The 71,598-nt window shown below is 46.5% G+C and overlaps 1 protein-coding gene across 1 annotated transcript; it reads right to left on the reverse strand.

Moving 5' to 3' along the window:
- Positions 1-18,335: 18,335 nt before the first annotated feature.
- LRRC52 (leucine rich repeat containing 52) lies at positions 18,336-40,159 on the reverse strand. Its single transcript, XM_069479117.1, has 2 exons — positions 39,233-40,159; positions 18,336-18,780 (listed from the first exon to the last, which is right to left on the reverse strand). Exons 1-2 carry the CDS (start codon positions 39,852-39,854, stop codon positions 18,455-18,457), a joined length of 948 nt encoding a protein of 315 aa, XP_069335218.1. The 5' UTR covers positions 39,855-40,159; the 3' UTR covers positions 18,336-18,454.
- Positions 40,160-71,598: the final 31,439 nt, after the last annotated feature.

The raw sequence follows: 71,598 nt of genomic DNA on the forward strand, positions 1-71,598 counted from the left end.
GGGGGTGGTGTCTGGGAAGGTCCTAAACTAGAAGTGATTCTTGAGCGGGAAGTTGAAGGATGAGATGAATTTACAAGAATAAGGAGGGTGTAGAGACGCGTGTGTGTTTGTGTGTGTCATTCAGATAGAGAGAAATGCTTTGCAAAGGCCTGGAGACCATGGATGTCAGAAGAATGTTCTGAGGGGTGAGTAAGATGAAATACTTAAGGGCAATTTCTCCCCATTCGTGGAGGGTAGGAGAGGCATTCAATTTCTGATGTCCAACCAGGATTAGAATTTGAAGAATTCTTCTAAGATACTGCCTTTTTTTTTTTTTTTTTTTTTTTAAAGAGATGAGATCTTGCTGTTGCCCGGGCTGGAGTGCAGTGATTATTCACAGGCAAGATCGTAGCTCCCTGTAGCCTCGAACTCCTGGGCTCAAGAGATTCTTCCCCCTCAGCCTCCTGGGTAGCTGAGACTGCAGGTGTGCGCCACAGCACCTGGCTAAGATGTCCAGTCTTAGAAGCCAGCAAATAAAAGCCAGCTGAGAGAGAGCCATGCTTCCTGCCTGATTACCTGTCCCAGCAACCCTGAGAGGACTTTACAGATGAGGAACCTGACACCGAGTTAATAATTTTTCCAAAGTCTCTGCTAGGAAGAAGCAGAACTGGGCTTTCAGTCAGAGCCCGCCTCCCTCCAAAGCCCACGATATACTATGAACGTAATTTCATCTTTATCCGATGGCTGGGGGCTTTGCCTCACCTCAGGACTACTGTTCTGCACACGAGGTTGTCCCACACAGTTTGGTAGCTGAAGATGCAGCAGCAGGTGCCGGGGTCTGAGGACATGGACGGGCCACAGGCAGCGTCCAGACCAGGGGATCTCTGATTCCGGTGCCCAAGGATCCTTTGAGGAGCTTGTGACAATTCGGACTCCCAGGCCCCACCTCAAGAGTCTGTCTTGTTTATGAAACACCAAGGGTGACTCTGAGGCCAGTGGTGTTCAGTTCACACTTTGATTGGTAACACTCTAAATAATCTCTTGTGTGCACTTGGTTCTCTCTCTCTCCCTCCCCCCTTCCTTTTCTGCTTCCCTCCTGTCTCTCCCTCATTCCTTTCCTCCTTTCCTCTCTTCCTTTCTTCCTTCTGCTCTTTTTTCTTTCTGGGTGATTTGCTTAGTCTCAGACTGTAGTGTAGGGAAAAGCCAAAATAATTGAGGCTTCTATCAGCCGAGTTCCAAGGACTTGAGGAAACTGCTCACAAGCGCCATTCACTGTGTGTGTGTGTGTGTGTGTGTGTGCTCCCGTCTCTCCAACAAGAGTGTGCATTCCGTGTGGGCGGGGCTCGTGTATTCCGTGTGCCTTTCTTAGACGCTTCCATGGTTCTGCTCCTGGGATTAAAATGTGCACTGGGTATCTTGTACTTCTGATTACAACTAGGCAGCCTGAAAACCATAATTCAGCAAGGCAGGCAGGCTCAGCCGTCTGCCTTAACTCTGTGCTGTCTCCGTGGCTTCCCTGTGAGCTTCCCCCGCACGGCCTCTGCCCTTCCTAGCTCTCTGCCCTTCACGCCGTCCTGCAGGGTCCTTGCTGGGCGCAACACAGACTCACGCCTAGCGATTCTTTCCAGCTCCAGCTCTCGGCGTTTCTCACTGCCTCTGGTGAAACCTCCCCCCTTGGGAATCTCCAGGCCTGCGCTTGACTGGTCAGCTCACCTATTTGACGCTTTTCTCATCTTGCGTTTCTAAAAAAAGAAAGCCTTTTTGGTTTGCTTTGGATTCCGCTGTTCTTGTTGCATTTGGCTTAGTATCTGGTCAAGAGCCGTGTGGGTGATCTGACCTTGTCCCAGTTTGGCAATTTTCTCTCCTAGGCCCCCCTGGTGAGAGGAGCCCGGCTTTCTCAGCAGCTGGATTCTTTGCACAACATCACCCCGGTGGGGAATTCCTTCTTTGCTCTCTGCCTTGGCCTGGCTACCTGGATTCTGGGGTCAGGTTACATGGGTTCGAATCCTGCTTGTTGATGTGAGCTTGGGCAAATCTTTTAATTTGGGCAATTTTTCAATTTTTCCATTGTCCCCATTTGCTCATCTGTAAAATGAGGATTACAAGGTGGTTATGAGGCTTAAAGAAAAGGATGCTTAAAATGAGAGAGTGCGCGGTGTACAGAAAATGGCTACTGCAATTATTGTTATCGGGTGATTATTTTTATTGTTTCTCCAATTCAAAATCTATTGGTCTTGCAAGGCCCAGCTAGAACGTGGCCTCATCCACAAAGCTTTTCCTGTCCACGCAAGCCACTCTGTCCTAAATTCTCATGGTCACTGATTTTTGAGAGTCATGTTTGATTATTTCCTTTAATATTTAATATTGTGTCCGTATTGTACTAGGTGTTAATTGGTTTTATTCTTGGTCCCTGATGTAGAGGGAAGTCCTTGAATACCAAAAATAAAGGCTACCTTTTCCTTTTAATCTCTCCACTCCCCGTTATGTTATTAGCATTAGCCCTTCTTTTGGGTGTCACAATTAAGGACATAAAAATCGATACACTCAGCATAAACTCATCTGGGTTAAACTGAGCTAAATTGGCAGCATGTACACTGCAAACGGCATCCTGTTGTCTGACATTCAGCTGACTTTATCCTGTTGCTGCTCTTACTAGATGAGGAAGAAGTCCTTGTTTAGGGAGTAATGCGTTTTAGGCTTTGACTGTGTCCCTGGTGGAAGATGGGTAGAGACACACATGTCCTTCTGCAGCCTCCTGGGGTTCTACCGAGCCTTGGATGCTCAGTAGAATCTCCTGGGAAGCTAACAAAATACTGATACGCAGGGCACATTCTGGGCCAGTTAAGTCCAAATCTCTGTGGGCAATTCGAATTTACTAAGGAATACTCTACCTGATATAGTATTATTAAAAAGCTTACCAGATGGTTTAATTATACAACTGAGGTTGAGAACCTTCCACCGTTCTAAAGTCAGTTTCTCCAGCCCCTGCACCTGATAAATGGGGCTTCAGTTTGAATTATCTGTATCCAGCCTGTTTTTCGGGGTGTGTTGGCTGCAATGGGCTTGCGGGAATTAGCGTTTCAGAGAGCATGGACGTCTTAGGGGTCCAAACCATAACCGTGAAAGAGACAGTTTATCATGTCAGAATGCCCTTGCAGCCCTGCTCACTCAGTATGCCTAGGAGTCGAAGTTTCCTTGCTCTAGGTTACTGGTGCCATAGCAGAGACCTGCAGAGCTCCCGAAGGGCCTAAAGTATTTATAACTCTTACAGTATTTCTGCAATGTGAGCTTTGCTGCCAGAGGCCTGAGTTAGGGCCGCGAAGTCACTGGGCACAGGAGTCTGGCACAGCTGCTGTGGGCTGCTCAGGAAAATAGTTCTTAGCGTGGAGCTAGAGGGATGCAGGTGTCCTTCCCAGAGATCAGAAAGGAGCAAGGCTGCAGAGGAGGTTTACTCAGGCTACTCCTTCTCCTGGTTTGTGATATTTTGCACAGAGTCAATGAAGACCTTTTATTAATAAAAGATACATTTATTGAGGTATAATTGGCACACTGTAAACTTCATCTGTTTTTTTTTTTTTTTTTTTTTTTTTTTTTTTGTTGAGACAGAGTCTCACTTTGTTGCCCAGGCTAGAGTGAGTGCCGTGGCGTCAGCTTAGCTCACAGCAACCTCAGACTCCTCGGCTTAAGCGATCCTACTGCCTCAGCCTCCCGAGTAGCTGGGACTACAGGCATGCGCCACTATGCCCGGCTAATTTTTTCTATATAGATTTTTAGTTGTCCATATAATGTCTTTCTATTTTTAGTAGAGACGGGGTCTTGCTCAGGCTGGTCTCGAACTCCTGACCTTGAGCAATCCACCCGCCTCGGCCTCCCAGAGTGCTAGGATTACAGGCGTGAGCCACCGCGCCCGGCCTTCATCTGTTTTAAGTATACAATTCAATGAGTCTTAGTAAATTCACAGAGTTGTGCAACCCTTACCACAATCTGGTTTTAGAATATTTCCATCACCCCCAAAAGATCCCTTGTGCCTATTTGCAGTAAGTTCCTGCTCCCAGTTCCAGATCCAGGCAACCAAGAATCTGCATTCTCTTTCTCTAGTTTTGCCTTTTTTGGATATTTCATACAAATGGAGTCATATAATATATAGTCTTTCATGTCTGGCTCCTTTAATATTTCTGAGGTTCATCCATGTTGTAGTGTATATCAGTATATTGTCCCCCTTTTTTCCTGAATTGTTCATTGTGTGGATATGCCTCTTTATATTTACTCATGTATCAGTTAATAGGCATTTGGATCATTTCTACTTTTTGGATGTTGTGAATAATGCTGCCATAAAACTTGTATAGAAGTTTTTGTGGAGACATACGTTATCATTTCTCTTGGGTAAGTAGCTAGGGGTAGACTCTTTGGGTCGTACAGTAAGTTTATGTTTAACTTTTTAAGAAACTGCCAAATTGTTTTCCAAAGTGGCTGTGCCATTTTATATTCCCACCAATAATGCATGAAGGTTTCCAGTTTCTCCACATCCTCATCAGCTCTTGTTATTGTCTTTTTGATTCTGGTGGGTATGAAGTAGTATCTCATTTTTTTAAAGAAAAATAATGATCATATTTTATTAAAAGAATGGGTGAATTTTCAAGAATGAAGTCTTGAAGGATTGTCAGAGTAACAGATTTCTTTTTCATTTTTTAAATTTTTTAAAATTTCAGCATATTACGGGGGTACCAATGTTTAGGTTACATATATTGCCTTTGCCCCACCTGAGTCAGAGCTTCAAGCATGTCCATCCCCCAGGTGGTGTGCACTGCACCCATTAGGTGTGTATATACCCATCCCCTCCTCCCTCTTCCCACCTGCCCAACACCTGATGAATGTTGCTACTATATGTGCACTTAAGTGTTGATCTGTTAATACCAATTTGATGGTGAGTACATGTGGTGCTTGTTTTTCTATTCTTGTGATACTGCACTTAGTAGAATGGGCTCCAGCTCTCTCCAGGATAATACAAGAGGTGCTAGATCACCATTGTTTTTTGTGGTTGGGTAGAACTCCATGGTATATATATATACCACGTTTTATTAATCCATTCATGTATTGATGGGCACTTGGGTTGTTTCCACATCTTTGCAATTGTGAATTGTGCTGCTATAAACATTGTAGTGCAGATGTCTTTTTTATAGAAATGTCTTTTTTTCCTTTGGGTAGATACCCAGTAATGGGATTGCTGGATCAAATGATAGTTCTACTTGTAGCTCTTTGGGGCGTCTCCGTATTACTTTCCACAGAGGTTGTACTAGTTTGCAGTCCCACCAACAGCGTATGAGTGTTCCTATCTCTCTGCATCCACGCCAACATTTATTGTTTTGGGACTTTTTTTTACAAAGGCCATTCTCACTGGAGATAAGTGATATCTCATTGTGGTTTTGATTTGCATTTCTCTGATGATTAAAGATGTTGAGCATTTTTTTCTTATGTTTCTTGGCCATTATTCTGTCTTCTTTTGAAAAGTTTCTGTTCATGTCCTTTGCCCACTTTTTGATAGGGTTGTTTGATTTTTTCTTGCTGATTTTCCTGAGTTCTATGTAGATTCTAGTTATCAGCCCTTTATCGGATGTGTAGCATGTGAATATTTTCTCCCATTCTGTAGGTTGTCTGTTTGCTCTTGTGATAGTTTCCTTGGCTGTGCAGAAGCTTTTTAATTTGATCAGGTCCCATTTATTTATTTTTGTTGTTGCTATGATTGCCTTTGGGGTCTCAGCAACAACAAAAATAAATAAATGGGGCCTGATCAAATTAAAAAGCTTCTGCACAGCCAAGGAAACTATCATGGTTTTAATTTGTATTTCCCTAATGATGAATAATGCTGAGCATATTTTCATGTGCTTATTGGTCATTCATATATCTTCTTTGGCTAAATGTCTCTTCAAATCTTTTGCCCATTTTCAAATTGGTTTGTTTGTCTTATTATTTAGTTGTAAGAATTCTTTACATATTCTAGATAAGTACCTTACTATTAATTGATATATGATTTGTACATACTTTCTCTGTGGCTTGTTTTTTCACTTTCTTAATGGTGCCTTTTGAAACTCAAAAGTGTTTATCTTGAGAAAGTCCATTTATCAATTTTTTTCCTTTTTGAATCATGCTTTTAGTGTTATAGCTAAGAAATATTTGCCTACCTAAGATCAAAAAGATTTTTTTTCCTAGATTTTAGATTTTCTTCTAAAACTTTTATTGTTTTAGCTCTTACATTTAGGTATATGATTAATTTGGAGTTAATTTTTCTGTATGGTGTGAGCAGGGATCTACACTCATCTTTTGGCATGTGGATATTCAATGGCTCCAATACCATTTTTTGAAAAGATTATACTTTCCCCTTTTAATTTCCTTGGTGCCTTTGTTGAAAATCAATTGACCATAAATATAAGGAGTTATTTCTGGACTCTCAATTTTATTCCAATGATTCATATGTTTATCTTTATGGCCAATATGCTGTCTTGATTATAGTAGCTTTATGTTAAGTTTTACAATTAGGAAATTTAAGTCCTCCAACTTTTTTTTTCCCCAAATTTTTTTGGTTGATTTGGGTCCTTTGCATTTCCACGTAAATATTAGAATTAGCTTTTAAATTTCTGCAAAAAAAGGCTTCTGGAATTTTTGTGTGTTGTTGAACCTGTAGATCAATGTGGGGGAACTATTGGCACCTCAACAATATCAAGCTTTCCAATCCATGAATATGAAATGTTTCTCTATTCGTTTAGGTCTTATTTAATTTCAGCAATGATTTGTGGTTTTTGGTGTACAAGTCTTACACTCAATACCTTCTTGAGGGTTTGTGTGGTCCTGCCAGGGAGACGTTTCTTTTTCTCAGAGGTCACACTGAAAGCAGTGGAGAGAGAGCAGGAGGCAGTGTGCCAAGTGGGGAAGGACCAGCTCCGAGCTGTGGCAAGCCATGCAACCTCTCGCTGAAATGAGCGTAATGCAAATTAGTTTGCTTCAAGGTTGTGAGGATTAGAGGTAATGTGTGGAAGGGACTTAGAAGAATGTCAGCATACAGTACGTGTTCACTGTTTGGTGCCTGAGTTTGTTGGCACCTGTGATGGTGATTAGACAGCACTGTGCATCCCAATAAAGGGGACAGGGCCACGGGGAGGTTGCAGCTCTCGGGACCCTCATCCTGCCATGGCGTCTCTTCGCAGCTCACAGGGGAGGCTAGTGATGCACAGTAGAGAAGTTCATATTCCGTCTCATCTGATCTCTGAACAACTTATTGAGTTAGCTGTTATCATCCACAGTTTACACCAAGAAAACTGATGTTCAGAGAAATAGAGTCAAGTTCCTGGGGCCACCGAGCTGGTAAGAGGCAGAGAAGGATTTGAACCCAGACTTGTCTAACTTCAAAGTTTATGCTTTTCTACTAGTCCTCAGCACACCATGACCCCACGAGGTCTCACAAGGGAACCTGCAGGGCAGCAATACATTCTAAGCAAGGCACATAACTAACGCCTCAACGGGCAATGGACACTGATAAGTGATTAGTGTATATTGCTTATCTTTTTTCTTTTCTTCAAGTTCTCTCATGAGGTTGCAGTATCTTGCTTATCTTTGTTTCTTATTGTGTTAAAGGTGTAATTTAGCCTCAAGATTCAGGAAGGCAGTTATGACTCCCATTACCAAGGACTAGGTGAGCAAACCAAGCTAATTCATGAGCGGTGGTGATCATAGTGAGCTATTACAAAAAGTCACCTGGTTATAGAGATTGAGATAAAATACAACCTTTGTTTCCAACTTTCAGTGTGATCTGACTTGAGCACCAAATTTCAAGCTCCAAGGCTTTCATTTTCTCGGCTGTGATAGTTTGTGAGAGGAAGGTGGAGCTGTGGCAATGGGAGATTCCAGATCCAGAGCTGCAAATATCCTCCCGCTGGTTGCTCTGGGCCTGCTCAACAGCAGCACAACCACCAATGTGTGTTATCTCACTCCAGAGCTGGGCCTAAATTGGTGGTTCATCGGCCTTTTCTTGCTTCCATGTGGGAGACCTAGGTTTGACTTCTAGGAAATTCTTTAATATGGCAATACAGAGAATGCATGGGCTTTGGAATCAGATGAATTTTTGTTCCCTTTCCATTATTCGCTTGCTTTGTGATCCTGGGAAATGTATTTAACCTATCTGAGCCTCAGTTTGCTCATGTAAATGCTGCAAATAATTGTCATGAGGATTAAAATGAGAAATGTCTATAAATCACTTATTAGTACCAGGTATATAAGATGATCTAGACAAATAGTACCTTTTCTCCTTTCTACTGGAGTTTGAAATAACTAGATCTAGTTTTAAAGAAATCTCACTGTGGACAAGTGTATTGGTCAGCCTTTGCCATGGTAAGAAACAGCCCCCAAAGCTCAGCAGTTAAAAAATTACATATATTTACTTTTTGCTCATGTCTCATGAGGGCTGAATGGACTGGGGCTTTGCTGAGTTGGGTTCTGTTCTTTGTATCTTTGCATTGCAGGACCCAGGTTGAAGGAGGGTGTTGTTCTCATGGGGGAAGGCAGAAACCTAAGAGAGCTGAAGCCAATCCATGTAAGTGTATTTGAAGTTTCTGCTTGGCCATGGCATGTGTCCCATTTGCTCATGTCCATTGTCATATGGCCAAGCACAAGTCCATTGGTGGGGAGGTACACTTCGCCTAAAGGGAAACATGGTAGGAGCTTTGTAAATAAATAATGCAGTTTACCCTGACAAGTAAGAATTATAATAGAGGCAATTCCTGGTAATCCAAGGATTAATCATTGTATACATGGACTATCTGAGCCTTTTCATTTTTATCTTTCCCTTTGGCTGTGGCTGATGATCATCAGCAGAGCTGATGAAAGATAATTTGTCGATGTCTGAGAAAAGATTTCCTGTTTTTCTTCTAAGCTCTTATTCTCAGCCACTTGTGATTCATCCTTCCCTCGTTTAAACGTTGGCATTCTCAAGGCTTTCACGGACCCCTTTCTCTTCTTCTTCTATACTCTTTTCTACGGGGATCTCATACAGAACCATGGCTTTGGTTAACTACTCTCTGAAGACTCTTATTTCAACATGCTCGGCTCAGATGCCTCAGAGCCCCAGACCCACGTAGCCAGCTGTCTGCCTGACGCCTGCACCATTGTGTCTGCATAAATCTCAGTACAGTGAAACCCAGCTGTGGTCACTCTAAGTGTACCCTAAAGGACTGGACCATTCAGCCAGTGGTACATGTTGAACACCTAGAATTCATCCTTGGTACCTTCTTCTCCCTCACTCTCCTGTCCAATCCACCTGCAGGGTCTCTTGCCTTTACCTCCTCTGGGTCTCTCTGGCCACTTCTCCACATCCCTACTGCCACCACCAAGCTATGACCCTCTTTCACCTGGACCCTTGCAATATCCTTCAACTGTCTCCCTACATATTTCCTTTTTCTTTTCTAATCTATCCTTTGCACTACAGCTATAGTCATAGTAATTTTATTTTTTGAAAAAAACTCAAACTTGGTCATATCTCATTTTGGCTTTAAACTCTTCAATGGCTTTCGGTAGCTTTTAGGATAAACACCAAAATCTTTTTCATGGCCCACAGAGCCATGCTGATTTGGCCTTTCTCTGTCCCTCCCATTTTATGTTGCACGACTCTTATTGCCTATATTGTAGCTACAGTGTCTCTCCTTTCACATCCTTGAATGTTCCATGCTCCCCCCCCCACCTTGGGGATTTTGCACACGCTCCCCTCTGTTTGGAATGTTCTTACCCTGGCCTCCATTCGTGAAATCTCAGCTCAGATGTCTTCTTCTTGTTGATGCAGTCTTCAGCCTCTCCAGGCTGAGAGAGTTGTTTTCTCTTCTGTGGTCTAAGAGTTTATGTGTGCAGCATGCATTTTATACTGTTATTATTTGCTTATGTGACTCTCTGCCTGTGTTGTGAGATCTTAGGGTAGGCTTCCATCTCATTCTCTAAATAATTTTGAAAAATTCCTTTAGGCCAGGCATGGTGGCTCATGCCTATAATCCCAGCACTTTGGGAAGCCAAGGCAGGGGGACCACTTGAGGCCAGGAGTTCAAGACCAACCTGAGCACCACAGTGAGACCCCATCTCTACAAAAAATTAAAAAAAAAAATAGCCAGGCATGGTGGCGTATGTCTGGAGTCGCATCTACTCAAGAGGCTGAGGCAGAAGAGTTGCTTGAGCCCAGGAGTGCAAGGGCACAGTGAGCTATGACTGTACTACTGCACTCCAGCCTGAGTGACAGAGTGAGACCCTGTCCCTTAAAATAAATTTTGCTTGTGTAGTAGACTGCAAAAAAAAAAAAAAAATTCTTTTGATCTTAAATAAAATTGTGCCAAAGCCCAGTTAGGGCTTAGAGAAACCAAAATTCTCTGCTTAAAGAGCTCTTTTGGGCTAAACCCCATAAACACAAGCAAGCATATAAATTTAGAGGTAAGAAGGATATCAGAGCTCTTGTTCACAACCTTTACGTTTACTAACAAAGAAGTTGAATCCTAGAGAGATGAAACGATTCGCTTAAGGATTTGCAGCTGGCAGGTGTCAAGCAAGAACAAAACACGAGTCTTCTGAGTCCCACTGGAAGGGCGGGTTCTTGTGTGTGGGGGGTGCTAACGTGGCTCATTCTCTCCCCAAAGCCACCATTTTTTTGAGGACTGACTTTGTGCCAGGGATTACATTAAGTCTTTTTTTTTAAATTTTTTATTTTTTGAGACAGAGTCTCGCTCTGTTGCCTGGGCTAGAGTGCCGTGGAGTCAGCCTAGCTCACAGCAACCTCAAACTCCTGGGCTCAAGCGATCCTCCTGCCTCAGCCTCCCGAGTAGCTGGGACTACAGGCATGCGCCACCATGCCCGGCTAATTTTTTCTATATATGTATTTTTAGCTATGCAGATAATTTCTTTCTATTTTTAGTAGAGATGGGGTCTCACTCTTGCTCAGGCTGGTCTCGAACTCCTGACCTCAACTGATCCTCCTGCCTCAGCCTCCCAGAGTGCTAGGATTACAGGCGTGAGCCACTGCGCCCAGCCTACATTAAGTCTTTTATATACAGAATCTCTAAATTTGAGAACTACAAGCTGAGTTTTACCACCATGGGAAAATGAGAATAACAGATGATAAAAGGTTCAAGGCTTATGCAGCTCGTGAGGAAATGTCTAACGACGTCAATAATATTTATCATTATAGTGAATTCCTTTTTGCCTGTCGTTTGTTGGGTGGGGTGAGGGTTAAGACTAGATCAGCCTAAGGAGATTTTCGCTGGAAACTGGTAATCCCCGAGAGGCTTTCTTAGCAGGAGACTTGCGAGGTTTCAGTGCTTCAGTGCAAAGTGGTTGCGATACGGGTTTCTGGGGGACTGCGATTCGGGGAGATTTATGGAGCGTCTCCTGTGTGTATTGCATTGTGCCTAGTTTGGTGGTAAAAAGAACTAACTTACGAACAACCTTTGAGGGAGATCAGATCGAAGGAATGGGCCAGTTCTAATCTATTTGCCGATTGGGAACGAGCCAGGAGTCACTGAAATGAGTCCAGGGAGTACCATGCAAGTAGACCCTAAGTTATACACCTGAGTGGATCGTTCTTAAGCGTTTGTCTCTTGGCCCAAATAACTGGCCTGCTTAAGAAACCAACCAGTCCGCACCATGGCATCATCTGACTCTTGTCAAATGCTTGGCATTGCCTGGAGATGTCCCCACATTCTCAGAGGTTCCTCTGTGCTCTTCGGTTGTCTCCGGACTGTTGTTGCCAGAGCTGATGGCCAGTCTCTGCCATCTGGCTCCTCGAAAAGAACGGATAATCCTTTTAAAGTCTTAATAGTAATAGGTGATGTGTGTGGCCTTATTTTCTAACATTAGCTTTTCGACAGACTGTGTCAAATCCACAGGTTTTGAATCTGAACCCTAGAGATGGAGAGCAGTTAGTGGGAAACAGGAAAGAGCTGAGAAAAGGATCGTGCAAAACCAAATTTGGAAAAATTAATTCTGTTCATTTCCCTAACGTGGAAATCTTCTCTGTGCTGGGAGGGAGAGTAAGTTGGTAGAGGAAATGTGAAACTCGGCATCAGGAAGACCTGGGTTGCTGAACATCTCAGCTCTGCCAGGTACTTGCCCGTGAAATAGGGCAGCCGTTAATCTTTCTAAGCCTTAGTTTTCTCATCCACACAGTGGGGACAGTATTATCCTTCAAAGTTGTGGAACAGCTTGGTGAGTTGGAAATCACTCTAAAAATACCAGATAGTGTTCTGTGTGGAGCCCAGTCCTGTCTTCTTCCGGTGGGCTCTGTGTCTGCAGAAACGTGGGGAGGTGGGCAGCCATGAGCCATCCTCAGCCCCGTTGCCACCTGGAAGTCTCAGAGACGGCTGCTGTGGCGATGAGCGGGGGGTCCTTCCTGCAGCCAGGGCTCCGCCTGCTGCTTCAGGCAAAGAGAAACCCCAACAGACGGGTGCAGGGCGGGGGGACCAGACGGTGCTTCCCCGTCTTCCTCTTTGCTAACCTCAAGTACAGAAGGTTGAGTTACCCACACTCCCCAATTAATGGCGCGTTGTCATCACTGTTCCACACCAGGCTCTTCTCTCACTTTATTCAATCCTCTTTACTCCTGTCTCCCTCTCACCATTTCCTACAAACACAGTCCTATAATGTCTTTAAAAGTGTATTTGAAATACAGCCTCTTTTGCGGTAGTCTCTGCTCTAAGTCTTGGGAGACATCAGTGAAAAAACAAGCAAACATTCCTGTCCTGGGAGCTTGCATTCCAGTGGTGAAGGTGGGGGTGGGAAGACGGTGCTCACCACCTTGTAGGCAGGATATAGTTTATTACATTTGATTATCATCTAAGTTAAAAATTGAGCAAGGTGAGGGGGATGGAGCGTGTGTGCGTGTGTGCGTGTGTGTGTGTGTGTGTGTGTGTGTGTGTTGTGATCCTAGGCAGAGGGGACAGCTGCGCAAGCTCTGTGGCGGCTCCAGGCCGGAGCAGTTGGCAGCAGCAGGGAGGCCGGTGGGGCTGGGGCAGGGTGAGCAGCGGGGACAGTGAAGGAGATGCCATCGGAGAGGCAAAGGGGGTGGCAGGGGCAGGGGCGGAGGCAGAGCATGTAGGGCCTTGTAGTGAAGCCTCTGGCTTTTGTTGGGAGGGAAGGTGGGAGCCATTTCAGGGCTTTGAGTGTAATAAGGGGCTCTCATTGTATCTCTCCCTTTTGCTACTCAGCACTGTGTTCATGCATGTTGCCGTATGTGCATCCAGTCAGTTTCTAACTGTTGTACTGCAATCCATAAATGTTCCCTGGCCACTCGTCCAACTCCCTGGCACCACAAGTAATACTGCAGGGGCCGTCCTCACCTGTGGTCCATGGTGGACTTGGGTGACCATTTCTGTGGGAACACCCAGGAGCTGGGGGACTTGCTGGGTGGCAGGGTAGACAGACGCCAGACATTACTCTCGAGGCTGGCTGTGCCCGTTTGGGTTTCCTGTGGCAGTCCGCGAGGGTTCCTGCAGCCCAGCGTCCCTGACTCAACGTGACATTATCCGGATTTCAAATTTTTGCTCATCTAATAGGCGTACAGTGACATCTGTTGTTTTCATTTGCATTTCTCTGGTATTACTAATGAGTGTGAGTCCTCTTCATATGCTTGCTAGCTTTTGTTTGTTTGTTTGTTTTTCTTCTATAAATTGCCTGTTCATACTCTTAGCCAATTTTTCTATTGGAGTTCTGCATTTTTCTTTTTGACTTGCAGGAGCTCCTTGTATGTTCTGGATGTTATTCACAGTTGTTTTCAGAAGGTTAGATTTAGAGGTGGCTTTTGAGGCAATCTAGTCCAACCGGCTCATTTTACAGTTGGGGAGGTTGAGACCCAAGCAACGAAGTCACACGTGATGGAAAAGCTGACACTTGAAATCAGCACTTTCCCACCGTATCCTGTGAAGTGGGAAGCCTGGTACGGGGGCAGGAATGGCAGGAAGAGGTGGGCAGGGGCAGTAGGGCATTGCTGGTAATTCACACCCTGCATTTCTTTGCAGACAGAGGGGCCACTTGACCTGGACCCAAGAGTCTATGAGGTTCTGTCTGGGCCTAGTGACCATTTCCTTCTCTTATTCACACTGTCACTACCTTATTTCAGGACTTTATCCTCTTGCTTAACCAGTGTTTCTCAAATTTTAGTGTGGCTGAAGTTCACCTAGACAACTTATTAAAATGCAGGTTACTGCCCCACCCTCTCCTGAGGATTGGAAGGACTGAGATCCTTGGGGTCTTGATGCAGGTGGCTCATGGGCCTTATTTGGAGCAATACTGCACCAAACAGTGTCACCAGCTCCCTGACTGATCTTCTGTCTCCATCCTCTAGTCCAGGGGAACACAACCTACAGTGAGTTGTATAATTATTTCATTGTATGTTATAATGTAATAACAATAGAAATAAAATGCACAATCAATATAATGTGCTTGAGTCATCCAGAAACCATCCTCCACCCCCAGCACCACCCCGGTCCGTGGAAAAATTGTCTTCCACGAAAACAGTCCCTGGTGCCAAAAAGGTTGGGGACCACTGCTCTGGTCACCGCCATTTGTCTTCAGGCTGCCAAACAGAGCTACCATTCCCCCAGCACATCTCTTTGTCATACCTCCCTGTTCTAACCTTTACTGTCCATCTGAAATGCTCCTTCCTGTGGAAAATTTCATGATTTTTTTCAAGACCTAGGTCAAGCACGGTCTCCCCTGGAAAACCTTCCCTGTTTTTCTGGGAATCAAGCTAGGGGCGTGGTGCCAATGGAGAGACACAGCAGGTGGGATGACCGTCCCGCCCACTGGCACACGGCCCTCTGTGATTCCGCTGCATGTCCTCTGTATAAGGTGGGCACAGACACCTCCTGGAGGAAGGTAGCACACTGTGGACCAGCCAGGCTTTTCTTTTTTTAAACACCTTCACTTTTATCAAGTGTGTGTGCACATAGTTTATTTGAAGAGTCGCAGTCGTACATTTGTTACCCTGGGTTCCTACGTTTTCCCCTCTTCACAGGCAAACACTTGAAACTCTTTTAGCTGATGCTTTTGATAGCTCTAAAAATATGCTGGTATTGCTACTATTTGATTTTTCAGTGAGAGAATGAGGGTTTGGCCCTCCCTCCTCCCCCTTCGCCTTCCACACCTGCCCCTTCCCACTTCCCACACGCTGTTGCTTGGCCAGTTTTTGCATCCAGGATGCTGCGTGGTGGTTCTCAAATCAGAAATTTGGGCACCCTTGTTAGCTCCTTCTTCTTTTTCCTACTCCTCCCTCCATTCATTCTTCCCCCACCTCCCATATCCAGTTACTCATGGAATTCTGCCAACTCTACCTCTGACACAACCTCTTAAATTCACACAGGTCTCTGTTCCCGCAGCCTCTGCCCTTGGTCTGTCCACTCCTCTCCCCCTGGGATATCATGATACTGCTCGTCTCTGTGTTTCCTGTCACACCTCCTCCTGTCTCCTCTTCGCCTTGCGGCCAGGGCGAGCTTTCTAAAACACAAATCAACTTGATCATGTGATTCTCATGCTTAAAGCTCTTAAGACTCAGGAGAAAATTCGAATCTGTTATCCTGGTGGGGTAGAGACAACACTTTGTTTCCCGCAGCATTTTGTCTTCCTGGCTCACAGAGTACGTTTCCTTGCAGTGAGATTGGGGCCACATGAAACGTGAATGCAAGTGACATGCGTCACGTCCAGGCAGTTACGAGCTGTGTGCCTACCGCATGTCTTCTCTCTTCTGGAGTGGAGCTCTGAGTGCTCCAGGTGCTGGAGCTACAGGGTGGAGGAGGGCTGCCCTGCCCACCTCAGACTCTGCATGAGAGACAAATGAGTCTTTGTGGTTATCAGCCCATGAAACTCTGGGGTTTTTCTGTTGATGCAGCACAGCCTATCCTAACCCTGACCGACACGAGGTGTGTATAAGGCCCTTCAGGGTCTGGCCTCGCTTCTCTATCATTTCTCTGCTCTTCCTTCCCTTAGACTCTATATTATATCTGTGATGACAGGCCAGGCTCTTCCCCACTTCCAGGCCTTTCTACATCGTAGTTCTTGTTGCTTAGAGTGTCTTTTGTCAGTCACCTCCTCTTCACCACTGTGCCTGGTGAATCTCAACACACCCTTCAGCTTAGATGTCTCCTCTTCTGGGAAGCCTGTTTCAAGACACCCTACTTTGTGTGTCTGCCCTTCACTCACCACTGTCTCCTGAAGTCGCCTGCTGACTTGTGTCTGCACCAGACTGAACTGGAAGCTCCCCGAGCATTGTGACTCTGCCCCATCCACTGTGGCCTTCCCAGGGCCGGTCAGGGCGGGTGCTCCGTCCGCGTTTGTGAGACGAGTTGTTGTTGGACCAGCCAGGCACAATCTCAGGGGAGAAGCTGTTGTGAAAACCTGCAACTCAGATTTCTTCTGCCAAGACTTTCTTGGTAATTTGAGTTCCTGAGATACAGTATTGATTAGTGGTTTGGAGGAAACAGTCTACAGGCAGAGCTGGTTTGACTTCTGGCCTTCTAGCTGTGTGATGTTTAGCAAGTTACTCAACCTCTTAAGCCTCAATTTCATGATCTAATGGGAATAATAACAACAATAGTGCCCATCTCATAGGGTGGTGGTGATGGTTCAGCAAGTGGTATGTATACAAACACTTAGAAAAATGCCTGGCTTATAGAAGGGCCCAATAAGTGTTAGATATATTATTTTTTTATAAAAAATATCTTAAATGCAAATATGGTATCCTGAATTGAACAGAAAAAAGGGCACTGGGGGAAAACTAGTGAAATCCAAATAGAGTCTGGAGTTTAGTGAGTAGTATTCTAATACAAGTTTCTTAGCTTTGATAAACGTACCGTTGTAACGTGAGATAACATTAGGGAAACTGGCTGAGGGGTATATGGGGACTCTGTGCTATCTCCGTAACTGTTCTGTAAGTCTAACATTATTCCATAATAAAAAGTTTATTAAAAGAGATTCTTATTATAACCGATACTCATTTTATTCTCACAATATCTCGACGTAAGTGCTGTAAGGATTGTCATTTACAGATGCAGAACTGAGGCACACAGAAGTTAAATAACTTCCCACGGCCTCCCTCAGTTCAGGGTAACACAGTAGGAATGTGTGCTGGGCTGGGATGTCAGTAGACTGCGATCATAAACGTTTATTTGTGCAAGGCGCCGCCCCATGTGCTGCGTCAATAGAGAATACTGAAGGTAGGTGAGCCCTGCCCTCAAGGCCATTACAGGTAGGAAGCCCCAGTTCACGCAGTGGAGGACGCTGCACTAGACAAAGCGGGGGGCAAGTGGTGCTTAGAGTCACATGCCATTCACAGCGGAGGTGCAGAGGTAAAAACAGCTCTGGTTGCGTTTAGGGACAGCCAGCCTCAAGGGTGGGGGCTTTGATCTGAGTCTTCATTTGATCTGGGTGGGGAGAAAAGGAACACCTGGAATGGGTCTCGGGGCCTCCGCTGCGCCTCCCCTTTCTGCTCCCTTTCCCTTCCTCGGACCAGCCCCGAGAGCTGGGTCACACATGTGACAGCTGGCCCTTCCGTTTAGCACTTCACGAGAAACAGCCGCTCTTCGTGCACGGAGCGTGGGCTTTGGCACCAGGCAGCCCGCAGTTCAGCACTGGCTCTGTGCTTACCGATTGTGATCTCGAGCTGGGTACTTTGCCTCTCTCAGCCTCAGCAAAATGAGGGTAACCACGACCACCTGACCCGGTTGTGGTCAGGGTTACCCCACTGAGGTATCAAGCGAGGTGTGACGCTGGGCCCCTGGTCAGGACTCGCTAAGTGGTGGCCACCTCTGTGTGCCTCACTCCTTTGTTTTGTTCAAGGCTTAAACGATAAAGCTTTGGTTATGTTGCTAAGTGTTTCCTAGGGAGGCAGCTTCACAGAAAGGAAAGAGCCCGGACTTTGGGAGACTGTGCTACTTTAGGTCGGGGGACCGCGGTCGGTTGTTTAACCTGTCCCGGCCTCACATTTTCACTGCGAAATAATATCAACATGGCAGGATTGTTGTGGTAACTATGAGCTGGAGTGCAAAGATGGTGCGTGGACACATTCCATTACTGTCCTCGTCATTGTGTCTTATATTTCTCTCTGTTTGATTCATATTAATCCTGACTTCCCCCCAAATTGTTTGATCCTAAGGAAGATCTGAAATCTTGCATTTACTTTGGGGACATGATGGGTGCTCACTAAACATGAGTTGGCCTGCTTTTGGGGGGGCCTTCCCCAACATTTAGATGCATCCAGCAGCTTTTCTAAATTTTGTTCTACCTCGCTCAGCTGGAGCTCAAGGAATCGTCCTTGGGCTGGTGAAGCGGGAAGGGACCAACCTGTGAAATGGCCACCACATATTTTATTTATCTTGCTACTAGGCTTCTGAGACAGCTCTGGTGGGATGGGGAGGGCAGGCGGGAAACGGGCGGCCGGGGAAGGCACATGAGATGGTGTCTCTGGCAACTAAATGAGCTGAGGGAACTCCTGGCTCAGGCTAGCCCTGCTGCGAAAAAAAATCCGCCTGTTGTCATCCGCCCTGTGCCCGGCCTCGTCCTCGGCATCGTCTTCGCTGGCCTTGCGGCTGGCGTTCTGGTAGACCACGGCGCACATGCCCGTGAGCCAGGCGGCCACGGTTCCCGCGGCGAAGATGCAGAAGCCGATGAGCAGCAGGAAGATGTAGTCCCGGCGGTCCAGGTGCGTGATGCACATGTACCGCAGAGGGTTCCCCACCCGTGCGATGGGCCACCCCTTCAGCTCTGCGGGCTCCACGCACGTGGCATTTAGATCGTCTGCGGAGAAAAACACAGTAGGCAGGTGCTGAGACCGTGGAGCTGCCGGGGTCCTAAGGCCAAGGGGGATCTGGAGGGGCTGTCGGGACCCTCACTGCTCCCTCCGCGTGTGGCCTGTGGGCCAGCAGCACCCGTGGCACCCGCGTCACCCGGACCTCGGCAGAAACGGAGAGGCTCAGGCCCCAGCCCACACCTCCCGATTCGGAATCTGTGTCTCCACGAGGTCTGCAGGGGACTTACTGCACATTCACGTTGGAGGAGTGCCGAGCCCGGACTGCTCCTTGTCCCCAGGCTTTGCTGCACTCCGGTTGTGGAAATGGGCTTTGCTTCTTCAGGGTCCTCAAGGAAGGAGAGGCCCTGCAGGGTCTGGGACTTTGGAAACTCGAGCAAGATTGCCGGGGGGTGTTGGCGCCTCCCAGCCCTCCACCGATGCTCCTCGTCTCCCTCTCTCCTCTGATCCCAACTTTCCCCTTCACCCAGTCCCTGTCTCTTCACCTGTGCCTGAGCTCAGCCAGGGACGCCACCAAGAACATCATACACCACTTGGCTCAACTCTCGGGAGAGAGGAGCTTCCCTGGAAATGTCTACTGTGTGTTCTTTGTCCGTCCCCCTTTCCTCCCGGGAGAAGTTGGGGGGAGGGGTGCCCAGGGTATAGAGATTGCTAATGGGGGAAGCAGTTCCGCAGCTCCCTGGCTGATCACATGATCTGCATGTCTTCAGTCTTGCTTAGCAGCTGCCTCAGCTCCCTGGCTACTTTCTGAGCACCTCCCTGTATCCAGCACCGTGGACTTCAGGACGTACCAGGAAGAGAAGTGGTACCAGGAAGAGAAGTGGGCTCCAGAGCTACACAGGCCAGGGTTCCAACCCAGACTCTGTCACTTGCTAATTCTGTAAACTTCAGCAGGATACCCAAGTCTCTCTCTGACTCCCATTTCCTCATCTTCCCAGTGCAAAGAATGGTACCTCTTCCCAGGGTGGCCAGGAGGACGGACCCAGGTGAGAAGGCAGCAGACCCCTCAGGGCTCCACCCCCAGCCCTGCATTTTTCTAACTCCACATGCTCTGCCATGCTGATGCTGAGGCGCCCATACGTGGTGCCAGGATGAATATATCCAGCATGCGTTAGATCAGTGAGCTCCGGCTCAGGGCTGAGATAACCACGCTCAAAAGCACAATAGCAGCTACTATTTGCTAAGCTCTTGCTCTGTGCTAAGTGACTTGCAAATGTTGTCTCCTTGATGCATGTAATATTATCATCCTTGTTTTACAAATAAGGAGACTGAGACTCAGGAGGTTTCATAACTTGTATGTTCTAGATAACCTGCAGGATCTAGGCAGGAGACAGAAGACAGAAATCCAGGAATGAGCTGTCTGAGCTTGTTTTGCAGAAGTGGGAAATGCAAACAGAAGCTATTGTGGAGAGAAGCTTCCTCTAAACTTTAGGGCAGAAATCTCCTGGCTACGTGAAAGCACCAGTGTCCTTGGTGACCCAGGAAGTTAGGGAAGTCAGGTTCGGTTAGGGAAACCCTGATGAGAGCCAGAAGCCGCATTAGGGAAAAGAGTGCGGAGGTGAGTTGCCTGGGGAGGAGGCAGTGGGGTTGGGTGGCTGGAAGGGGCTGTCCTCTGCACCTGGACACCATTCCTGGCACCTTGCTTCTGTGTCAGTGCAGCTGCAGTGAACTCATTTTGCTACTTGCAGCCAGACAGCCTGAAGTGTGTAATGCTGTTTAGGACTCACTCTCGGAGAAAGCTGTAGATACAGGGGTGAAGCCAGCGCATGGGCTGTGTCCTGTCCACCGTGTGCCATGATCACAGAGGAGAGGAGGAGAGGAAGCCTCTCTCTAGACTGCAGGTGACCCTCAGAGCAACGCTGCCCGCTTGAAAGCTCTCAAGGAAAAGGGGTTGGGGACGTGAAGAGGAAGGATCGCAGTTATGCCTCCAGACCACCTTCCGGTCAGCCTGGCTCCGTGATCCCTGGGGCTTTGCCCAGGAAGCCTAAGCGTGGGGGCGTGGGAGGAGCAGGGGCAGCTCCCGAGAACTGTTCAGGAATTCTCTCTGGGGGGCTCGGGTCACTTGCCCAGACCGCCAGAGACCCAGGCATATACAAAGAATATACAAAGAAGATGTATTTGAGAAAGGAATGTATTTGCAGGTCTGGGGTGTGTCTAGGGGGGTTTATCTCATTCTATTTTTAAAAAGATTGGGCTTTTAAATTGGGGTTGTGCGGCAGAGATGAGACTAAACATTACACACACGTTTCCCCATTTTGGAGCATTAGCCTTGAAAGGAGCAATTAGGCAGTGATTTGAATGCATTGTCAAGCTGCTGCCAAGGGAGGGAGGCGGGTGGCTCTGCCGGGAGGGAGGCCTGGGCTTTTCTACTGTCGAGTTCTCCCCCTTTCCCCAGTCCCTGCCACCACCAGGGTGGGGGCTGTCCTCTCCCTGCCTCCCCATCTCCACTGTTTCCATGTGTCCAGGCCCTGGTCCATTCCACACACCCCTGCCGGATTGCCTTCCCCAAGTACAGCTCTTCCCAGGCACACTCTGGCTCAAAATCCTCCTCCAGCCCCGCCATGGGCCTCAGAATCACGTCCAGACCACCTTGCCTGGCATTCGGAGCCCCTCGGCATCTGCCCCCTCCTCCCTTTCCCACTTTACTTCTCAGCACTGCTGGCCGCCCCCCTTGGCTCCAAATTAAATTACACATTATTCCTTGATGACATCCCGCCCTTGCCCTCATCTGTAGCTAGCTTTGTTGTATTGCGCTTTTTCATCAGTTGTCTTATCCCCCGGGTTTGGCATGATCAAGTTCTTCCTGGGCCTGGCGTGGTGGTTCATGCCTCTAATCCTAGCACTCTGGGAGGCCGAGGTGGGAGGATTGCTTGAGGTCGGAAGTTTGAGACCAGCCTGAGCAAGAGCGAGACCCTGTCTCTACTAAAAATAAAAAGACTCATCAGGGCATGGTTGTGTGAGCCTGTAGTCCCAGCTACTCGGGAGGCTGAGGCAGTAGGATCGCTTGAGCCCAGGAGTTTGAGGTTGCTGTGAGCTAGGCTGATGCCACGGCACTCTAGCCCGGGCAACAGAGCAAGACTCTGTCTCAAAAAAAAAAAAAAAAAAAAAAAGTTCTTCGCATCTTTCAAGATCTAGCCTAAATGTGTCCTCTCCAAGGAGACCTTCCCCCGCCACACCATCCGCATAGCTCAGAGGATATGTGATTGTTCCCACTCCTGAAGTCATCCCTAGCATTTCCCTGTATCACTCCTTTTTTTTTTTTTTTTGACAGAGTCTCACTTTGTTGCCCAGGCTAGAGTGAGTGCCATGGCGTCAGTCTAGCTCACAGCAACCTCAAACTCCTGGGCTTAAGCGATCCTACAGCCTCAGCCTCCCGAGTAGCTGGGACTACAGGCATGCACCACCATGCCCGGCTAATTTTTTATATATATATATATTTTAGTTGGCCAGATAATTTCATTCTATTTTTAGTAGAGATGGGGTCTTACTCTTGCTCAGGCTGGCCTCGAACTCCTGACCTCCAGCGATCCACCCGCCTCGGCCTCCCAGAGTGCTAGGATTACAGGTGTGAGCCACCTCGCCCAGCCCCTGTATCACTCTTAATGCATGTATCACATTCTACCTTGCCATGAGGGTTATGCACACGGGCATTTTCTCTTCCCTACTAGATGGACTTTTAGCTCTCGAAGGCATATGCCACGTCTGATCATTATTGTTCTTGTTAATAAGAGCTATCATTCATTGACTTAATTGAATAATTTGTTAGTATTTGGGAATTTTCTAATAATATTTTTTTTTGTTATTGGATTCTAGTTTAATTCTACTGTGGTTAGAAACACCGTCTGTAATTTTGTTACAACATTGATGAGAAAAAAAAAGGATTCTCGGCCTGGGTTACATCTGTAGAGTTTGCACGTTCTCCACTTGTCTGTGTGGGTTTTCTCTTGGCACTCTGGTTTCCTCCCACGTCCCAAAGATGAGCATATTAGGTGCACTGGCAGGTCTAAACCGCCTTCCCCCCGAGCTGCTGGGATAGGCTCAGGCCACACGTGACTCTGAACTGGAACAACTGGGTGAATAATTACCTTACTTGTTTTTGTTACTCTTTCTTAAATGTATGTATAGCTCACACTTATTTCAATGATTAATGTTAGAAGTGTTTTGAGTCTTTATTTAGAAGTTTGGTGATTGTTTTTGTAACCAGAAATATGCAGTAGGAACTTAACTCTTGTTTGTATCAATTAGCTTAGGGTAAAATTAGTGTCATTGTATGTTGTTTTGCTTAAAGCTGCAGTTTCCAAGAATTTATTGGGGACGTTAAGTGAGGACTTACTGTATTCTGTCTTTGTTGAGTACATTGTTCTATGTATGTCGATTAGGCTGTGGTGGTGTATGGATCTTTGCCCTATTGACCTTTTATCTATAAACGTTGCCTGTCTCTCAGTTACTATTAGTCTATTAGTTGTCTGTCAGATACTGTGAGAAGTATGTAAAATCACCAGTTATTACTATGTGTTTGTCTACTCCATACAGTTTTGCCAAGTTTTGTTTTACAAATTTTAAAGCTATGTCATTAGATGCATACAAAGTTACAACTGTTATATCTTCCTGGTAGATTTACCCTTCTGTCATTATCTCTAGTAAATGCTTCTTGCCTTAAAGTCCACTTTATTTGACATTAGCATGGCTTTATGAAATTCTTTTGGTTAGTGTTTGTGTTGTGTATCTTTTTCCATCTTTTTACTTTTAATCTTTCTACATTCCTCTATTTAAGTTACAATATTGTAGCTGGGTTTTGTTTTTCATCCAAGCTAACAACCTTTGTATTTTAGTCAACCCATAGATATTTAACATAATTACTGATATATCTGGACTTATGTTTCGTATCTTACCGTTTATTTTTCATCCCACTATTTCATGTCCCTTATCTTATCCTTTGTTGCTTTCTTTTTTGTCATTTCACTTCCTTTTCTTTTGCTTGTCAGTCATACAAGTCATTCTTTTTCTATTCTGGTATGATGACTTTAAAGATTTTATTTCCATCTACTGACTCTGGAGCACCCGATATGTCCTAGATGCTTTAAAAAATTAATTTAGAGTTTAATTTAAGCTCTACTCTTGACCACCTCACAGGGTAGTTTTAGTTATTCCTATGTTACGGAATGAATAACCTATATATCGATTCTTCCCCATCTGGCTTTCTTGATCTCCTTGCCTCTCACACAGCGGCTACCAGGTACAGTTGTGCATGCTGTGCCCTGCACAAATATAGGAGGCTCCTTTCACATCATAGACAGATGATTCAGCTCCACGCTATCATTTTCCTCAGCCCCAGTCCAGTGGGCCTGGGGCATTTGCCCCAGTTAAAGCGCCCAGATAGAGTTACAGATGTCATTAATGTTTAACTTCCCCTTACAAATAGTTCCTAAGGAAACATAAACCACCACTATGTTTATTTCTGTATACAGCTTATTGTTCACAGGCAGGAAACCTGTCTGCCAGGACCAGATGCATGAGGAATTAGAGTTTCTGGGGCTCAGAACTATGCTAGTTGGTGTGGGAGCCCAGCAGGCCTCCCTTTAAGAAAACAGTTTTGAACCCCCTGGTTATAGGAGGAATCGTTCCCTCTCTTGTCCTGCAGAAGGGACCACAGATCTGCCCCGGGGGTTTGCTACAGGTTCCCAGGGCCTGGTGCCCCAGAGGAGTCAGACCCTGTATAGACTGCTAGGAGCCTCCTGCAGCAGCACTAGCTCAGGAACCATCTGGGCTAACTGGAGGGTTAAGCGTCTAGATGGTGGCAATAGCAGGTGAGAGGATGGAATTTGACAACAATCCCCCACCCATTAAACTGCAATTACCTCTGAGAGTGGACACCAGTTTCTATCAGCTTAAGCACTTTGTCAATTTCTACCCTGAACCCAGAGAAATGCCCAATTCCCCATTTCTCCTTCCTAGGCCCCAGTTGCCCAAACAGCAATAGATGTACAGTGCTGTGTCTTCTTTTTAATTTTTTCTTTAGCTAAATTATGTATTTCTCAAGGAAATGGATTTACCACCTATTCATTAGTCTGCCTCCACCCGCTAGATCAGAAATGCCGTAAGGATATGAATTTCTATCTGTTTTGTTCACTTTTGTGTCCTCAACACCTATAATGATGCCTAACACATACTAGAGCTCAGGGTATGTTTGTTGAATGAATTAAATGTTATTTGTCATTACTACCCCGTGGGGTGACTGTCACTGACAGGACACTCTGCTGGAGGAAAGGGACCCTGGGCGGTAGAGTATGGGATCATGGGTGGGTCAGCCAAGCTCTGACCACCTCGGATTACTACACTAGGTGAGCATCAATCCCTGCCTACCCTATGGGAGTCGAGGAGGACTTGGTGAGCTAAGGGGTGGGAAGCGCCCCCAGAGGCAAGAATGATGATCTCTAGGACCAAATAGAGGAGTAAGCCTTGAACTGGGAAAGGCACCTCCTCTGTCCTCTGAGACTGCAGAGAAGGAAACAAGGCTAAGAGTGTGAGGTTGAAAGTGCTGTAGACATGACATCAAGAGGTAGTTATTTCTGTAGATCACTTTAGGTAGTATGGACATTTAACTAGAAAAAATAATTCTATGCTCTGTATGGAACCAGAGAAGACCTCATATAGCCAAAGCAATCTTAAGCAAAAAGACCAAACTGGGAGGTATCAGTCTACCAGACTTCAAGCTGTACTATAAGGCTATAGTAACTAAAACAGTATGGTACTGGCACAAGAACAGAGATATAGACCTTTGGAACAGGACTGAGTATCTAGAGATGAAACCATTCACATGTGGTAATCTAATCTTTGAAAAAGCAGACAAAAATACACACTGGGGAAAAGAATCTCTTTTCAATAAATCGTGCTGGGAAAACTGGATAACTACATGTAGAAGGTTGAAACTGGATCCCCACCTCTCACCTCTTATAAAAATCAATTCATGATGGATAACAGACTTAAACCTAAGGCATGAAACCTTAAGAATCCTAGAAGAAAATGTAGGGAAGACCCTTTCAGACATAGGCCTGGGCAAAGAATTTTTGAAGAAGACCCCCGAAGCAATCACAGCAGCAATAAAAATAAATAAATGGGACCTGATCAAATTAAAAAGCTTTTGCACTGCCAAGGAAACTATCATTAGAACAAATAGACAGCCTACAGAATGGGAAAAAATATTTGCTACGTATATATCTGATAAAGGGCTGATAACAAGCATCTATCTAGAACTCAAAAAAATCAACAAGAAAAAAAATCAACCCTATGAGTAAATGGGCAAAGGACATGAACAGAAACTTTCCAAAGGAAGACAGAATAATGGCCAGTAAACATATAAAAAAGTGCTCAACATCTCTAATCATTACAGAAATGCAAATCAAAACCACAATGAGATATTACCTAACCTCAGTGAGATTGGCCTTTATCAAAAAATCCCAAAACAACAAATGCTGGCAAGTATGTGGAGAGATAGAAACACTCTTATACTGTTGATGGGACTGCAAACTAGTGCAACCTCTGTGGAAAAGAATTTGGAGATACCTCAAAGAGCTAAAAATAGAAATACCATTCGATCCAGCAATAGCACTATTAGGCATCTACCCAAAGGAACAAAAGACATTCTATAATAAAGACATCTGCACCCAAATGCTTATGGCAGCACAATTCACTACTGCAAGAGTGTGGAAACAACCCAAGTGCCCATCAATCTATGAGTGGATTAATAAAATTTGGTATATGTATACAATGGAATATTACTCAATTATAAGAAACGATGGTGATCTAGCACGTCTTATATTCTCCTGGATAGAGCTTGAGCCCATCCTCTGAAGTGAGGTATCACAAGAATGGAAGAATAGGCTCCACATGTACTCGCCATCAAATTGGCACTGACTGATCAACACTATGGTGCCCACATGGTAGTAATATCCTTCGGGGATTGGGGGGTTGGGGGGCAGGTAAACTCACAACTAATGGATGCGGTGAACATTGTAGGGGGGAAAAGGCATGGCCCAAATCATGCTTTGGGTGTGGCAAATCATAACATGTAACCAAAATGTTCATACCCCATAATAGCCTGAAATAAAAAATAAAAAATAAAATAAAATAAAGAAGCTTCTCCTATATAAAAAAGGTAATTATCATCATTCCCCAATTATTATCTGAGAACTATTTAAGAGCAGAGACCCTTTTTGTTCACCTTTGTATCCCTAGTGTCTGGCACACAGTAGATGCTCAATAAATGTCTGTTGAATTACATACATGGAAGAATGGCTGGATTATTGGTCTGATCGCCTATAGTACTTCTTAAACTCTCATGTCTTTGACCTACTGTTTAGGACAAGTTCCACAGTTGGAATTTGCAGGGATTGCTATTCTATTCTGCTATACTATGGATGGCCCAGAGGAGATGATTTCCTAGATTGGGCAGGATAGCAGCCCAAAAACACCAAAGCCAACTGGCCAGCAAGGTCCCCTTCTCCGGGGGTCCAATGAGCATTTTGAGTCCTGACGCTGGCTTCTACCTTTGCCTTTCTAGAGCTCCAACTCCTCCTTGCCCCACTGTCTTCCCATCATGGCACAAGCCAGGGCTCAGCAGACTACAGCCCGCGGGCCAAATCCAGCCTGCTACCTATTTTTGTAAATTAAGTTTCACTGGAACGCGGCCATGCCTATCCTTTTGCATATTTTCTAATGCTGCTTTTATGCTAAAGACAGAGTTGAGTAGTTGCAACAGAGAGCCACGAAGCCTAGAATATTTACTATTGCCCTTTTACAGAAAGCAGGTGCTGACTCTGGTCTAAACCATCTCTGGCATCTTGAAACCTTAAGGATCCGGATGATTTGGGCTTGTACAAAGTACAATTCTTATCTAGTGTTCACAATTTTTTCCCCTTGGATGGAGAGTCCATAGATTTTTAAAGGTTAAATGTGATTCATAGACTCGTGGGACACAGAGAAGAGACCTTGAAGTTCAGCAAGTTCAACCCGATTATTTTTGTACTGTAAAGGTGCTCTGGGTTCCTGGACTGGGCTTGTGTGTAACTGGTTGCACATGGGTGTGATTTAGAGGCAGCGAGGCCGCTTTTCCTCATGATTCCTTCTCATGTGCTTGTCGACACCCAGAATTCTGTCAGCAGGAGATAAAACCTTTTATTTCACCAAGAAAATAAGACTTAAAGTATAAGGTCTTCTAAAAACAGAAGCAAGCGACTTAATCCCTACCTAGGGGCAACCTCTGTTGCCACCTTTCTTGAGTAGGTTTTGGTGGGACGAGGGAGCCGGCCGCATGGCAGGGCTGGGGATGGCACCAGGTGGTTCTTGGAAGCTAAAGGCAAGCTCTGGTTTCTTCTCAGTTTGGCCTAGAGCTGGGCCTGCTTACTGTTGTAACTACCCATCTGCTCAGAAAAATCTAGATCGTGGTCAGTTGTCCTTATGGATAGCAAGCCACTTGTAAACCCTCAGTAGCCAGTGGGCACCACCATTCACCAGGCAACCAGGCAGAAACCTGGGAGTCCTCTTTGCGTCCTCTCTCACATCTCATATTCAACCACAGCGAATCCTGGGAGTCCTGCCTTCCAAATGTGTCCCAGTTCTCACCTCTTCTCATCACCTGGACCACTGCCCCGACCCTGGCCCCCATCCTCCCCGGCCTGTGTTAGCCTCTGACGTCGTGTCCTTGCTGTTCCTACAGTCTCTTCTCCACCCAGACTGCGGGCAGTCTGTGAGCACGATCAGTCACTGCCCTGCTCAAAGCCTTCCATGACCTCCCACCGCACTTGGGATAAAACAAGGCCTCTCCACGGCCTATCGGACCTCTGTGCTCTGACCCATTTTCTATCTCGTTTCTTTGTTTTCTCTTCTTCCTTCACTCTGTTCCAGCCATATTCACCTTCTAGTATGTCAGACTCATCCCACGCCAGGGCCTTTGCTCTGCCCTCTTTGCTCTGCCGTGTGGCCACAGCTTATCCCTGACTTTACGCAGTTCTCCACGTAGGCCCACCCGACCTAGAGGTTCTGCCTTGTTCTCACCCCCAGGCACACGCTTCCCTCCCCTCCCTTATTTTCCTTTACAGCACTTGTCATTACTTGACAGTATGTCATGTACTTATTTATTGTCTTCCTCTCCCACTAGAATGCAAGTTCCATGAGGGCACATTTGTTTCTGTCCACAGCAGTAGGCCCAGTGCCTGGCCGAGGCCCTGGCACCTAGTAACTCAGGGGACAAATGCACTCAGGTGCCAGGCTGGGCTCCTTACCCTTCTGTAAACGTCAAATCAGGATAACAATGTCTGTACCGAATGCCGTGGCCCAGGCATCTTGGCTGTTAGAAGAAAACACATTGAAAATTACAAGGGGTTGTCTAACATGACTTTAATTCTAGTCTTAACTATGTTTCATTTGGATGTGTCAGATGTATTAGTTATTCCTTTATCTGGGTTAAGGGGAAGGCCAAATCTACCACTGTGGGATCAAAAAAGATGCCATTGCATATGGGCCAGGCATTGGTTGGATTAGGTGCTTTTTATCTAATGTTGTCCTTCTGAAAGCTTTAACAAGCCTCCCTGCCCCCCAAAAGCTCTGGCACTCCTGAGTTGGACTTCCTGTGGATCGTGCGCCCCCGCAGAAGGGCGGCATCTGCTCCCCCTGTTTATTTCTACAAGCCCACCCTGCTCTCCCCTCCTCTGCACGGCATGGGGCACTCAGGGTCACCACCAGGCAATGGGCTGTTCATTTTCCTTAAGAATTATAACAACGATAGCTAGCATTAGTTGAACACTTACTATGTGCAGTTCTAAAATCTTCATGTGGATTATTTCATTTAATCATCACAAGTCAAGGAAATAAGGACTATTTTGGCTCCATTTTGCAGATGAGAACCTGGGTGGCATGGAGATTGTTGCCCACGGTCAAGGAGTTGGCAAGTGACAGAGGCAGATCAAAACCAGGTGGTCTGGGCCGGGCGCAGTGGCTCACGCCTGTAATCCTAGCACTCTGGGAGGCCGAGGCGGGTGGATTGCTCAAGGTCAAGAGTTCGAGACCAGCCTGAGCAAGAGCGAGACCCCCATCTCTACTAAAAATAGGAAGAAATTATCTGGACAATTAAAAATATATATAGAAAAAAATTAGCCAGGCATGGTGGTGCATGCCTGTAGTCCCAGCTACTCGGGAGGCTGAGGCATTAGGATCGCTTGAGCCCAGGAGTTTGAGGTTGCTGTGAGCTAGGCTGACGCCACGGCACTCTAGCCTGGGCAACAAAGGGAGACTCTGTCTCAAAAATAAATAAATAAATAAATAAATAAAGGTGGTCTGAATCCAGAGCCCACCTGAGTGTTGCTGCTCAACTAGGATGTGAGCATCTCAAGGACACAAGGGTATCTGACAATCACCTAATTGGGCTGGTGTTATGGAAGCCTCATAGCAAACGTCGTGTGAAACTGTGTTCCTTGTAAAGTCATTCTTTGTCTTTTACCTCCCTGGAAGAGAAATAGAGGCCTTCAGGTGGGCCCCTCAATTGCACTCATCCTCATCCGCGCTTCCCTCGCTGCCCTCTCTGCGGCTGCAGGGGACAGGTGCCACCGCCGTCAAGGCTTGCCCTCCACTGGGTTCTGGTGGCCGAAGGCTCCTGCCCCCTCGGGGCTTCACCCCATCAGTTGTTCCCCCTCGCCTGCGTCTCTGCCCTTTCTCTTTGCACTCACTCCTTCCCATTAGCAGCTGAACACACGACTGGATCTCTTTTCTCCTAAAAACACTCCTTTCCTCGTCTCCCCTCCAGGTATCACCGTTTCCCCCAGTCCACAGCCCTGCTTCCTGCAAGAGTAGTTTATGTCACCTTCTCTGCTCCCTCTCTCTCTGATGTTCGGTCCCTAACCCGTCGCTGACACTCCCCCCACGCCACTGACCTGCCCGGCACACCAGGGATGTCCTGGTGGCTAAATCCATTGGGCTTTCAGTCCTCATCTGGCTGCTCCCACTTTCTGGAAGCCGTTAGCTCCCATGAGTTTCCCTTTGCTCACTCCCTTCCTCTGGCTGCTCTGCCAGCCCAGCGTCCTTCACGGTGGCTCCTCCTGCCGTGGCCGTAGCTGTGCTGCATCCCCCAAAGCCTCTGTGCTTGGCCCTTGTTGTCCTCTCATTCTAAACTCTCTTCCCTGGCGCGTCTCATCTGCTGTTTGGGCTCAGTGACAGCTAGTGAGCTGACGGATGTGCATTTATGCCCTGTTCTCTGTTCTGAATTTCAGGCCAGAACCTGCACATGCTTGGTGATTCGCAGGGACCTCCCCTTCCACAAGCCCCACGGGGGACCCGGCTTCCCCCCCAACTTCCTCAGCGCCCTTCCCCCAAGAGCGTGTGTCTCAGCGAAGCCCCCACACTTGGCCAAGCCAAAGCCTTGGGAGCTATCGTTGATTTTCCCTTTATTTTATTCTCCGTATCTCATGCATCCATTCACTAAATACTGATCGAGCATTTTCTCTGTCAGGACTTGTGCTAGTTTCTGAAGATTCAGACATGCCGTCATGGAGCTTCCAGTCTATCAGGGAAAACAAATGTTAAATTAATACAAATTTATTAATTACTTAGAATTGTGCCAGAAGTTATAAAGGGAGTGCAGGGAACTACGAGAAGGTCTGGTTCTGTCCCAAGTCCTGTTGTCTCTACCTCTGAAGGTTCCTTCCGACCTGTCTCCACCCCTCCGTCCGCACTGCTGCTGTGGGCTGCCGGGCTCTCCCGCCTGCAGGTATTATAGCGTGCCTACAGGGGTGCCCGTAGGGGCCCCTTCCTGGCCCCACCTCCGGCTTGCTTGCTCCCAGAGCTTCTCAGGACACGTTGCATGTTCCCCAGAAAATCACTCAAGGCCCTTCATGGCCGGACTCCATTCTTCCTTCTAGATGCACCCCCTCTGTGCTGGATTGCCTCCAGGTTGGGGAGCTCTTCACCTCTAAAGACGAGGAAACCGAGCTTGGCTGTTTTGGCCAGGCATGCACTGCTGTTTGCCAGGGGCCCGAGTGATGTCGGGTGACCCGAGGGGCCAGGCATGAGATCTGGCGTTTCTGAGCTTGAGGGAACCTTAGACCACCTACTCTCCGGGGTTTCGACCACCAGCTGGCCCGAGTTAGGGAGTGTGTCAGAGTCACCACTGTGCTCACCCCCTCCATCCCTTCTCGCATGTTCTGGGTGGCTTAGGGATCACTGACTCGGTCGCACCCGCTGTGTCCCCCTCATTGCCCTCAGGGGGCTGTGCCTCCAGCTGTCTGTAGGCCAGGGAGTTTGTCACAAGGCGGCGCAGCCATGCCGGCAGGGCAGTCGACAGCCTGGGCCCGCCTGCTGCCCAGGTGTTCTCTGGTTTTGGCCTCTGGTCTTTAGTTCAATTTCCCTGATGGAGGAGATGGGCCAGGGCTCCTAGTGGAATGATGTGAGGACCTGCATTCATTCTGGAAATCTAAGTTTTGGCACAGTTGTAGATGACTTTGTACTCGGTGGGTTGAAATGGGGCCATTATCCTATTACAGCAGCTCAGAATACAGGGTGAAATGGCCTCGTAATGAAGCTGAGATGTTCTCTGCTCAGAATGTCCTCAGAATGACTCGGACTTGAAGCAGCACGTGACTGGACCCAGCTGCTCCCTGCAGATGGCCCTGAGTGGCTCTGTCCACCCGCCTCTGTGGCCCCCTCGCCCAGGCTCCTCTTTGCTGTGTGGGCCCCACCATGGGCTCGCTCGGACTGCCTGAGGACTGTAATTTAAGGGCTGACCCAGAGGGACCCTCTGTCCTCAAACTGCACCACTCCTGCCCTTGGCAGCCTGTCATTTTCCGAATTCTCACTGTTTCTTGTTGTTGCCTGTCAAATTGCAAATGCCCCTTGAGGAGGATCGCAAGTCAATTTGTTTGCCAATTGGAGCAGCGGCTGAAGGTCCGGAACACAGGCCATTGCCCTGCAGTTTCTGAAAGTGGCCTTAGGCCCACCTGCACGGGGAGCTCCCTGAACAGAACCTCAGGACCGTGGTGCAGGGATTGAGAACTGCGGGCGGAGCAGGTCGGGCCTGGGAGGAAAGTCTGGGGCCCTGCGTTCCCTGGGGGGGAGGCGTTATTCCAGTCGGGTTGAAGGTGCTCAAGACAGGAGGTGGGAGAGTGCAGGAGTCAGCATCTGTCTGCACCCTAATTGCACTTCCTAATCATGCGAATGTACCCGTGTCCCTAGGAACACCCCACCTCAGCACTGCCCGTCAGGCGCCTGTTTACCTGGAACTCTGTCTGCCAAGCACCGCCCTCCTCTCACACCCCGCGTCTCATCTTTCTATTTAGGGCCACAGACTGCCAGCTGGAAGGGACCTTTGAGAGTATCTAATCCTACTCCCTTATTTTAAAGACAGGAAAAGTGAGACTCAGGGAGGGAGAGTGACTTTCCCCAAATCACACAGTGACAATGCTGGGACCAGGACAGTTTCAGTTCTAGTTTCTGTCTCTTGTATCCCTAGGTTATCCATTAAAAACAGAAATTATGGCTCCTTTCTCTGTGATAAAACCACCCCAGCACTATAATATGATGTCGGGCACCTAATGAGCATATAGTACATGTTTCGGAGTTGAATGGACTGTGTGGTGTGCTTGATGGTAAGTTAATACCATGGCATGGGGGAAAAGCATTGAACTTGGATGTCAGGGTATCTCTGTGCTGGGCTTGGCTCCTACAGCCACTTACCTGTGAGGAGGCTGGATTCTACATTTCCAGCTTAAGCAGCCTATGTTAAAAAGTGCCCTGACCAGTATAATAGCCACTAGCCTCATGTGGCTATTTAAATGAATTGAAACAAAATAAAATAAAAAATTCATCCCAAAGCCAATTTTAAAAGCTCAATAGCCACATGTAGCTAGTGGCTACAGAAAACCACATTTGTAGACCACGTCCACCACTGCAGACATTTCTGTTGGCCAGTGCTGGATTAGACTCTGGCTGTGGAGAGGAAGGGGATGAAGGAAGCCAGATTCCTTATGTCCAGGAGCTTAGAGTGAGTGAGTTTTTGAGAGCATCCTGAGAGGCATTCGTCCCTGTCCTCCTAGGGAAATCAAATATCCTGGGAAGAACTCAGCTGCCACCTTCAGATAGTACTAATGACTGGAAAATTAGAGTTCTGGCCAGGAGTTAGTCCTCCTACTTTATAACCTGGGCCAAAAAGGAAATGCAATGTGTGCGTCTGTTTTAATTCTGTGTTGGTCAGGGCTCACTAGAGCACCCTGGCAATGGACACGTTGCAGCGTACCTCCGTCTCTGCTATGACTTTTGTGTTTGGAAAGTGACTATGCGCATTCTTTGAGGACCGAATACTTTTCGGTACATTTGGCGAGCATGCCATTGGGGAGTTTCTTTTGATTCAGACCTTTGCTAATAGAACCAAATCTCTTGCCAGTTTGGGAAGTTTTGTTATTCCCGTCCAGTGTAGCCTTGTGATGAAATAAGACGAAACACTCGGCCTCCTCTCTCGTCCCTCTCTAAGGGGTGACCTTAGCCAAAATGTGACCTAGTGGAAGGGCATATTATTGTCTTTCTCATTTCTTTTTTTGTTTTATTACCTCTATTTTTTCTTCCTGGACTTCTATTTTTTTTTTCAGTTTCCCCACGGTTGCAGAATTAACCTTAGCTAATCGGATTTCCCAAGAATTCACTCCTCCTCTGGTACGAGAGCTGTTCAAGGCTTAGGAACATTCGTATTATTCTTCCCAGGAACTTGTGTAGTTTTTCAGGGCCTCTTCAAGGCCGTGACAGTTTTTTGGGACCCAAATGGGTGACTCTCTAATGGCTAATTGCAGCTCGGTGGTGGGCAGTGAATGGGGAGAGACTGGGGCGTCAGCATCGCTCAATACTTTCAAATCACAAATCACACCCTGTAGGTGACTTCTTCCTCCCAAGGCCATGGCTGCCCTGCAGCTGGACTGACTTCCTTGCCCTGTCCCCAGAAGGCTGTTGTACACCCACACCTGCCTCTGCACGTGCCACTTGCCTTCAGGTAGAGCTTCAGTTTCCGATGCCAGTGACTCAGGGGCAGCCACCCTGCTGCACTGGTCCAGCCCTGAGTCTTGCGGCCCAGGCTGAGACCAGGCCTTGATTCGGGCGGCTGCCTTTGCTCTCTGGGGTCGGAACCCCTGTGTTCCTAACTTATAATAATACCAGACTCCCTCTAGGACTCTCCGTGTTGCATTTTCTCAGGGGTTGGAGTCCTAGGACCCGCTGCCCGCCTCTCCACATCCAATCTACGTTCCCGCCTGTGTCTCCAGTCAAGTCTCCGAGACGGTGTACACTGTCCTCTAAAGCCACACGTGCTGAACCTTCCTGAAGCCCACTGCTTGTCCAGGCGACCACCTGACTGCCGTCTGCTGCTTCATCTGTTGGGATCCTGTATCTCTCCTACATCCACCAACCATTTGTTTACTGAGTGCTTATGGCGTGTCAAGCTTGACGCTAATGGCAGTTCACGAATGTTCTCGTTTCATTTTATGACAGCCCCGGGAACGTTGGTTCTATTATTATCCCTGCCTTAAAGGGGAGGAAATTGAAGTTCAGAGAGGTTAAGTAATTTGTCTGGTATCATACAGATAGCAAGCGACAGGGCTAAGAGTGTAACTCAAGTCTGTCTCACGCCAGAACCTGAGCTCTTCACGCTGAAGAGCTGCGTGGTGGCTGCCCTTCATCACCTGTAGGACACGGGCTGTCCCAAGTGCCTGCCACCCCAGTAGGCACATGCTGGCCTCTTTTGTCCTGCCCTGTTTAGTCCTGCTGTGCCTGACTGGAATATGGCACACCCGTGGCACAGATGACCCGGAGTCGCACGAGCCTCCTCACACAGCCCTGGGCTTCGTGGTCAGTTACCTTCATGAGCACTTGTGTGGCACATAGTAGGCCCTCAGTCAACATTGAAATAGAAGAATGGAGGAACTGAGGGGTAGCACGGAAGTCCCTTGCATCACTGCCTTGCTTTTCAAGGGACATACGTACTGGCATTCCATTGTCATAGTGCCTTTAATATTGCACCACAGCAAAAATTTCCCAGTGCTGAGTGAGGTCCAGTATCTCTCTGGGTCTAAAATGAACCTGTCTGTAATTGGATTCTGCTTCACAAATAACCAGGTTACTCAGCTTGTTTCATAGCAGTCCTTCCCATATCCCGAAATGTGGGCACACGGAGAGAGATGTGTGGGCTCCATTCTAAGGCAAGTCAAAGATCGCCATGTTGATGGCGAATATGGCAGAAATATGTGGGCTTAAGGTTGAGAGTTCACTAAGTGTTTATCAACAGCAAAGGTACTTCCACTCAGCAGAGACTGAATCGTCATATGAAAGTCAAATGAAATAAGTATCTTCCCTTATGTTGAGGTATGGCTAAAGGCCAAGAGAGGCATCTAGTGAATTTTACCCTGTGTGTGTTCAACTTTATGTGAATGTGTGTGTCTGTGCACATGTGTGGGTATGAATCTGTAGTACATTCATGTGTATGTATTATGTGTATGTAATATGTAGGTGGGTATGTGGGCAGGCATATATGCATGTACATACAGTACATATGTGTGGGTATACCTTTGTGTTTGTATATGTGTGTGTTCGTATGTGTGTTTGTATGCATGTTCGTAATTGTATGTATGTATGGGAGCGGAGAACCAGCCTGAATAAGGCCCAGATGAGAACAACACTAAGATTAGCTTCATCCTTTTGACTTTGGATAGATTAGGGTGAAACCTGGGTTTGCGAGGGAAGTGTAGGCATATCATAATGAATTTATGATGGTTAGCATTATTAGCCAATGAAAATGGCCATGGGTGAGTTCCAAGTGGTAGCCAGATAGGAAATAAAGCTGAAGTTTAGATGCTGTGGCTGTATGTTTACAACACAGCTTAGATTTATAACTCAACTCACTTATAGGATGACAGTTATTCTGTAATTTGAGGATTTAAGAGACAGTACAGTCTCACAGAAAAAGAAGCAAATTTGAAATCAAGAGGTTCAAATCATTTTCTTGCCGTTTACTAGCTGTGTGATTTTGGGCAAGTCAGCCCATTTTCTTATCCAAGGATAGGGTTAGAAATACCAATCCTAGCCTTTTGCACAGGCTGAGAGCAAAAATTGTAAGGGTTGGTGTGACACTCCAAGAAAACGAGACGGCATGTGTGAAACAGCTGCCCCGGCTGCTAAGCTCCATGCGAGTGTAAATTACTCTTATGTCCAGTGTTGGGCTTGCTCATGTTTTTAAGAGATAATAGTGAACCGGAGTGATGGGACAGTATTTCTGCATGAAGTGGCCTGGAGGGTCCCTCTGGACCATCGCATGGCAGAGGGAGATGAGCGCAGATCAGCAGTCATGGGTGTAAGCGTGGGGTCCCCTGCCAGTGGGTGAAAGCTTTGTCTACCTCACAAGACAGACCATTCATCCATGGGGTGCTTATGAGCTTGACAAGATCGATACTCCCTTTGCATGTCTTTGAAAACACGCAGTGAGACAGACTTGGTTTATAACTCTATTCAGTCCTGGGTTGAACTGAAGAATCCAGGCGTCCCAGGTGGTCGGCCTGCAAACCAAGAGGGCACAACTGTGCAAGCAACATCTGATGATGGGAGATTGAACGACAGGTGAGCTGGTGGGCTTAGGGGCTGGGACAGAAGCCAAGCTACTTCACTCTGCAGCTGGGGCGGGAGGTCCCTCATGGCGACCTGGTGGGCTCTACTGGAGGAAAACGTGGCTATGGGGGGGTAGGGAGCAAGAGAGGATAACGCCCTTCCACAGGCCGGTTACAAGGACATTGACAGGGGAGAATCCCATTTAGGAACCACAGTTCATGCATGAGGATGATTAATATTTGACCTTCTTTTAGAGAGCTTTCTAGAAACCCTCACAGCACCAGTTATGGAGAAAAGAAGATATTATCTCTGGCTCCTAGAGAAGGTGGTACAGAGGAAGGTGATCTACCCAAGATAACGGCTCCTGTCTGCTTTTACATTGGTCCTGTTAAGAAGGCAGTCTGACAAAGTTATCGCTTTCTGATTTTTTCTAACAACTCAAGTCGAAGTCTCTGGCAACAGGGCCAGGTGCCTCAGCACCAGATTGGAGCAGGCATCTCGCTCGGGTGGGCTCTCAGGGCCCCCTTCGGTGCTGCTCCCCGGGAGCCTGCCTGCCTCACCCTGGTGGCCCTGCCTGGACGACTTCTCAAGACAGGCCCACCGGGAGGCCAGAAGGGCACATTTTTACTTGCTGTCACCACTCAGCACCCCCTCCCCCAGTTCCCTGTGAAGTCTGTCATTCTGGCTAGGAATTTTCCTAGGATATTGCCACATGGGCAGGACTTCGTAGTGAAAGCCTCAGCAGGACTTTTGTGAAGCTGGGTCTGGGAAAACATTGTCAAAGGCAGACCCCAGGGAAGGGAGAGAAAGCCTGGTTTTGATAGGGCTTCATTTTCTATCCAAAGTCCAATTTTGCCAGGTTATATCAGTGGCTCTAGGCTTCCTGGGAGGAGTTCTCACTTCTCCTGAATCTCCAACTTCTCCAGGGGAAAGTCCTATTGGTGGAGAGGGAGACTTGGAGGATAAGGACAGGACAGTGAAGTCTTGGAGATGGAGAGGGGATGAGGCACAGGGGCTGTGGCAGAGGGTTTGGGGACAGTGGTAGAGAGGTAGCAACTGGCTTGGAAATCTCCCAGGTAAGACTGGAGAATCTGCCTGTAAGATCGGAATCTCCCTGCTGGACCCAGGAGGAGCACTGGGACCCACTCTCCACAGATTCGTGCTGCTTTCCCCTTCCGTGTGTGGTCAGCACCTTGGAAACAAAGCAGCTGTCCAAAGGCTTTTCTTCTCCCTCCTTCCTCCCTCTCACATCATCTCGGGCCCTCTCACATCCCACAGCCCCTCCTCCTCCTCCACGGAACCTTCCCTTCTGTGTGCCACACTCCTATTGAATCCTCGACTGCCTATGGCCACACTGACTTTAAGATCCTGGAAAAATTCAGGCACTGAATTGAACACATTAAAGCAGTTTACCAGCAGAATACAGTGTTCCCCTCTTTGTTACTTTGCAATGATAGCACTTTATCATTTCCACACACATCACTGTGACGCAACAACTCTGATTGTTAGGTAACATTATTGTCCCCACTTTATGGATCAGGAAACTGAGGCTTAGAGAAATGCTAACTTATTCCAAGGGCAGCCAGCTAGCCAGTGCTGACTGTGGGACCAGAACCCAGCTCTCGGGATTCCTATTCCAGAGCTGTTTCTAATGAGCCTCATTGCCCCTCCGAGGATGGGCCCTGCAGAGTAGTGAGAATGCTTTCACTCAGCTTCACCCGGCCCTTCCTCCTCTCCCGACCACCTCTGACCTCACCTTTTCTGGAACCAAGTCCTCCTACTCCATCACATCCACGTCCCCGCACCCGATCACGCCCTCACCTGAGAGTTCCATGTGGGACACTATCAAGAAGATGGCGAAGTCCATGAAAGAGCAGTTGCACTTCCAGGGGTTTCCACTCAGATACAAGGTCTCCAGTACCGTGAGGTGATGGAAGGCCACACGGTCCAAGGTCTGCAGGCCGGTGTTTCTGAGGTCCAGGTGTCTCAGAGAGGTGGTGTTGGCAAAGGTGAACTTGTGCAGAGATAACAGGTGAGGGTTGTTGGCAATGTTCAGCTGCACCAGGTTGCTGAGCACCGAGAAACTGAATGGGGAGATCGAGGTTAGGTTGTTGGAGCTGAGGTCAAGGTAGATGAGTTTGAAGACCCCGATGAAGGTATAATCCATCACCTCTCGAATCCGGTTGTTCTGACAGTCCAGGTAAACAAGGTCACTGAGGAGTCCTAGGTGCATTGCCGGCAAGCTAGGGATCCTGTTATCGCTCAGGAGCAGCCTCCGCGTGTTCAGGGGGACGTCAGGGGGGTACTCGGTTAGCTGCCTCCCCGTGCAGATTACTTCTTGGGCTTGACACAGGCAGCTGTTCGGACACTGTGACCCCGATACCAGCCCCATGCCAAAAGAAAAGAGTAACCACCCGGGGCCAGGGCCCGAAGCAAAGGACATAGTAAGGAGCCACAGCGACCTCCGTCCACTGTCCTGCGGGCGGGCGCTGTCCCTCGGATCCGAAGGCTGCCGGTGGGGGCAGGGCAGGGCGGGGGAGGGGCACTGGAAAGAACTGTAACACTCTAGCTTTGTGCAAAGCAATTTTCCATCACAGGAGAACCGACCAGAAATTGAAACGCGAGGCCGATGCCCCGCCGCCCGGCGTGGTGGCTCTGCCGCCCGCTCGCTCGGGGACTGCTGCTGGAAGCTGGCCCACTTGGCCGCTTTGAAAGGTCTCACCCTTCCCCTGCGTTTGCCAGCGAAGGAGAGCCAGGGGAGAGCCACATGACAATGAGGTCGCCCGTGGACACCTTTGTGATGTCAGCAGCTTCAGGACACTGCCTGGCTGCGGGGAAAGACAGAGACTCCTCGTCCCTCCTGCTGGGTGGTGGGGGTGCTCTGTGTGTCTCGGTGAGCGGCTGTCCCGGCGGGAGTCAGGGCTTGGTAGGTGGGGGCCTGCAGCGCGTGTGTGTCGGGGGGACAGGCACAGGCTCACTCTGTGCGTGCGTGTGGCCCGTGTGTGCCTGGGGCGTCTGTGCCAGCACCCCACCACGGTGCAGGAGAGGCTCAGGCGGGACCTCCTAACCTGCGGGCCAGAGAGGGAGCGTGGGAAGTCTGCAGTTCCTCTTCCTTCTTTCCTGATGGGCAGCGTGACTTTCTTGAGGTCAGTTCTTTTCTCGGGGACTGAATTTGGATGGGTGCCATTTGTTCGGTGTTATCAGGAGAAGATGGGAAAGGGGGCGTTCCTTTGAAATGTGGCAAAGGGAATTCTTCCGATAAGGTGGCGCTCTTTTAAAATGTTACTCCTGGGTTGCTTACATCCCTCTCTGCATTTGGAATATATGTCTGTGTCTTTTAAAAAAACTTTTTGAACAAGTATAAGCTGCTCCCCTTCAAACAAAACCCAAATGTATGTCTACAGAAACCCGAGTGCAATGATATGAACTATTTTTTACCTGTATTCCTCCAGAACTTTTAACATAGTGAGAGCTTCTCTAGTGCTTCTCGTGTGAGTTTATGTTCATTAACTCCGTGACAGATGACGGGAGTCTGGGCGGGCAGGTGAGTCGGAGAACCTGGCAGCTTAAGCGTCGGGATGTATCACACCCTCCAGGGAGGAAGGCACACTGGGCAGAAATGAAGATAAAGCATCTCAGGCGTTGAAATTTATAGTTTTGGTAAAATAGGATTTCATTTTTTAAAAACAGTCATATATAACTTAGTCGTGAATATTAATAACATAATGAAACCTATACTTAGCATAGAGCCTGGCACCTGGTATGTGATAAATATTTATTAAATGAATGATGCGTGCATGTCTCTGATGGTTTGCTTCCGTTTCTTGCTTTTCTGCCAAGAGAGAAATTAATAAACTCAAGTGGATTTGTGGCTAGTTAGCTAATGCTTGCTTGTGTTTACTTACTCAGCATTCCTTGGGTGACTGGCTGCGAATTAATATGATGACTTAGGAGTGTTTACCAAATTGAAAGTGACCTTATTTAAGTAGAAATTTCAAACACTTAAAGTAATGACCCAAATGATAGTTGTACTAATTGAAGCATGATTTAATCGATAGGGGAGCCACCCTTTCCTCATAATTAAACAAATTCTGTTAGAAAATAAATTCCTTCCTAGAACTTATATGATTGCCCGGGAGAGGAATTCGGTACATAAAATGTATAGAAAAGAATTAATATCCAAAGTGGTCTTTTGCTCTGGGAGCTGCAGCGAGGTGTGTTTGGTTGGTGGGGTGTGGTGGGGCTGCTGTGTTTGTTGTCTGTGTCCTTCCGGTGAGATGATTGATGCTCCTGCCAAATCGCATGCAGTGATTTTGCTAACTTTCCACCTTTTACGTCACTCTCCCTCTTTCTGACTCTTCTTTCCTCCAAGTTGTCCCGTTTAATTTCCAGCCTCCTTATCTAGACGAATTTTCTGAAGATAGCAGCCCCAGGCTCGGGCTTACCTGTTTGGCCCTGTGATTACCAGTGCTCTCTCTTAGAGAAACCTAGCGTACTAAAGGTTATTGGTTGGCAGCAGGCTACTGTATCTCACTCTCTAGAGCATTCTCACTTTGACAAGGCATCATGAATGGCAACCCCATGATGTTGTTTGAGGTAGCTGTGTATTTATTTTGGCCTTGAAGTCTGAACAATCACAGGCTGGTTTCAGTGTTCCCAGGTTAGACCAGATCCCTGAAACATGTTCCTCATTTTGAGTCTGAGTACATATCTGTTACATAGAGAAGGAGTAGACTAGACAAGGGGAAGAGAGAATGCAGCACTGTCTAAATAACCTGATTTCAGAATCTGAAAACATTTTTTTTTTTTTCAAAGAACATCCTGTGAGACTATTATTTCAGAGACGGGCTGCTTTGGGAAGTTCTAGACGAGGCTGTTTGCGCTTGGTTGAGGTGCTTAACCTTTCTGGGCCTTATCTTTCTCATTTACATATTGGGGGAGATGGAGTAGATAATTTCCAAGTCTCCTTAGGACTTTTAAATTCCTTCCTAATGGAAAGATTTCAGGCACTACCGAGAAAACAAGTAGAGAAGGTATTTGGGGGCCCAGAGAGAGCCTTCCTGCTCCTTCTATCACACCGTCTAACTACCCCTGCCTGTCAGGTGGCTGTAAAGGTGGAATTTGCTCTCCCCAGTGAGCTGTTCATAAGCTTCAGTAGCAGCCGGGTTGCCCTTCGTGAGTGTGGCTGTTTTATGAGCCAAACTCTGCCCCTTTGGGTGGCCAGTGTGGCCATCCTGCCAGGAGGACGGTGGAGTGCAAGTGAGCACAGAGAGGCCCCTCCTACCCTACCAACACACTAGCGGAATCGGAATCGGTCTTGGGCCGGCTCGTGTTTCTAGCAGCATCTGATGGAGGCACTCCCTTCCCAGCAGCGAGCCCCCCCGGGTGCCAGCATGCTCCAGACAGCTCTCTGGGGATCCAAAGTGTGGGGTGACTTTGTGACCTCCTAGCGTTTTGATTTTCTTTTTGTACAACGAGACAAGGTGCTCTCTATGGGCCTTCCCAGTTTTAAAATTCCATTGAAATTCTGTTGTGAGCTAAGCACAGTGGTGCACACCTGTAGTCTTAGCTACTCGGAAGGCTGAGGTGAGAAGATGGACTGGAGCCCAGGAGTTGGAGGCTGCAGTGAGCTATGATGGTGCCACTGCACTCTAGCCTGGGTGACAGAGCAAGACGAGAGAGAGAGAGAGAGAGAGAGAGAGAGAGAGGAAGGAAGAAAGAAAGGAAGGCAGGAAAGATTGACTCAGCTGTGAAGGGAAAGGACAGATACTTGAAGCTGTAAGGGCCAAGCAACAGGAGAGTCAAGCAATGACAAAGCAGTCCCTAAACATTAGCTAGTATAATAAATAGTCCACTCAAGCTGCCCGGGTGCAAGTGCTTGGGAATTTAATTTTGGCATGCTTTTATTTGCTCAGGAGAAAAATAACAAAGAGATGAGAGTGCCGTTTTATTCAGTTAGAACTGCTAATATGCTCGACTCGGGACTTCCGTGGGGTTAGCAACCTTGGGGCACACAAGTCAGTACCTCGTTCTGCTTCCTGGGTGGGGAGTGGAGTGGGTTCAAGTCTAAGGAATGTCATGGTGTCAAGGACTTTGGTGTAGGAGCTGCTTGTGGTATCCAATTCACTCCGGACTTTTGACACTGCCTGGGCCTCTTTAGCAAAGTCATCTCTGAGCCAGTGGGGCTTGGGGGCAAGTCCCATGGGAAGCAGATGGAAATGAAAAAGAAGTTCAGCTTGAAAGAGGAAAAAAAAAAAAAAAAAAAGGCTCCAAAACATGCCGGGAGCGCTGAGGCTTAAGGGCCAAGTATGTATCTATCTATCTGCCTATATATGAGCCTTGGGTCTGTTTTTAATACCAGCTGGTATAAACTATTTTTGTCTTTTTCCTTCAGGCTGCCTGACTCCCCACTCAAGAGATTGGACCCTTACAAATTGAAGCCAGAGGAAATCACTCCAATTTGTTGCATTCCCCGGCGATGTCTTTGTTTTCAGGCTTCACCTACATTATACAATTCTATAGCATTCGTTATCCAGAGGAATTCAAGGGGAAGCCTGGAAATTGCAAACCATTTTTAGGGGAGAAAGTGGATCCTGTTTTCAGCTTATAACAGATCTGTATACTATTGCCCATGGCTAGGCGTGTGTGTAGTAGTCATTATGCTTGAAACTCGATTTGTGACTTTGCCAATAAAGGAAGCTGTCTAAGTTCACTGATTTGGGAGAAGAGGGACCCTCTTTATAGGCGGCTTGTAGATTGTAGTGTGAGAGACTCTGGTGCAGTATGAGCTTTGAAATAGGAAGATTCCTCACTGAGTGACTTTGGCCAAGCACCGGTGCTTCTATGGCCATCAGTTTCCTCTTTGGTAAAATAGGGATGATGAGCATTGTTGCAGAGGTCGCCTGTGATTTAAGGCAACACAATAACCACCATTTACTATTTCCCCGGTGTCAGGCCTGAGAATCCCCAGCAGCCCCATGAGTCATGTGGCGTGACCCCCATCTTATGAGTGAAGAAACAGAAGCTCTAAGAGGTGCCACTTGCTCAATGTCACGGAGCTGGTGAGTGATGAAGGCTAGGTTGGCCCAGGAAGTTTTACTGCTGAGCACAAGCCCTGGATTCTGAGCTGTACCCCTCCCCCACCCCCACATCATGTGCGAGTGCCGCAAAATGCTCATGACTGCTTTTATCAGCTCCCTGGAATAAGTTGTCCCTTCCTGACACTAAATAGTACCTTGACTTCAGACCACTGTTGGTAAGGTGATTTATTTATGCTTTGGGGTTCCTTGCCTTTCAGAAGGCTTATGATGCTTTTTAGCTTTTAAGTTCTTACGTTAACCTTTGAGATTATTCAGTATAATTGTTTTCCTTTTGCAGGTGAAGCAACTCAAAGGAAAAGTAACTTGCCTAAGCTCACTTAGAAGATGAGTGTCAGAGTCAGCTACAGGGGACCCCTCGATGCCTAGGGTGACTCAAATTCCCTATACAGCCACTCCTGGAGCGAGGAATTCCTTCCAGGATAATCTGGAACACGCCGTGTCCACGGCACACTAGTGCATGCATAGCAAAGCCCTGGTGGTGCATGAGCCTGCTCTGGGGAAATCTCTCCGGGAACGGGGCGGGGCGGGGGGGGCCTACTCGGTGGTCCCATCCCCTGCCCTGCTCTTCAGAGCAATATTTGAAACTAAAATTCTAATGCAGTGACAGCTCTGAGTGGTCCCTTAGGGGGGATCTATTCCTCACAGTGGCTCGTGAGGTCATAGCTCAGAGGAAGGACTGAAGGAAATTGAGTCCTGTCTGTCCTCAGCATTCTCATGGACAGATTTTCAAGAAAATATGGGATGTGGAAGGTGAGAACTTTGAATACAAGCACCGCAGACAGATGCCAGGGGTTTCTCCACTTAGTGCTGTGTCGAGGGGCAGCTTGGCACGTGGTTTGGAGGTGGAGAAGGGGAGCATTAGCCCTGCCCGGGGCTGGGGAGGTCGTCTCTAAGGCTCAAAGTTTCCTAATGTTTTTGAAAGGCTGTTCCTTTTCTGCACGGGTGGCTATCAGAGAGAGAGAGAGAGGGGCGATAGGGCTATCTCATCACCGTGTGCCTGCAAGGACAAAAGGACACATGGAGTGGGACCGAGGGGGTTCACAGGACGAAGGCTGACTCTGTGGTGGGCCTTGAAAGGAGCATCAGTGGTTCCCCCCTGGAGCTCACGAATCCACGCCCACAGATGGGCTCTTGCTGGCCTTCATTTCCTGCACAAACTGAAAACGTTACTGCTAAGGCCTGGCCACAGTTCCAGTGACACCAACCTGGAGGGAAACCGGTAGCTGAGTGCCTGGTCCCCACTGGTGGCAGGCGTGCTCTCCGCCGGAACTCTCTCCCTGGGACCCGGGATGGGAGGCGTGGGGCGGGCACACACCCGCCTCCGTGCCCTTGAGGAGTCTAAATATCAGAGGCAGGATTGCTGATGTGTCACAGGGCCACAGCGTGGCTAACCCGTCCCTGCAGAGGGAGAAAGGCTGGAAAATGCCCGTGTGCAGTCCTGGTCCCCAGGTCTTGCTGGATCACTTGGCCACTCGCCTTCAGCCCTGTTTTCCCGGCTGGGAGCCACCACCCCGCTGTGCAGAAACAGGCCACGCTGGGTTCTCTCTGAGACAGGTGCTTGTGCTGTTGCCCTAGTAACAGAACTATTAAACCAAGCCCCAGCCTGGGGAGTACTTGTGCCTGGTGAGGTAATGTCTGTCACATCCAGCCTCTCTTTGCATTCCCACTCCCACTCCCACTCAGGCCCCTCACACCCAGACGACTGCACTGCCTCCTCCCTGGCCCCTGTGCCTCCTGCCCTCCCTCCCCGCCCAGCAGCGCCCTCCCTCAGTCCAGACTCTGCTCCTCCGCCAGCTCCCCCCCTGCCTGGCATTCACGCTCCCCACGATTGCCCCAAACCACCATCCTCCACCGCACCAGGCTTAGCGAGTGGCCTGTGGGTGGGGAGGCAACGTCGTGTAATGTTTAAGCACGTGGGTTTTAGACTCGGACGGTCTATAAAATCTTAGCGCTCTCACTCAATAGCTATATGGGCTTAGGAAAGTTTCTTAACCTCTCCAAGTCACACCTCCCCCAAACGCAAAATGGAGGTAATGTTAGTATCGTCCTCCTAAGGGTGTTTTTTTTCTTTTTTTTTTTTTTCCTGCCCAATTGAAGAAGGTCATTTTCTAAAGTGCTTGGTTTAGCGTCTTCGAACATAAAAATGCACCAAAAATGTTAGCTGTGATGCTGACGATGGCCAAGCAAGGTAGAAGGGTGACCGGGGTGAGAAATGGAACTGAGAATGGCTCCTGATTTGGGTGAGTGGGTAAACAGCATGCAGACAGAGAAATCAGGCGCAGAAGAAACGGGTTTTCGGGAACAGATAATGATTTAGTTTTGGGGCTTATTGAGTTTGACGTGTCATAGCTCACTTTTATTGATTCTCACGGAGTGCCAGGCCCTACACTGAGCACTTTGCACCTGTTATCTCTTAGGTAATTCTCACAGCTGCCTCCTCACTAGGGGTTATTAACCCGTGACAAGGGGGAGTGACTTGCCTACAGTTACAGAAGCTGGGACTTGAACTCAGGACTTTGTGTCTCCAGAGGTGGCATGTTTTCCCGCCACACACACTGCCTCCTACAAATCTTTGCTGTAGCTACTGAGTCAATCTTTTCTCTCTGTTTTTAGTATTAAGATGGTCTTTGGGGGAACACAGTAGTCTGCTTGGTTTCCTAGGTCATATTCTGTCCCCTCATCTGGGGTCCCCCGGTGTAACTCTGGCCCCTAGACGCTGAGATTTCTATATAACATGTGCTCTCCCGAGCTTGCGCTCAGAGTCAGCGGCTCAGTCCTCACCTTTCACCTTGGTTCTGTTGCCTCAATTTAAATCCCGCCCGGATGGGATCTTTGGTCTTAAAATGACTTAGTGTCTTGGAGCCTCAGTTTCCTCCTCTGAACAAGGTATGCAGTTACAGAATTGTAGTAAGTATCAACACATAGAGTTCATTGAGGAGTGGGGCCATTTCTGATTCCTCTCGGCATCCGCAGTGCCTGGGCCAGTGCTGGGCGTATATCGGGTGTTCTCTGATCACTGAATGGATAGATGACCAGCTGAATGCATGTGCTGGTGTGTGGCATGTAGGTTTGCCCCTTTTGTTTAACTCTCTTGGGTCTGTTACCTTTTTTCAATTGCCCTGTTGTCTTGGGTGATTACCAAGATTTATTGTGTTTTGGGGACGACTTTCTAAAAATGTCTGGAGTCACGTACACCACGATGGTGAAACTAAGTTATAAACACTGGTGCCGGTGGTGGGCACATGCCTACATGTATGTGGACCGTGGGGGGCGGGTGGAGGCCGGGTGGGGGGTGTGGGCTGATCATGTCCTCCACAGACTTTCTTCGTAATGGAGAAAGATGCTCTGAGAACCGAAGGGACATGCATTTACCCGTGGTTAACAGAACCCAGAGTACAGCAAGTTGTTTCTTAACAGGATTTTTCTGTTCTTTTAATAACAATGTTTCAACATGGCAACTTTCTAAATATTTTTCCCCCTATCATTCCAGGTACTTAAACTTTCAATAACCTGCATATGGATTTCAATGCTATTTAATTAGGCTCTAAGTCTATCAAAATGCACATTTAATACTCAGAGTAAACCCTTGCCTTGTTCCCTCTGATGATAAACAGGTGAGGTATCTTCCTGAGCTCAGAGTTCTGAGATAATTAAGATTAGTTGCTATAGAGAAGGAGAGAGAGAGAGAAACACATTAAAATGTATCATACTTTCTGTGTTTAGGAAATTCATTTAATGAAATATTCAGGGCCATCAAATCTACCCAGACCCAGATACCTATTCATCTGTTGGCTACTCAGGCTCTAAAGGGAATCTTTATTTATTTTATTTTTTTCCTTCATTTTTCTTGTTCTCTAACTTGGAGAGGGGGATCTTTATTTGTCAGAAAAGCTTTCTGATTGCTCCACTCCTACACTCAGAAACTTTTAATGGCTCAGCATTGTCCTGTGTACAGGTGATGTTAACGTGTGATGTTCTAGGCCTTTTGGGGTCTGGCCTCAACCTTCCTTCCCAAGCTCGTTTGTTACCAGCTAACCGTGTGGGTGCTTGTGGGCTCCTGTTGGCACTCACTCGAGCTACCGTAAGCATCTCTATGTTATGTACCCCTTGGAGTTCTCTTTCTCGCACTCTGTTGGCTTTGCAAGTTCCTGCTCACTTCTCAGGACCCGGTTTAAATTCTGTATCTAGTTCAAATGCCAGGCCTCCTCGGATTCCTCTAGAGAGCATTCCCCTAAGTTTTTTTCGACTTCCCACTTCCACAGAAATTCTCATCATAATGTACCATAATTATAAATTTCTCCCACTAGACTGTGAGCTCCTTGGGGGCCAGGGACCTTGTCTTATTTATTTGTCTATTCATAGAATGCCTAGCTCATTGTAGGTCCTGAATCACTCTTGTTGAAGGAAATTAAGTTAATGACATCATATTGTCAGGTGCCAGTTAGTAGTATGCCTTATGATGTCATAAAGGTTTTTTAGGGGCATGAATTACCTGACCCAATCTCATCTGTGGCCATATATACAAAAGTTCCGCAATTTCCTATTGAAGGAGGATTTCCTTCATGTACCTGGCGGCAGTGGCATGAAGATAAATCTGGGGCTTATTGCTACCCCTTTGCTAGTAGAAAGCTCACAGTTAGGGTCTACAAAAGAATCACTTCCTTCACCATGCCCTTGGTATCCTATAAATGCTCTGAGTACTCAGTAATTAGGGTCATGTAACTTAGTAGTTAAAACCACTAAGTTTAGAGGCAGGTGAACCTCACTTCTCAGCTCTGTGACTGGCAACTTTCTGAACATCTCTTCAGTTCTATTACCTGTAAACTGGGGATAACCATAATTCACTACTAAGGTTGCTTTGAGCATTAAACGAGATATTCAGGGGACTTGATTAAAAGCTTGCTGAGGGCCAGGTGTGGTGGCTCACACCCGTAATCCCAGCACTCTGGGAGGCTGAGGCAGGAGAATTGTTTGAGGTCAGGAGTTTGAGACCAGCTTGGTAAACATAGCAAGACCCTGTCTCTCAAAAAAATAGAAAAATTAGCCGGGCATGGTGGCGCATGCCTGTCGTCCCAACCACTTGGGAGACTGAGGCAGGAGGATCGCTTGAGCCCAGGAGTCTGAGGCTGCAGTGAAGTATGATGATGCAGCCACTGCACTCTAGCCTGGGCAACAGAGCAAGACCCCATCTCAAAAAAAAAAAAAGCACCTGGCATATAGAAAAGTGTTCAATAAAAACAGCAGCTATTATTTTCATTTGATTTTATAATGATTAATAAAATAATAGTAATCCAAAATAATATAACAAAGTACATTCCCCCAAAGAAATAGCAATTGCAATAATAAATTCTAATTTGCTGATGAGTTAGAATATGGTTTGCCATTAATAGCCGAGTACTGTCAGGGGTTAGAGCCAGTCCCAGAAGAATTCCAAAGGCGCTGCTTGGCTAAAGTTATCCCGAAGAGGGAGCTGCTCAGGTATCTGTGGTTCTAAGCGCAGCACGACCAACTGGTGGGGTTCCTGGGCCCCATGTTCAAGGCCGTGTGTGCTCAGGTCCCTCCGTGTGGATGAGGCTGAGGCACAGCTGTTGGATACAGACCGTCAGTGCCACCACACAAAGCATACATGTGGCGGGCAATCTCTGCACACGGCACCGTGTTACATGAGACCGTTGTCCCCTGCACTGAATAGAAAACTCCTGACAATGAGCTTTCTTGGGGGCGTTACAGGAGGACCACTCCGAAAACTGCCTCTTGATTCTCTTCCGATCAGACCTGTCATCCCCAAATATTGTCTCCCATTCTGACTAGGAAAGGGGAGTGTGCGTATGTAATCTTGGTGAATAAATCCATTAAACATTGATTCTCATGTCCTGGGTGTCTTCTTAAACATTCCTCTATGTGATCACGCATCACCATAGAGAAGAATCGCTTTATTTGATCATTTGATTTCTGCTATTATAATTTCCAATCCCCCTCCATTTTTTTTTAAAGGTAAGAGGTTTGTAGACAATCTAAAATACACCTGCTTCTGATTCAGGAGCATGAGAGGGAAATCACATGTGTATTGAGGTCTGCAAAGGAGGTCTGGGGAGATCACTAGGGTGTCCCCGAAGTCCAAGGCATGCTCATGAGCTTGCCGCGAGCACTTGTCAAACCCGTGAGAGGCCAGTGTCACTTCAGAGGCCCCAGAAACTGCTTGGGTCATGAACTCCTTCTCCTCCTCCCTCCTCTCGCTTCAGCTCCCACCAAAAGCCAAGCACGGAGCTGAGGGGAAGGCTAACTGGGTTGGATTTAGGATTGGGGGGAGAGATCTAGTTGGAAAGAGCCCAGAACTGGGAATTTGGGGGCCTGAATTTTAGTCCTGGTACTTTCATAAACTCAGTGTACAACTTGGACAAGTGCGTCACTCTCTAGGCTTCTGTTTTGTCATCCGTGAAACAAGACAGCAATGTCTTTGGGTCCCAGGTTCTGTGGGGCCAGGCCAGGGACCCGCAGTGGGGGGGGAGGAAACAGCCCCTTCACCTCCTGCTGAAAGGCACATGCCAGCTGGCCTTTAAAAATGGTGTTGTCCAAGTTATTGAGACTGGTACAAACTGGAATTGGCCACCTGGAGGTCTGGAACGGCAGGAGCCCCTAGGAGAGCAGGGGACCCTGTAACCTGGGAACAGCAAAGCTCCCAGCTTCCCTGAGAGGGGAGCGGAGAAGGGCCCCCATCCCCGGAGCCCACGAGAGTAGCGTAGTTATATGACCCCACGAGGAGGAAAGAAGAAACCAGACTCCGGCCTTTGGTCTTGGTGGTGGAGAAACTCCCTCCTGCAAACGAGAAAAGAAAAGCAGAGCCTGCAGGATGGGGTGGTCTCCACTCAGTGAAAGCAACGTGGACTGGAAACGGTGGTCTCCACTCAGTGAAACCAACGGGAACTGGAAACGGTGGTCTCCACTCAGTGAAACCAACGTGGACTGGAAACGCTCAGAACCCTGGTGGGCAACTGAGGACGCTGAGGGGTTTTATCAATCCTACAAATGGGCCAATTAGACTAACACATGTGATCGGACGAGAAGGGGATTTTAAAAATTGAAAATATATCTTATTCCCATGGAAAAAAATTCAAACAGTATGAAACATTATCACTGAAAAATCTGGTTCTCTTTTACTGGCACCCCGTAGACTCCATTCCCAGATGCAGCCACCTTTTACCGTTTCTTGTGTCTCCTTCCAAAAATAGTCTAGGCATCACCTGCACTTTGCATTCTTATGTAACAATGTATCTTGGAGATTGTTCTCTAACAGCACATATATTCGTTAATCCGGCCCCTCACCACGGCCGCACCGGCCTCCTCCCCGTTCCCCTAGCGTGCCAAGCACACCCACCCTGGGGCCTTTGTCCGTGCTGTTCCCTCCCCCTGGAAGTCTCGTCCAGCCTGCCCTTGGCATGTGTCACTCCTCTCCTCCATGTCACCTCGCCCTCCCTGGTCATCTCATCTAAAAGAGCTCCATCTCTTCTATCCTCCAGCGGCTTTTATTTCCCCTCACCGCACTTACCACCACCTGACATTGCATTACATAATTATCGCTCGCTTGTTTATTTTCTGGCATTGCTGCTAGAATGTTAAGAAGGGCCGAGATCTTGTCTTGCTTTTTTCTGTTGCTGTATTCTCGGGGCCTAGAACAGTCAGTGCCTGGCCCTTAATGGGCACTCAAGTATTAATGAATGCAATATTCAGAAAGCATGGGATGTTTGGTTTAGAGGGCACGGCTTAGGTTAGCATTGGAGATAGGAGTATCATCAGATGATATTTTAAACCCCAGGATTGAATGTACAGAGAGAATAGAGAGAGAAGGCCAGAGACGTATTCCTGGGTCCCTTTGACATTTAGAAGTTGGGCGGAGGAAGGAGGGCCAAAAGAGGAGGCTGAGCTGGGAAGCCATGAGGGAGGAGGAAAGTGGAAGAGTGGGGTGTCCTAGGAAGCCCAGCATGGAAAGTGCTGGGTAACCCCCCTAATTCTTTGTTAATGTCTGCATGGTATTCCGTTGCCCTGCCGTGCCGTAGCTTAGTTAATTAGTCCTCTCTCCGTTGGTGTTGGGATTGTTACCCATCTTTTGCTGGGAAACAGTGCTGTGTCGAAGGTAGTCGTCTTTCTCAGTAGTTCTGGGTGAGGCGATCACAGGGAACTGTTTAAAGAACTCTGTTTCCCACACAAGCAGAACGAGTTCATGCATTATTCAGATGTGGCCCGGCAATAACACGGGCTTGCTGGGAGCACCGTTCTGCATATATAAGTGCATATACAGAACCAGAGGTTGAGGGCAGGAAAGCCCTTCTGAAACCACTCGTCCCAGACACTGCTTCCACAGGCAAGAAAACAAGTTGTCCAAAGTCATCTGGCACCTTGAATACAGCCAGTGTCAGAACACAAGGCTCTTGACTCTCTGCCCGCCCTTGGCAGAACTCCACATTGCATTTCTGATGATCAGCTTCCCCACATTGGCTAAGCTACAGGGTATGGATATATCCTGATTGAAAGCAGTGGGGTACAGATGAATGAGCAAAGATTTGAGGCCAAACAGACCTGGAGTGAATTATGTCTCCACTTCTTACCAGATGTGTGGCAACGTACTTGACTCTGAACCTTTTTTTTTTTTTTTTTTGGAGTGGTGATAGATAATACCACGGATCACAGATGATGTAATGTTGTAAAATCCCTACCCCCGCCCTCCATGTAGCAGGCAGTAGGTGTGGACCCGCCTTCTCTGCCCACCCCGGCTCCTTCTCTTCCTTCCAACCACGAGAGAGAAGTTGGAAACTTTCTCATAAACTTTGAAGGAAGCGAGGACCTGAGAAAGCCAGCCTAAGGCAGTATTCTGTGTGTGTATGTGTGTGTCATTTAAAGCTTTTTCTTGTTCTGGAAAGAATGTCCTAACACAGTGTCTCTAGGCAAATGATAACTATATCAGAATCATGGCTCTCAAAGAATGTGTGAGGACGGGAGTAAGAGAGACCAAGGGAGCCAGAAATCCCTGGAAAGTCCTCATTTTAAAATAAAAAAAAAAATCCTATTGTTCTGAGTATAACACAATTTCTGATTATTCTGCTTTTTGCAGAAACGTGAAAAATATAGAAAAGTGTAAAGAAAATAAAAATAATGCACCTTGGCATTCCCAATATTTTTCCTATGTAGATACAGTATGGGCCACTCCGGTCTCCCTTCCAGAGACACCCGGACTCCAGCTGTTAGTTCCTGCCAGACTGGCTTCAGCATTCGAATCAAGGTCCCACTGTTCTAGTGGCCGCCCCCGCCGGTGACTGAGCAAGGTTGTGCTGTAAGAGCCTGGCCATTGCCCCCCATACAGGACTCCTCTCAAGGGCAGTCCTCACTGCCTTGCTCCCCGTCGGGCTGGCAAAGGTTGTGGTTCGCCTGCCGTCCTGCTGTTTCTCCTTTTCTTTAACAGGTATCACTCCCTGATAAAGCTTTTTCCATTCCTAACCTCTTCTTACTGTCTGTGTCCTAGACAACCCACCTGTTCATGCATATGGTTACATAATCAAGATCATATTATATAAATACAGTGTGTGCGTATGCATATATATTTGCCCTTTTGTTAAAATTCTTTGTATGCGTTATTTTGAAAAAATTGCTTAATATTTTATATTACACATAATATAGTATATTATTTAGATATAATAGGATATTGAATTGTGCAAATGAATTACCATTTAAGTATTACTGATGAACGTTAACATACATAAATCTTTAAGAATATCTCTGATTTTTCCCGTGTGATAAATTCCCAGAGTGAAGGAATTACTCGATCAGCATGTGTCAATATTTTTCAGGCTCTTGGTAGGTAGTTTTACCAGCGGCTCTGGAAGGGCTACCTCCGTCTACACTGGCATCAGTGTAATGCCGGGGGCCACTTCCCCGTCACTTGCCTTGTATGTTACTGTTACAATTAAGTTGATAGCAAAAACAGGGTTTCATTGTTTTATTTTTCACGTCTTTGATTCTTACTAAAGTTGAATCTTAAAGATATGTTTATTGGATAATTATGTTTACTTTCCTACAAGTTGTCTACTCATTTTTTATGTGTGTGAATTCATTTTAAAGCGACTTTAAAAATATATTTGCATAGATCTATAGTTGAGAAGGCACTCCTTTCTCAGGCAATTTTCTCTCAGACTGTTGGCTTTCTATTTGGTTTTGTGACATATAAATGTTTTACACTTTTATGTAGCCTGATCTATTACATTTTTTTCTTTGGGGCTTTCTTCCATTGTTTTTATGTGTAAAAAAATCTTTCTTCATGCAGAAATCAGGAAAATATTTAGCTACGTTTTCTCCTTTGTTAATAGCTTTATTTTTTACGTTTAACCATTTAATCCATCTGAGATTTATTTTGTTTTATGGTGTCAGGTGCAGGATCTACATGGAATTATTCCCAAATAGTTTTCCTGGCACCATATATTGCTTGACCAAAGGCAAGTTACTTAACCTCTTTTAACTTCCATTTCCGTATTACGAGAGGATAATGTAAATGCTACTTCACAGGGTTATGCTGCAACAAAAAATGAGATCATGGATCTGAAAGTATTTCATAAATGCTGTGGAAATGTTGACGCTTAACAGTTGTTACCGTCAGCCTGGCCTAAGTGAGACAACAGTGTGGGAACAAATGCTTGTTTGACATAGTCCTGTTTTAGTTCATTGAAGGAAACAACCCCAAACCAGGCTGGTCTGCTGGATCCCGACAAACTCAAGACTTCTTAGACAGAAAGAAAGCATTTGCGATACCACAAATAAGTAAAAATATAGGCTATTTGTAGTAAGTGCAGTTCAAGGGCACATATGTTTAGGGGTGAGCCTCGAAGTAGAATGCCAAGCCTTTGTTGGGGTTGGGGGTGGTGACCAGGGAAAGTGGCCAGAGCCTTTCATAAGGAGACAGGGTCTGATGAAGGGAAGGACTCAGTCATTCTTCTCTGCAGTCATAAGGGAGCACAGACAGGGTGGGATTTCAGGAATTATTTAAACGATAGAAGACATATGGCTTGGCTTGGTGAGAGGGAGGGTTTTTCAGGCAGCCTGTGCTGTTTTGGAGCCTGCCCGGAGGCTGGGCCAGGTCATTCTCAGAAAGGTGAGTTGGCCTTCACTGTCTCGGTGTGGCCATGATTTCAGCTCTTCATTCAGACAAGAAGAGAGATGTCTTGTTCCTCACCAGGGGGAGATGCAAGAGAAGTTTTCTGGGAGGTGGAGCCAACTTTTAACCACCGAGGGACAAATAGCAGAAGGTCGAGCATTATAAATAAGGCACTCAAAATCTAACTAGTTTGCCGCCAAAGCCAAATTATTTACTGACTTGTCTTTCTTCTCTTTTTAAAGCTAGCGGCACGATTACAATGTGTTTATCAAGGAAGGGCTACGGAAGGTCTGAAGTTTGATGGAACTCCTAAACGAATACTGCCTCTAAGAAATGGTAGAAGAGTAGAGAATTGTGGGAGAAGAAAAATAAGAGGAAAATATGCTCTTCGAAGTTAAGCATTCAATCTCGTCCATTTCTGGGTGATTTCGGGAGTTTAGTGCAGAGATTAGCACGTCGTGGGCACACACGTTATACTGGTTGGTGGAAAGAGCTAAGGCGCAGACCGGAAAAGCAGCCTTTGGTTAGCCAGGAGTTAACAGGGTGCTGAAGAGTAGTTGGTGGTGGCTGAGTTGTAATACTGCACATTCCCTGCTTAAGTGCCCATTTCCTGTTCGGGACAAAGATCTGATGGGGCCTCTTAGAAGTAGGTGACTTGGGTGGTGCTTTTTATTAGGGAAAAAATGTAGAAAATTTGGTCTGGCTTTGGAACCTAATTTTCCATTATTCTTCAGCACAGGGACTTCATCCTAGCCCAGCAAGTCTACTCACTATTCTCCAACTCTAAGTAGACGGAGCAGTTCCTGCCGCCTGCCCTTGTATGTGCTGTTCCTTGCAAGAGTTTCGCCTGCTCCTCGCCCCTCTGTTGGGATGCTGCTCTCACTCAAGACCCAGTGCTCGCTGCTTTTGCAAAATTGCCCTAAGGATGCTTCCAGCTTTCCTCCTTTTCCAGTAATCTCTACTTACCTGAATTCTTCCTCTAGCTGTTACAGTCTGTGTGGCTTACTTGGCACTCATATACTGTGATGTAAAGTTAGTTTGCGTTTCATATATATGTATTTAAATCTCTAACAAGGTAATGTATTTCTGATGGTCTGAGGCCTAGTTTTATATTTCCTTATTACCACCCCCTCCCCACCATGGTGCTTAGTACAAATCTGGTCCCGTACCAGGTGCGCAAAGATTATTTGATAGATTATTTGACCATTTCGGAAGATTCCACGAAGCTCATCTTCGGGCAAATCGTGGCATCTTATTCTCTTTGTGAGGCTAACGAGGTAGGAACAAAGGCAATACCCTATTTAAGCTTAGCATGTTGGCGGCGCTCTTGCTGTGAGAGTGGTTAATGCCAGTGTTCCTCCTCTGGTATTCTACTGGCAAAGCTGGGACATGGATGTAGAGTCAACTGAGGCATGGCTTGTCCTTTTTGCACAGGCTACGTGTGGGAGATAATAGGGAACCAGTGACTACAAGACTGTGCGGCAACTATTATAATGGAGGCATGTAAAAGAGGCTGTGGGAGTCCAGAGGAAGAGCATCAAAAGGAGGCTGGGTTAGATAGTCAGGGAAGACTTCCTGGAAGAGGTAGTGCTTGACCTGAATTTAGACTTAGAAGAAAGGGAGGAAAAGACTGTGTTGACCCATCACAGCCTGAGTCAGGAAAGAGCGCTTGGGGAAATTTAGAAGGGGAACTTTTCTAAGGCAAAGTTATTTTCCAAAGAAGAAGCATTGGGAAATCAGGGAGGTTTAATTACAACTGCCTCACGAGCAGGATTTGAAAAGGAGTGGGAGGCTCGTGGAAACCTTAATTGCTGAGAAAAGTTAAGAGGAGAAATATGACAGAAGTAATGGGTCTGTATGTATGTCATGTCTGATTTGTCATTTTTCTAGACAGGCACTCTGCCTCCTGCCTTCTTCTGGGTTAGAGGAAAAAAACGATCCTTCAGCAGCTAAGGTGAAGATACCATTCAGGATGCCGAGATGGGACCTGGAATACTCCTTATTCCTTTTAAGGAAGAAAAGGTCCGTCTTGGGTTACCTCATTGTTGAGAATAATAACAAGCATTTGTTCAGTACTAAAAATGTGTGAGGTGCCTGGAAAGAGCCCTGCATAAGGCTAAATAATTTCTTCCTTCCTTTGGAAAATAAAAACCAGCTTGCTTGGTTTCTCATCCAATTTATTCTTGTGGCTCCCCATTTCTTTGGAAACCCAGGAGGATGCTTATTTTATGAGCTGTTGTAGACTAGCCCTTCTGTATTCAAAGAGGATGTCCTTGTGTGCATTAAGCTGGATCTTTAAGATTAATGTGATGTGTAGGAAAATGTGATACATGATGTAGCATTAGCAGCTTTGGGCTTGTCAAAGTGGCTGCATGTCGAAGGCATCTGGAAAAATTGCAGATTGCAGCATGCAGGATCAGAGCATAACTGACAGATGCCAACACAGAGAAGTGGACAATTGAGAAAGATGGAACTGAACCCAACCTCCTGGGCTGTCTGCATAGGGATTGCTAGAGAGAGGGCAGGATTTAAGGATAATGTCTTCTATAACCGTGAGAGCATAGAGGTGCTAGAAGGAGCAAGCCTGTTGGTACAGACAAAAGGGAATCAATGTTGGCCGGGCATGGTGGCTCACGCCTATAATCCTAGCACTCTGGGAGGCCAAGGCCTATGGATCATTTGAGCTCAGGAGTTTGAGACCAGCCTGAGCAAGAGTGAGACCCTGTCTCTACTAAAAAAAAAAATAGAAAGAAATTAGCTGGACAACTAAAAATATATAGAAAATATTATCCAGGCATGGTGGCACATGCCTGTAGTCCCAGCTACTTGGGAGGCTGAGACAGGAGGATTGCTTGAGCCCAGGAGTTTGAGGTTGCTGTGAGCTAGGCTGATGCCATGGCACTCTAGCCCGGGCAACAGAGTGAGATCCTGTCTCCAAAAAAAAAAAAATATGGAATCAACATTGATGAGCTTTCACGCACAGGTAGAATGATAAGACTAGACCATCTCCAGGGTCCTGTCCATCTCAGACTGATTCCACCCTCTCTGAAACATGATTTAATAAGATTTTCCATAGGCTCTAATATCTCATCTACCAAGGGAGTCCTTAAATATATATCTATATATGTGTCCCCCACCTCTGACTTTAATAGTTTATAGTTGTATAGTACTTTAAAGTTTGTGTGAGTCTAATCTCCCAGGCTATTGGTTATCTATTGTCAAAATAATGCAGTGTACCAAACAACCATGACATCTCAGTGGCATGTAACAATATCTGTTTATTGCTTACATGTCCAGAGCTTTGCAGGTGGCTCTGCTGATCTTGGCTAGGCTTGTTTACATATCTAGGAGTTGGTGGCTGTCAGTTGATCTGGGATGGCCTTAGCTGAGATGACTTGAGTGACTCAGCTCTGATCCATGTGTCTCTTATCTTCCACGAAGCTAAGCCAGGCATTTCTCATGGTGATGAAAAAGGTAATATAAAAGGCACAAGACAGCAAACAACACCTGCAAGGCCTTATATAATGGCCAAAGCAAGTCACCTGGCTGAATTCAGTGTCAAGGTATAGGGAAATATATTCTACTCCTTTTGCTGGAGGAGTTTCAGTCACCTGAAAAAGGGTAGAGATACAGGGAAGAGAAGATACCTGGTACAATTATAGCAACCTACCACACAGATGTTGCCTCATTTAATCCTCATAATCCTTGAAGGTTGATATTATCCCGCCTTTTTGCAGATGACAAAAATGGACACCAAAGTGGTAGGAAAATTTTCTAAGGCTGCATGGCTGTTAGTAGCATTTCAGAAAGAATACTGGTCTTCCTATTACAAATGCAACGAACTTTCCATGGTACCATTCCATGCTTAATTACAAGCATGAATCCCAGGAATTTTGTCAGGAACTCCCTCGAGGTAGACTGGTAAGATAAAGTGTGTGGCTCTCAATGTTGTGTGAGTTGGAGAATACACTAACTTTTAGTTACCTTTTCTTAACCTGTTTATAAAATTCCCAGCAGTCCTATAAAATATGATATTTTCACATGATATGATTCCAAGAGATTCACTAGTAATCTAAAAGTTAAGTTACTTTTAACTAGGTAGTTACTTAGTGTATTTGTCAGGGTAGGCTAGCTGCTGTAACTAAGTACCCCTAAATCTTAGTGATATAGAACAATAAAAGTTTATTTCTTATTCACATTGGCCAGAACTCAGGCACACAGCCACACTTAACAGCAAGGGAGTCTGGAAAATATAGTTGATCTGTGTGAAGGATATTGATAAACATTTATCAAGACCCAAAGGAATGGACCATAGCATAGGTAAGTTTTGCAGGGAGACTAGGAGGTATATATTAGGTGATAAAAGGTCCAGGGTAAAGGAAGATGGAAAAGAAGTGCCCATAACTTGAGACTCTATTCAAGAAAATGTGTAGACCCTTCTAAGACATTATGCACCATCTACTTTCTACTTGGAAGGCAGAATCGTTATGATGAATTAGGCATTTAAGAATTTAAGTCTGATTATGTCACTCTTCTGCTTAAAAACCTTCACTGTTTACCCTAGGAATAAAACATGTTTAATGTGGGTCACACAGTCTTCCAAAATGTATTCCCAGTCTATCAACTTTATCTATCAGACCTTCCCATTCATTCTTTTTGCTTATCCCAAAATGGTCTTTTTAATTTGCACAAAACGTGAGGATCTCTCCTCACCTGTAAGGCTATTAATAATATTTCCTCCATCTCTTGGACCCTCTTCTCTAAAACACTTCTTGCCCTTTCTTTTTCTAATATCTACTCCTTCTTCAGATCTCAGCTTTAAAATTACACCCTTATGATAGCCAAAGATAGGTCCAAAATTAAGACACTAAACCACAGAGCCAAGAAACTCAGAGGACATCAAGCAGGATAAATACCAAAACACAAACAAACATACACCTAGGCATATCATTCAAATCACTGAAAACCAAAGACAAGAGATATTCTGCAAGGTAGCTAGAGAAAAAAAGATACATTACCCTTACATGAACAAAGACAACAATGATAGCAGACTTCTAGCCAGAAACTGTGCAAGCCACAAGACAATGAAGTGGCATTCTTGAAGCATTAAGGGAAAAAACTGTCAACCCAGAAATCCATACCCAGTAAAAACATCTTTCAAAAATGAGGAAAAAATACAGACCTTATCAGACAAAAACTGAAAGAATTTATTGACAGCTGACCTGCCCTACAAGAAATGTTAAAGGAAGTTCTTCAGGTAGAACCAAAATGATACTGGACAGAATCTTGTATCTACATAAAGAAATGAAAAGCACCATTTCTTCAATTTTTTGGCCTTGTTTTCTCTTCTTCTGAGATTCCAATGAATGACATACATTTTAACTGAATTATTCTTATCTGGGACCAGTGGCATCTGCCCCTCTTCCTGGTGCAGACATCTTTACTCATAAAAATTTTCTTTATAAATGTAAATTCCCTTCAGAAAAGGGCAACTCCTCCGATCTACTCCTGTGTCTGCAGTTTCTCAAAATAACCAGCTCGAAATAATCAATATATCAAAAAGGTCTATTTTGGGGTAGTGTATTCTGGTCTCTTGCAGTCATATGTTGGGGTGGTGTGTCTTGAGCCCCAACACAAAGCATTTTTTACAAAGATTATCTTATTTAAATCTCATAACAGAACCTATGTCATAGGCACCATTATCATTCTCTTTACAGACAATAAACTGGGTCTCCAAGAGGTTAACTAACGTGTCCAAGGTGACACAGCTACTATGTAGCAGGGTCAGGATTTAAACTCAGGTGGTCTGATTCTAAAGCCCCAGACCTTTTAAAAATTGAGATATATTTTGCAAACCAAAAACTTCATCTTTTAAAATGTACAACTGTGTGGTTTTCAGTATATCACAAGGTTGTGCACCCATCACCTCTATCCAATTCCACATTTCATTTTTATCACCCCTAAAAGGAACCCCATACCCATTAGTCCCTGTCCCTCCCTCCCTCCTGTCCCTGGCAGCCCCTAATTTACTTTGGGTCTCTATAGATTTGTCTGCTCAGGACATTTCATGTAAATACAATCATATAATATATGGCCTTTTGTGTCTGGCTTCTTTCACTTAGTAAAAGCCAGCGATCTTAACTACTATGTTAGAAAATCAGAAATAGGAATTATATCTGCTTAGACAAAAGGACTAACACCTTTCTAATTGCTCATGCAGAAGGAGTCAGGATAAGCATAAAAAACAAATACAAGAATTCCATTCAATTTAATTGAGACTTACTGAGTGCCTCCTATGAGCGAAGCCTAGGGCTGCTCTACTGGCATTGGTGCGTATCTAAATCACCTGTAGAGTGTGCATGTGATAAAAATACATTTCTGAGTTTCACTTCCTGGAGACGTTGATTTTGGGGTCTGAACTAGCCCAAGTCCTGTGTTTCTAACAAGCATCTTCGGGTGATGACAGTTGTAACTGTCCGGGACAAGGTGGCAAGCACAGCTGGAGGGGAATGCTTCCCAACTTGTAATGTGCCTATGTGAGGATCTTGTTAAAATTCAGAATCTAACCCATTCAGTAGGTCTGGGATGGGGCCAAGGGTCTACAGTTCTGATAAGCTCCCAGGTGGTGCTGATTTGCTACTCTGGGGGCCACCTTTTGAGTGGCAAGGCTGCAGGGGATGAAGGTCAAGGAAAGAAATGCCCTGGTTCTTTCTTAAGGAGCTTACTGTCAAGTGCTAAGTCAAGGCACAGTTGGGCTGTCTTGATAAAGACCCAAATATACTATGGACGGAGACCGCCGGCCCACCCGGCCATGTTTCATTGCATGTTCATAATGAGACATCCAGAAAAAAAAAAATGGTGTATGTAGTACTCGTTATACTATTTGGCAAGACAGGAAAGTGTATTACATATTTGACATATATTTCCAGCCCAAATGGTTAATGTCTTCAGAAAAAAATGTTGAAGCTCAAATGGTAAGCCCTAATTTTCCAGAAAATTCACTGATGTGGAAAACTTCATTTCCTGATAATGCTGGGTAAATCTGTGTTTTGTAGGGTGTTCCATATGTTGTTGGTGCTCATGAATTGTTTAGTTTTATTATCCTCATTAACAGGGATAATGGTTGCTTTTTAACAATCATGATCACCATCTGGAGCCTGGAAAACCATAGTTTGAGGCTCAGGTAGAAAGAAGAGACTGTCCCAACTGGGTCCCAGCCCAGTTATTCCCCCACGCCCCAGCCCTGAGCACGTCCCTGTGCCTGGCTGCCGGCCACACAAGAACCACGCAGACAGACGTGGTGTTAGTTCTGGTCCAAGAGAAGACAGGAACAGAGCAAAATAGAATCAGACTCAGACAGCACAGGGAACATTGACTCCAACTTGGGTGTTTAATCTCATTCGAATCTTAACAAATATTCACAAAGTGGCTTTCCATGTTTGTTCCCCTCACAGCCCTGGTGACCCCTAACTTTGCTGTTGGCATTGTGACAAATGGATGATGTGACTAAGTCCCTGCTCGCCCGGCTCCTAGGATGAATTGGGTTTGAGCGCCGGAGTGTGCTTCACAGAGACGGGTTGTCTTGCTGGGAGGAGGTGGCCAGACTGCCAAGCCGCCTGGTGACCATAGCAACCATGCACGCCTGCCCTTGTGAGTTCTGTAGGGCTCCTCCCCAGACCTCTCCCAGACCTGCCTTTTCAACCTCTCCTGGCCCTAAGCAAGCAGCGTCTGAGACCCACTCAGTCTTAAGAAGCAGGGGCAGATAAGGAGTGCAGCTTGGCAGCCTTTTCCTGGTACTTAAACAATTAGCACCCCATGGGCTGAGGGGAGAAGCTGGAAGAACAGGGACCGTGACAAAGCCCATGAAGGAAATAAAAGACTGGCTTTTGATCAGCTCAAAACAGGAGAGGATAAAATGTTTCCGTTCAAGATCTTGCTCAGCCCACTCTACAGAATTAAGCCTAGAAGTTTGCTGGAGGCATAGCCAGTATGTGGGTTAGTCTGGATGGTTTTCTAGAGAAGATTTCTAGCAGGATTCTGGAGGCAAAAAAGGGGCTGTTAATAGTTGCGTCACCAGGGCGGTGCGTTGCTTCAGGGGCGGGGTGACAGGGGAGAGCACTGTGAGCAAAGGGGACAGAGTGCTGGGGCCTGTGCTCGAGGTTTGCAGCCCTTGTCCCCCAGCAGGAACTCAGCCGGTTCCAGGGTGTGCGACAATAAAACAGAGGACTCAGGCTCCCCGAGGTCTGTCCCCCTGGATCCTCCAGCCACTCTGTCTGCCAGCCTGGACTCACCCTCCACAGCAGCCTCCTCCTTGCACGTGGCTTCTAGAAAATCAGTGCCATTCCTTCTACTGGTATCAAACTGAAAGAGGTTGAGACCAAATGTTAACATCGCATTGATGCTTAAGACACTATTAGGGGTCGCCCAAATCAACCGGTTGTGGTTTCTCTGATGACATGTGAAGCTAGCAAGTGTTTACAGCGCAGAACGCAGAGGGATGCAAGTTCTGTCTGCCCCTCTCTGCTCCTCTCCCACCATCTCCTGTAATCAAGGGAGAGGGAGCAGATTGCTACATCGTAAGTATGAGGATATTTCACCATGGGGGTGAATCGTGTTGTTTCTCCCCCCACCTCACTGTTTTTGCAACAAGGGGGGTGTTATTTTACATTAAAAAATAAAAATATTCTACTTGAGCACTTTTAGGAGCTTTTGATCCATTGCTTTGTACTTCTTGACACCTGTCTTTGGAGAGGCCCGGGTTTAGAGTTAGACCTTCTGTGAATCTAAAAAGAGTGAAAAAACTAAGGGTTCAAAACTAGTCATTTTCTCTTTTCAACTTTTTGAAAAACTCCTTTTAAGCGCCTCACCTACTGGTTTTGCCCTTTAGTGCTGCTAATAACAAAATGCCCGAGACTGGGTAATTTATAAAGAACAGAAGAGTTTCGTGTCTGGCGAGGGCCTGGTCTCTGCTTCGAAGGCAGAGCCCTGTTGCTGTGTCCTCCGGAAGGCTGTTCTCAGATGGTAGCAGGGCGGAAGGGCCAGGAGGGCCCACCTAGTTCCCGCCAGCCCTCATAGAAGGTCGTAACCCCCTTCCCGAGAGCTCCATCCTCTCGATTTAATCACCTCCTAAAGGTCCCACTTCTTTTTTTTTTGGAGACACAGTCTCGCTCTGTTGCCTGGGCTAGAGTGAGTGCCGTGGCGTCAGCCTCGCTCACAGCAACCTCAAACTCCTGGGCTCAAGCAATCCTCCTGCCTCAGCCTCCCGAGTAGCTGGGACTACAGGCATGCGCCACCCATGCATGGCTAATTTTTTCTATATATTTCTTAGTTGTCCAGCTAATTTTCTTTCTATTTTTAGTAGAGAAAGGGTCTCGCTCTTGCTCAGGCTGGTCTCGAACTCCTGAGCTCAAACGATCCACCCGCCTCGGCCTCCCAGAGTGCTGGGATTACAGGCGTGAGCCACCTCGCCCGGCCAAGGTCCCACTTCTTAATACTATCACATTCAGATTTCAGTTCAAACATACGAATTTTGGAGGGACACACACATTCAAACCACAGCGCTGATCCAGCGTCTTTCATACTGTTCTGGAGCCAAGTTTGGATGATTAGATTATTGCTGCTGATCTGCCACTCTAAGGGACTGGTATCATCTGATTTGGTCATTGATTTTAACTCTTCCTAAAGCTACTTTCTCTCCAAGGGGAGTTCAAATGAGATTCATCACATCTGTGGTCCACAGGTAAGCCGGATTCAGGCCGTGAGATTGAGGTATACTGACCAGTCGTGTGGTTTATTTTAGAGGCAAAGCCATGTCTTCTTGGGTGCTCCCCATGCAACACCCCCGTTTCTCTTCAGAATCGCTGTAGCTGTCTTCTGCACTTAGGAGATGGCAACTTTGACTACAGACAGTGAGAGTGAACTGAACCTAGGACTCAGACCCTGGCAACTGCCCTGGATACGTAAATGAATAGTTCAATTCTGTACGTCTTAATGACATGGCTTTTGGACAGAAATAAAAGCCACACTGGTAAATCACTATGTTTTTTTCTTATGGCCCCAAAACTGATGGACTATTTCAGAATTTTTCCAGTCCCAGTAATTATAAGATGGAAGGGGTAGAAATATGGACTTTAATTTTTCACTATTTGTTCTTTGGGGGATGCACACATCATATCAGACCTACCTCATGTTACACTTGGTACTGATTGGGTGAGATCATGACCCCGTCCTCTACAGCTGGGTGGTGACAGTGACACTGTCTCGTGAATTCTAGGCTGCAGAGAGCTATGACACCACTGCACTGTAGCCTGGGCAACAGAGCAAGACACTGTCTAAAAAAAAATAAAAAATAAAATATATATATATATATATATAAAATAAATATATAAATAAAAATAAAACAACAAAAAAAAGTTGACCATGAATCCCACTTTATAATTCCAACAAAGGTGGTACATGGTGGTTTGTTTTTTTTTTTTAACATTCTCACCAGCAAGGGTTCCAGTTGTACAAGGGTTCCAACTTCTCCACATCCTTGCCAACACTTGTTATCAGTTTTATGCTTATAGCCTTCCTAGTGGGATATCTGGTTGCAATATCCTTACAGACTGGGCAAGAATGTGGAAATGTTTGTCCAGTTGTTTTGCCTACCGCTGATCCAAACTTCACAAAACATGGACCTTCAGAATGAGAGCAGTAAAGGGGGATGGGCAGAGAAAATAAGGAATTGTCAAATACGCACAGTATGAGAAAGAGCACAATGTTATGATGCAAAAATCCGAAGTCCAATGTACACTTTAGGCCAACACGTATCACCTGTTCCTACTGTGTGCCAGGCTCTGTGCTAGGCACTGAGGGCTCACGCTCGTTAAGCAGGAATCAAGCCTCCAACATGTCGATTGCACAGAGGGGGAGCACAGAGCGGGGCCCTTTGCAGTCCAGGCATCGGAAGACTTCCTGGAGCTGAAGGGACTAAAAGTACAGAAATTGTCATCAGCTACTAAGGAGCTGTAGAAGTCTATTGGAAAAAACCATGCTGGAATATTTGGGAAATATCCTCTGGACGGCTTGTTTTTCTTTGGCCTTTGGGCAACAACCTAGATTAGAGTTTTATTTCTTTGATTTCCCAATCAGTAATTGGTGGGTATAATTCTTTCTAGAGGAAAATAAATAATAGCTAAGACCTTTGCAAGTATTGCTAGCTTTTGATTATTTGCACTGATTAAAGGGGAACGTATAATTCAGAATGGCAACAGCATAAACATAGTTCATGTTTTACTTTGGGATATGTTTTTTCTCTTGCTTCCCAGATGTGGCTGTCACAGACGTTCTCAGAACTCACAGATCCAACCAAACCGGGAAGCCCTAGGAAATGGGGCCTGTAGTCTCCCAGGAGGGGGCTCTGGCCTAAGCGGAACAGTTTTCTTTTGACAAAACTTCTTGTTCACACCTTTCCTGTGGTGAGAAATAATAATTTGGGTTTTAGGTTTTCTGTCTAACTTCTGCTAGACAGGGAGAATAATTCTAAAACCTTTTGATCTATTGCAGAGGTGGCAAAATACACTCAGAGATTGCCTATGGTGCTCATTCTCTTCTGGTACCATAAAAACATTTTGCCAAATTCATGGGAGGAAAATAAATTCCTTTGATGAGATAAATTCTTTGGATGAAACTCTGTGGCTTTCTAAATCATCACAAATAACTGGTTAATTTATGTCACCAATAACAGTCTAGACATTATCATAAAATACAGATAAACATACCATAGACCAGCTTTTAGATGGCTTGTCTCTGGGGAGGGGGGAGGGCAGCAATGGAGAACAGACTCTAATACCAAATAAATAAAATCCCAATTGGTCAAAGAAACAGACTCACATAAGTACAATAAAACCTGAAACTTATTTGGGCTACTTCTGGAGAATTAGCAACAAGTTTTTATTAGATATTTCTTAAGTTTTAGAAAATAAATGTCCTTGAGTATCTGGTTTGAATGAATGATAAAAGTAACTTGCAATTAGCACATGTGTTAAATATTTGTTTTCTATTGCTGCACAACAAATTACCCTAAAACTTAATGACTTAAAACAACAACAAACACTTATTATCTTCCATGGTTTCTGGGAGTTGATTAGCTGAGTGGTTCTGGCTCAGGAGCTCTTATGAGGCTGCTGAGTCATTTGAAGCTTGAGCGGGGCTGGAGGGTCCGCTTCCAAAATGGCACACTCACATGGCTGGAAAATTGGAGCCTCGTTTCCTCTTCAAATGGAGCTCTCCGTAGGCTGCTTGGGTGTCTCCACAGCATGGCTGCCAGCTTCTCCCAGAACAAGCAATCCGAAAGGGCAAGGCAGAGCAGTGGTGTCTTGTAGGACCTAGTGTGGCAGGGCAGACATCACCACTGATGCCATGTTTTATTTGTCTCACAGACCCACCCTGGCACAATGTAGGCGAGGACAACACGGGGGCACGAATACCAGGAAGTGGGGATCACTGGGTGCCATCTTGGAGGCCGGCTACCACGGTTATTAATATTAACATATAAACTGTAAATGAGTCATTTAAAAAGAGAAATGGCTAAAATACCTCTCTGTTCCAACAATTAACATCTGAATACTTCTGTTCCAGAAAAATTCCACATGAGTGTAGCCAAATTATGAAATTATTGGATCTCGTTTAGGGAGAAAGATTCTGATCGGCCTCAGGTGGACCATCTGTCATTGGCTGGATTCTGTCCTTTGCCACTGTGAACATAGAGCCCCGGGGTCTGGGTACGCTCCACAGATGCTCTGACACACGCAACAGGCCTTCAACGGCCATTCCTCGGCAGCTCTTGTGCTAGTTCCAAGAGGCTACTCAGTTTGCGTGGCCTGAGCAGTGGTTTCCAGCCACCTCCCCCTGTGACTGGTGATGTTCCCTAATGGCGTGTGCCACACTCCCATGCACCGTACTCAGATTACATGCCAGTCCCGGACCCCTGGCTGTTACCCCGTTTCTTTCTTTGTAATTCAAGGAAAACATTGGAATACCAGTGAGTGAGAGAGGCTCATCACAGGGACAAATGCAACTCAGTCCCAATTTATATAGATAAGTAAAACATGTATATAAATAAGACATTTTCAAACTTTAGCACATTACCACCAGTAACCAATTCCTTAATCCGGAGGTTGAGAGCCTCAGTAAGGACCCCAGTCTGGTGTGCCCGAGTTTGGACCCTGGGCTGGCCTAGCAGCTCTTCCTGTGTCACGGCAGGCTTGCACACACGTGCCACAGACTGCCAGGGAAACCGGGTGGGAGCATCTGTGTGGTTTCCCTCTGTCCCTTCAAACCGCCCTGGCTGCTCCCCACACACGGGCTGTGAGCTGTATGTAAAGTCCGGCTGTGGATGCCGGCTTGCCACCTCAGTGGTTTTCAGACTGTCTTCTGTGTTCCTGTTTTTACTCTCTGTCTTTGTTCTCATCTCCCTTTGTTCTCCAACCCTGTTTTCTTTACACTCTGGCTCCTGGGGTCCACCAAGTTCTCATGCTCCAGTGGTGGGTGTAGACGTGTTCATTGAATCCACTCTCTGGATCCGAGCACCCTCGATGAGCCGGGATGAAGCACTCCTATCCACCCGCTGTGGCCCCCAGTGGAAATGTCTCCTGCTCCTCCCACAGCCCTGGGGGGCACAGGTGGGGGTAACGCTGACGATCCCACACAAATGCGTCACTACTCTTAGGGGAAAACAAGTCAAGGACCATGAGTTAGGAGCATTATTGTAACTTAACTCAATTACAGGAGTCAACATTTGTTCCTTCAGGGTTTTTATTCCTTTCTTAATAAATGAGAGTATTTATGTAGTGAGTTTTCTTCTGTCCCGTTTAACAGACAAAAAAACCAGGGCTGAGAGAAGTTAAGCCACACAGCCACAAAGGTATGGGGACAGAATTAGAATCTCAGCCTCTGACCCTTGGTCTAAATGGCTTTCATTACAAAACTGGACTTTTTTAAAAAAAAGAACGTGCAATATTTCCAACATAAGGATCTACTAATAGTCTTCACGCGTTAGAAAATTAAGTTCAAGTCAGCAAGTTAAGTTAGGTGGAAGGGCAGTGGCAAAAGTATCAGAATTACAGGGTATTTGCAAAGAAGTGCAATCGTAGTACTTTGTATACATGCCCTAAAGTATAGATAGCGCAGAGCCAAACAGCTGCGAGGGTTTTTACTTCTCAAATGTTTGTTGCAAACCCACCTTGCCATGTAGGTCCCTGAGGGGTCCATATTTCGTGGAATATGACGGCCCAAGTGTGCTTTGAGGCTCCTCTAACAAACGCCCTGAGAAACATTTTTGAATTTATCTTGGGGATGCGGTGGAGAAGGTTCCAGGCCACATCATGCGATACGTCTTTTAATGATAGAAACACTGTTTAGATGTTGGTGTGTCAAAGAGCTTCTAAGAAACTGTGACTCTCAGAGCCTGTTGTGTTTCCGTCTTTGAGTTTGCTTACAGCTTGCATCTCTGGGTCCTAACGTGACCCTGGCCTTACCTTACAGAATCACTCAGCTTGTGTTTTACCTGTGATCTTCCTCACCTACGTGCGCATTCTGTTGCCGTACGCCTGACTCTGACGTGAATGGATGAGTGACTGGGTTTCCAAATTAACTGCCACTTACTACGCGTGTGACTCTGGGCAAGCTGCTCGATCTCTGTGCTTCGGTTTCTCCATCTGTGAAATGGAGGTGATTATAGTACCGCCTTCGGAAAGTTGCTGAAAGGATTGAATCAGTGAGTACACGTAGAATAGTACCTAACACAAGGTAGAAGCTCAATAACTGTTCTCCATTATTACTGGGAGACATGCTTTCGTGGAGGAATGGGGGGTGCCTCTCTCTAGCCTCCCTCTTTCCATACGAACCCCGTGAACTTCTCCAGTGCAGCCTTCTCTGAGCAGCAGCTACAGGCTGGAGTTGCTGGCGTAGAGTCAGAACTGAGGCTATGGTCAAAGCCCTAACTACGCATATCATATGAGTTGCCCTAGAGGGAGCCTTGAGTCATGAAAAACTTACCTCCTCTTCTCAGCATCAGTAAGATCAGTCCCTGATCTATGGGGCAGAGAGTTGATTCCTTGCTTGATTTTTTTTTGGAGCAACCCTAAGTGTCTGAGAGAGTGTAAGGTTATTATGAAATTCACATAAAAATCTCAAAATAAATCATTTATAATGAATTTCAAATACAGCTTTACTGGATTTTCTAAAACTTTATATTCAGGGGAAGAGTCCAGAGAGAACCAAATAGGCGTTTGATGTTGAAACCCCCTCCAATGTTTGGGGCTCACTGTTACAACATTTGAACGGGTTATTTTTCCCAGAGTTGCTGCAGACACACTCGTCAACGCAGCCTCGGGGTTTCCAGCGGAGACAGGTGGCACTGTGAGTTCCCTTCTTCCAAGGGTTGAAACTTTCCCAAGATGAAGCGCAGCTTGACTGAATTAAGCTAGTGTCAATAAGATGAAAAACACCAGATCAGCCAGGGTTTGTCTTCTGGCGGCCCCCACAGCCAAGCTGGCTCATCTGCGTAGCTGATCCTTTCCATCATGCACAAGGAGTTGCTGACATGACGAGAAAAAGCGATTTATTTGGGGAAACACGGCTGGAGTTGGAAAGAGCTGGGATTAAGCTCAGGAACTCAGAGGTTCCTGCTGCGTCTTAGTAGCCTAAGGGTTCAGTGGCCACTTTTCCTATTCTTAGGAACAGCGGTCACTCAGCAGAAGGACACAACCAGGGAAGGCTGGGTCAGCGTCTTTTGAGTCCATTTGTATCTTTGGACTAATGCAGACACGCAGGCTACGATGTGCAACTTGTGTCCTGGAGACCAACCCACGGACCTCGCCTCTCTCTCTCCTTCTCATGTTCCAGCCCTGAGAACCTTTTGAGGCCAAAGAAAATAAATCCTAAAGCCCAGTCCTGGGCCCAGCAGG

Source organism: Eulemur rufifrons, chromosome 8, assembly GCF_041146395.1.
Source record: "Eulemur rufifrons isolate Redbay chromosome 8, OSU_ERuf_1, whole genome shotgun sequence".
NCBI lineage: Eukaryota > Metazoa > Chordata > Mammalia > Primates > Lemuridae > Eulemur > Eulemur rufifrons.

Excerpts from the sequence above, each read along its gene's own strand:
- LRRC52 (XM_069479117.1), bottom strand. The coding sequence starts at position 39,854 with ATGTCCTTTGCTTCGGGCCCTGGCCCCGGGTGGTTACTCTTTTCTTTT. Across the intron at positions 18,781-39,232 it reads GTCCCACATGGAACTCTCAG|ACGATCTAAATGCCACGTGC; the intron begins GTGAGGGCGTGA and ends TTTTCTCCGCAG.